The sequence below is a fragment of the Eublepharis macularius genome, chromosome 1, assembly GCF_028583425.1.
Source record: "Eublepharis macularius isolate TG4126 chromosome 1, MPM_Emac_v1.0, whole genome shotgun sequence".
In the NCBI taxonomy this organism is placed as follows: Eukaryota; Metazoa; Chordata; class Lepidosauria; order Squamata; family Eublepharidae; genus Eublepharis; species Eublepharis macularius.
The window spans coordinates 226,241,968-226,312,333 of record NC_072790.1 but is presented as its reverse complement, the minus strand read 5'-3'; the positions used below and the strand labels follow the sequence as shown (position 1 = coordinate 226,312,333).

General features: G+C 45.7%; 4 protein-coding genes across 5 annotated transcripts in view; 1 reads left to right on the top strand and 3 right to left on the bottom strand.

The window, feature by feature from the left end:
• TSGA10IP (testis specific 10 interacting protein) overlaps window positions 1-3,128 on the bottom strand; it is a 15,172-nt gene extending 12,044 nt beyond the window's left edge. The window contains exon 1 of the mRNA XM_054972896.1: window positions 2,979-3,128. Within this exon, the coding sequence (XP_054828871.1) occupies window positions 2,979-3,128 (150 nt within the window). The remainder of the gene's footprint in view (window positions 1-2,978) is intronic.
• A 2,605-nt stretch (window positions 3,129-5,733) lies between these two features.
• ZDHHC24 (zinc finger DHHC-type containing 24) lies at window positions 5,734-11,362 on the bottom strand. Its single transcript, XM_054984821.1, has 4 exons — window positions 11,088-11,362; window positions 9,384-9,661; window positions 8,085-8,397; window positions 5,734-7,431 (listed from the first exon to the last, which is right to left on the bottom strand). Exons 1-3 carry the CDS (start codon window positions 11,360-11,362, stop codon window positions 8,087-8,089), a joined length of 864 nt encoding a protein of 287 aa, XP_054840796.1. The 3' UTR covers window positions 5,734-7,431; window positions 8,085-8,086.
• A 3,342-nt stretch (window positions 11,363-14,704) lies between these two features.
• ACTN3 (actinin alpha 3) lies at window positions 14,705-52,931 on the top strand. Its single transcript, XM_054990125.1, has 21 exons — window positions 14,705-15,037; window positions 36,922-37,036; window positions 37,980-38,099; window positions 39,200-39,286; window positions 39,406-39,493; window positions 41,955-42,033; window positions 42,981-43,062; window positions 43,331-43,416; window positions 44,025-44,117; window positions 44,257-44,487; window positions 45,902-46,049; window positions 46,173-46,323; window positions 47,344-47,452; window positions 47,583-47,723; window positions 48,174-48,356; window positions 49,085-49,219; window positions 49,867-50,046; window positions 50,238-50,384; window positions 50,901-50,966; window positions 51,759-51,917; window positions 52,210-52,931. Exons 1-21 carry the CDS (start codon window positions 14,906-14,908, stop codon window positions 52,366-52,368), a joined length of 2,691 nt encoding a protein of 896 aa, XP_054846100.1. The 5' UTR covers window positions 14,705-14,905; the 3' UTR covers window positions 52,369-52,931.
• A 993-nt stretch (window positions 52,932-53,924) lies between these two features.
• On the bottom strand, window positions 53,925-65,903 carry RCE1 (Ras converting CAAX endopeptidase 1). 2 transcript variants are annotated; one of them, XM_054990135.1, is made up of 8 exons: window positions 65,591-65,903; window positions 64,726-64,828; window positions 63,665-63,748; window positions 56,968-57,046; window positions 56,339-56,506; window positions 55,899-55,970; window positions 55,095-55,157; window positions 53,925-54,520 (listed from the first exon to the last, which is right to left on the bottom strand). In XM_054990135.1, exons 1-8 carry the CDS (start codon window positions 65,719-65,721, stop codon window positions 54,273-54,275), a joined length of 948 nt encoding a protein of 315 aa, XP_054846110.1. In that variant the 5' UTR covers window positions 65,722-65,903; the 3' UTR covers window positions 53,925-54,272. The 2 variants fall into 2 exon arrangements, with proteins under 2 accessions (XP_054846110.1, XP_054846117.1); XM_054990142.1 differs by having other exon boundaries at window positions 63,665-63,744; window positions 65,591-65,609.
• Between the last annotated feature and the right edge of the window lie 4,463 nt (window positions 65,904-70,366).

Here is a 70,366-nt window from a genome sequence, read left to right as displayed (position 1 = left end):
TAATACAAACTTTTGACTTCAACTAACATTTTTAACATTAAATACTGAATAATAAATAATCACAGTAGACAATCGTAGTAAACGTTTTGGTAAAATTACTACTATATGCCAGGTAGTAACTTCGGTAAGATATTAGTGCTTTACAGTAGTCCACATTTTGAATTGATAGGTACATTGGTTCATTATCAATAAGGAATTCAAATACAGGCAACCATTGATTGAAAAAATTATCATTGTATCTTGCTGTTTCTAATTGTGTTATATGGTTTGCTAGCTTTTCCACTGTAAAATACTCCCATACCATGGGAGTGATTGATGGCGGGTTGATGGCCATGTTGTGGTTGATGGCGAGTTGGCGGCCATGTTGTGATTGATGGCGGGTTGTTGGATTTCCAGCTAGAAGCTATGATGGACTTGGCTATAAACAATAGTATTAGAATTAGGTTTTTCCTAATCTTAGGGATTGGTGGGTCCTTCTAATAGTTCAATAGCACTATTTCCAGTGTCATTGGTACTTCATAACCCGAATGCTTACAGTCCCATCAGCAGTGCATATAGTTTCCTATTTCCCCACACTTCTTCCAGCATTTAGATGAATATGTTTGATTTATGTGGTATAATTTGAGTCATATACCAGTGGGTTAAAAACTTTATTGTTTGCAGCTTCACTTTGAGGATTTTGGACTTGAAGCTATGTGACTGCCAGGTTTCTTTCCATATTTCCTTAGAGGTGTTAACCTTGCACTCCTCCTGCCAGATTGTCTGGCATGATAGAAGTTTGTTTGTTTTGTTTGAGTTCTGTTAGTAGCTGATATAATTTGGAAATTAACCCTTTTTGACTCCTGTGTTCATTTTTATTAATCTTTCAAATGTTGTAATGGGGATACTGTCCTTAATTTGGCTGTCTTCTGTTAAGTGTTTAATTTGTAGGTATTCAAACCAAGGTACTGTGGATTGGGAATCTTTTTCTATTTGCCTTTTTTCTAAAATTCTGCCTTTATAAATCATATCAAAAAAATCTTATTTTATTGTTTTGTTTCCACCATTTAAATGAGTGCTTGTTCTCTGTCGGTTTTAACCAGGTCTGGCCCACAAAGGGCGAGACCTAGGAGATTGTGGAAACTAGTCTTGTTCTATTGTATCACTCTGAGACTTGGAATGAGCTCATTCCCTTCCCCCTCCCCAATCACCCCTCATCCCAGACCCTGCGCACCAAAGCCTTAATGGTCCCTATCCCAAGGGCGGGAACGCTCCACTATAACTAACCTTGCTTTTTCACATTACATCACTTCTGCCAATGCTACTGTCTGTGTGCACTGATACTGATGGATCTCTAATACAACTTTAACTCATACACTGGAGTGTTTGCAGTGAAGTACTTGGGGATTTAACAGGCAGGACCTGACACCTGGAGGTGTTTTGCCATCTTCTAGGCATGGAGCAGGGGGGACTGGGGCAGTCCGGGGGGGGGGTAGTTATGAATTTCCTGCATTGTTCAGGGTTTTGGACTAGATGGCCCTAGAGATCCCTTCCAACCCTATGATTCTATCTAGGCTCTAGCATTTGGCTACTGTTGAACAGGATGCCTGGTGAGGAAGATGATGACCATGTCCCTTCAACCACTAGCTACAGATAGCTCACCTTAGGCTAGCCACAGTTTTTTGAAGTTGCTTCCATATTGAGTTTTTACCCACAATAGAAAAGAACATGCCCCTGCATTTTGGGGAGCTTTCAGCTGTAATTCACGGGGTTCCCAGGGGTTCCCTGTATATATTGGGTCAAAAAGCAAGCCTCCTTTGATCCTATTTAAACAGGGAAATATGGTTGGTTATTATTTATTATTATTTATGTTGAAGGTAGAGCTTCCATATGGAAGCTTTACCCTCACGCAATACAGCGGAGAGGTTGAGCTTAACTCTGCCTTCAAAATGGCAGTTTGGTGTAGTGGTTAAGAGCAATGGGACTCTAATCTGTAGAGCCGGGTTTGATTCCCTACTCCTCCACTTGAAGCCAGCTGGGGGATCTTGGGTCAGTCACAGCTCTCTCAGCCCCACTCACCTCACAGGGGGATTGTTGTAGGGATAATAACAACATACTTTGTAAACCGCTTTAAGTGGGTGTTGTCCTGAAGGGCAGTATATAAAATCGAATGTTGTTGTTATTTTGCCCTTTAACAGCTCCCCGCCCCCCCCCCGGCCAGTCAAACTGGCACCGCTTTAGATGGAAAGGGGAAATGGGGAGGCTTGCTTGGTATTGGGGGGCAGATGGGAATATCGGATAGTATGAGGGCAAAGCAAAGAGGAACAGCATAATAAATTACTTATACCTATAATATCAGTTTAATTGTATTTTTTTAGTGTTAGAAGTGTGTCACGTACATTATCAGTTATTGAAGAGGAATGAAAGCAAAAGAAATCGTGCTTGAGCGTATCAAGGAAAAATGTACCTTAAACTACATTCAACTTTGTTAAAAACTAGCATCAGCCAATCTGAGGGCAAGTAGAGAGGTGCCCTTTGCTTTGATCAAACTAGTTGCTTCTCTGCCTGAAGGTTTAATACAGTCCTAGCATACTTTGAAAGAGCTGAAAGTGCCTGGTGTGGATTTGGTGGCTAAAGTAGGTGTCTGGTTCAAATTTCATGAACTCACCAAGAAGCCTTAGCCTCAAAGAACCCAGTCTCCATCCCTTCCTCAAACCAAATTTTCTCCAAGAAATGAGGAAGATAATTGAGGAATAGGGGATCTTATCTTCTAGCTCATGATATTCCTAATTTCTCTGATGCATTATAAAAACAGGTTCAAGTTATATGGTGATGCTCCATAACCCCTTGTCCCATCCCTTTGCCTGTATACTGTAAGCCTCCTATGCAATTTTTTTTCTTTAGACTATACTGTGCCTGCAGTGATAAAACATTAAACAGTTGACATGTGGGCCTGCAGTTGTGGAATCAAGTAATTCTAGCAGGTTGCTCACATCTACCTGTGGAGAAGGAGTGCTCTCTGAAAGTAGGCCCAAGAGCCGGACCTGCCCTTTTGGCTCATAGATGGTGCCAGGTATCCGGTTAATGGGGTCCACAGAGGGCTTGATACATGCGTTGGTCAGCACTGACTGGCGATGAGAGTTCAGCATGGTATCAATAACTTGGAACAGGCCTAGCTGCTCTCTGGTTACCATAGTAACAGGCCCACTTCCAGAACATGCCTTGCTGGGGAGATGCTTCTGGAATAAAACATGGCTTCCTCTACCTAACAGTTGTCACGGCAACTCTGGTGTCAGGGCTTAATTTGAGTCAGGCCTCAGCCCAGAACCCATTTTGAACACCATACCCGCCATGAAACGATGTGAAGTATTGGAAGTAATATACAGATTAATAGTTTGAAGCAAGATTCAGCTACTCAGCATGGAACTTTTTCAGCTGTGGCTGAATAATGTTGTATAAAGAGATGACTCAGCCTGAACTTTCCTATTTAGAAATATTGTAAATCTTTTATTTATTTGTAAGGCTTTTGGGAGGTTAATTTGGAGTACCTATTATATGATTTACTGTAAGACTGAAGTCCAGTAGCACCTTAAAGACCAACAAGATTTTCAGGGTATAAGCTTTCAAGAATCCAAGTTCCCTCCATCAAATCTAATAAAGGGAGTTTTGAGTCTTGAACATTTATATCCTGGACTTGAATCTTGCTGTTCTACTGCAGAACAACATGACTACCCACCTGAAACTATATGGTTTACTTACTCTTGTTATTGCAAACTACTGGCTACCTTTTAAAAGTTTGATCAAATGACACTTCCTTTTGTGTAGCACTTAGCACAGCTGCCATCCCCTACAAAATTAAATTGTATGTTAAAAGTTTTTAGGAGAAGTTTCACTAAGGTGGTTTCTACATGTGGATGGGCTTGTGTGGTTTCTTCGTTGGTGCAGTTGCTGATAAGACACAGCAGTAATAGGGATTCCACATGACAGGTTTCTCCACAGTTTCCCTGCCCAAGTCCCCCAGCCACAGCCACAGCCCCCCACCCAGGGCTTTTGCAATTTTTTTTAAAAAAATTGGTACTGGAATATTGTTATATCAATGTGTATCAGGTTATCTGAATTCCTTGTTTTAATTTTTTTTTAAAGTCTCCAATGGAATGAGCCAAAGTTGGATTGCCAACTCCAAGTTTGGAAATTCCTGGAGATTTCGCAGTGAAGCCTGGGAAGAATAGAATTTGGGGAGGGGAGTAAGCTTAGCCAGGATGCCATGCCATAAAGTGCACTCTCCAAACCTGCCATTTCCTCCAGGGGAAATAATCAGTTGTAATACTGGAAGAACTCCAGCCACCATATGGAGGTTGTAAACTCTAAGCTAGAGACTTTTTTTAAAAAATGAAAGCTGAGAACCTGGTATACATATTGCTATAACTTTCTATCAATGTGATATTCTAAATTTTTTTTTAAAAAAACAACTCGAAGGCTGGTGAAGGAAATTGCTACTGTAGAAACAAGGTTAGGGAAAATGGCTACCATGTAGGGTTGCTAGTTCCCCTTACCCTCCCAGTGTGTGTGTGTGGCGGGGGGACATGGCACTCACCTTCTGTTTGTACTTCATGTGCATGCTTCATGCACCCACACTCCCAGGTCTGTGCAATGATGTCATTTCCTGTTTGGAGCACAAATCAGCCTCGTGCAAAGCACAGGTGCACTTCCGCTGTGGTGCAATTACATCACTCCCGGGAGTAAAGATGTTGTGCCACCCCAAGAGCATACCCTAGAGGCCTGCTCTCCTGCCTCTCCCCCCCCCCCCCGCCACTGGCCAGGTGAGTGGTGGTAGGGGGAGAAGGATGGGAATGGGAGATGCCCTCCCCCCCACTGGGGGAATGACAACCCTACTACCATGTGGGGGAGGAAACTAAGAATTTCCCCACCCACACAGCTATCCAAACTTTACTGTAATCTTTCCCAAAACTTAGGGCAAACCTGGTTTGAGAAAGATCAGAGAAAACCCTAGGAGGTATGCAAATGCACCACAATATAGTAAGAAAACAGGAAAAAATACTTCCCAAAAGCACTGAACCCTGAGCAGATACCCTGGGTGGAAATGTCCTAGGTCTGAATCTTTCTTTAGTGGAAATAATGGCCTAGCATTTCTCAAACATTTGATCCAAAATTATCTGCCTCATCAGGCTTCCCAACTTTTTGCACCCCTACCCATGGCATAGGTCTCTCTTATTAGGTACAAGGAAGGTTTCCCTGCTTCAAGAGAGTAGTCTGAAATTTCTAAAAGAGGTCTGAAGAAAAAGTCTTCAATCCAGTACCCTGTCTGAGTTCATGTCTGGCACCAGTTTTGGATTTTCTTACACTTTTCTAATTTTTTTAATATACTTCACCATTTTTAGAAGTAATTTGCTCTGCCTTTAAATGCTATATATATTGCTGATTTTTCTCTTATAATAATTTTAATTGGGATTGTTTAGAACAGTCAGAATACTCTCTGCTCTCCCATTTTTGCTTCCTCAATAAAAGTAGGGCTTTTTTTGTTCCTTGGATCTGAAGCTTTTAATGACGTACTCTCTTTGCCTGAATCATCAGATAAGTGTGTTCTGATGAAACGGGACATTCCTGCTTGTGAGTTTCTGGAGCTATCCGTCTGGACACTACTGGAAATGCAGTGCTGGAGGAGAAAACCTGTTCTCATCTAAGGAAGGCTGTTCTTACGTTCCTCTAGAAAAAAAGCCCAACAGGATTTTTGTTTAAATAGCATTTTAATGTGCAAAGAGCTTTTACATACCCTTACAAGAACCTCACAAGGTGGGTCAAGATCTCAAAAACTGGGTACAGATAAGACAGTAGCTTGCCCAAAGCAACCCTGTGGGGTTCATGACTAAGAAAAGATTTGAATTGAGTTTTGCCAAGTCTTCTCTTCAGTGCCATGGGATAGGCAGCCATCACCAGAGCCTGGTGATGTTGCCAAGCCTCTCATCAGCTCTTTTTTTATTTATTTGCACTGTTAGCTGGTTTACTGCTGAAGGTACAAAGAAGTTCCAACTACCCACAAGGTGCGTGGGCTGACAACATTTTGCAGGCCTCCCTTGGGGAGTTGCTAAGAGATTTTCTGAGGAAAGCAGATTTTTAATTTTTTTTTTTTGCTTTACTCAGAGTGGGTTGCATTTCTCAGAAGCTGAAAACATACTGCATCAGGAACACCACTGCCCCCTCTATTGCTGTCTACCCCTAATACCCTGCTCAGTGTACAATTGTAGATAAAGTCTCCAGAGTGACACCCCACCTCTGGAAGAAGGGAGGGGGGTCATTAGCTGAGTACTGGCTTTTGTGCAAAAGGTCACAGGTTCCAATCCCCAGGAACTCATTAGTCACCACACGAGCTAAACAGACCTATGGTTTCACTTTCTCTATAATGCAACTTTAGACTTAAGACAGTGAGGCACCAGAGCTGTCTCTACATCCCAATCCTATTGGGCTTGTAGCAGTGCAGAGCTTGCCTCCAAGGGTTTACAATCTCAGTAGGAACATAATAAAGCCCTGCTGGACCAGACTAGTGGTCCATCTAGTCCTGCATCCTGCCTCACACACTGGCCAACCAGTTACTTCAGAGGGTCAACAACAGGGCACTGACGCTGAGGCCTTCCCCTGATGTTACCTCCTGGCACTGGTATTTAGAAGTTCACTGCCTCTGAATGTGAAGCGACCAGATTTTGGTCAGAAGCATTTTGCAAGGGGTAAATGGGCAATGTGACAAGTAAACAGGCAGTAAATATTGTGGCAGCCACACACTGAAAGGCCCCAGGTCATCAATACAAACAGTTGCAGCAGCCAACTATTGTGAGACATCTGGTAGAATCCTAAAGGAACTAGGTTAAAAAAAGACCAGAACTTCAACATGCTGCAGCTGCAGAACTGCACAACGCACTAGTCCAAGCTCTCTTCACTTCTACAGCAGATGTGTTTTCTACATTCTTCAGGGAACCAATCCCACAAGTGTTGCAAAGGGGAAGGGAAAGAGATGGATATGCAAAAACTCCACAATTACCACAGATTTGGCCACTATATAGTTCCTCCATGTTATTTCCAACTACTGAACATTCCTTGCTGCCCAAGAGAATAAAGGGGAGGTGACATTAAGTGCTGAAGAACTAATGGAAAAGCACTAAGACGGCAAAGAAATTTGGTCCCCGCATCAATTTTCGGGCTGATATGAGAAGGAGTAGACCCAAAAGGGTGGTCCCTACATTGCCTTCCTTTCGAATCACTGAAGCAAACCACTTCAACCACTAAAGAAGCAGAGGGGAAACCAAAGCAGATGGAGATCTGATGAAGGAGGCGCCCAGCAGTAAAGGTCATCTATAGTTCTGAGCAAAGTCAAGAAGTGGAGGCAGCCATCACTCTCCCACACCAAGGCAAAATTTCCCTGGGAAGTAGCAAGAACAGGACCTGGAAGAAGAGAGTAAATGTGTTAAGTCAAGCACCGTCATTACCAAACCAGATTTTCTAAGTATAGTATCTTGAGCATGAGGGAAAGCATTTGTTGTACTGACAGTATAGAAGAACAAGGTTTGATAGAAGTCATATTACAATCCAATCTGTCTAATTACAACAAATGGATTTCCAGAAAGACAACCTAAAGATTCTATGTTCTTTTCTTCAAAAGAGACCGGAGAGCCAGTTTCTACCTTGCTTGTCTGTATAATGTATGGGGGAATAGAAGGAGGTAATAGCCTGAATTAAAGACTGAAGGAGTTTTTAAACCAAAAGACTCGTTAACACTGAAAGTGCAGCAGCCCTAACTCCCTCTGGGGGAAGGGAGAACAGAAGTAGTCACTACTTCTGCCTCCTCAGTCTGTGCTTATGTGCACATGCACGTGTCTTCACTATCTTTGTACCCTAATTTACAAATACAAAGTGGGTGGTAAACAAAGAGGTCTCTGTCTGCTGTACATCTTACCTCTGGAACTCCCTACTTGTAGCTGTCTGCCTTGGGCTAAGCCTGCTGAGTTCCAGGAGCCAGATGAAGACCTTTCCCCCCCTTTTCTCAGGCATTGGGGAGGGTCCTGCAGAAACAGTCCTAGCCTGCACATGGAACCCACCTTTAGAAGTCACGGGACTTGGGAAGTGGTTCAGATCTGGGTTTCCTGGTTTGGAAGGTGATCCCATCCCCTGGCAAAGGGGAGGTGATGAAAGGTGAGAGCCACACAAGGTACCACTGCTCTCCCAAGACATCCTGAAGATTGCTCTGCCATCCCAAATCATACTGACGATTCCCTTCAAACCATTCTTTGGTTGTCTGACCCCGCAGAGTCAGCAGGCTGTGGAAAAGAAGGAAGCCAGTGCAGAAGAGGAAGCCCACCATGCAGACATCCGTCACGAAGGCGTAAATGAAGGTTGTAACACTGACTTGCCCTACAAGAGACATTTCAAGGAGTTGATTAGTTGCTTCAGCCACAGAGCATTAAAAAAAAGGGAGGGGGATAATATTATATAAGAAAGAATTTTGGCCACTGTTGAGGATTCCAGAGGAAAAGTTGGATTTATCCATAGCTGCAAGAAACCATGTTTCGTTACAGAATCTTCAAATGAACTGGATTCTTGGAGCATAAAACTACATATGAAAACATTTACATCCAAGTCATGCATCAAGTGGTGAAAGATAGTCTACAACCTTGTTGAAAACTTGCCTGCATTAGCACTAATCCCTTACGGATTCCCATTCTGCTAACAGTCACTGAAATTTCTACTGAAATGGAATGACCCTAAGACTATTGATAAAATCCTTCGGGGAGAAAGGACTGCAGAGGAATAAGCTACTCCCATGGAAGAACTAAATGAACAATTAAGTAGGAAGAAGACTAGCTGAGGACAGAGTCATGAAAACTCAGAACAAGAAAGAGAGTCAAGCAGGACAGCATGATTGAAAGGCAGCAGAAAGTTCAGGGAGGAAGAGGACACAGAGCTTTTGCTTCACCACCAAGGAGACTGTCAGTGATTTTGGTGATGTAGCTTAAGTGGTGGGCAGAAAGCAGGAACAAAACTGCAGATGGTCAGAAGAATTAAGGTAGCAGGAGGTAGCACTGTAATATAGGAGTTTGGGGGCAGATCCAGAATCTATCAGCATACTAAAAACCAGCAGTCCATCTGATCTTGTATCCTAATATTGAAAGAGAGGTATTGAAGAGTTCTGCAGCTATGTTGCTCAGGCAGGTAGCTGGCATATGAAAAAGAAAACAGGATGAATTAATAGTGGATAAAATCCTTTGACTCTTCTGTTCTCCTCCAGAGGCATGCAGCTTCTTGATAGTGAGAATGAACTCCAAACCTAGGGAATGAGCCAAACCTGGCCATAAATGGGATAGATGGTTCATTGTGATAGTAGGAACACCATTCCTTACCTATCAGTAGCATGAGCCAGGGCATAACAAGCAGAAGGACTGTCTGGACAGGACTCCCCTCCTGTTGTAGTGACATGACTACACTGGCATTGAGCAGGCAGCCAAACAGCAGGGCAGCAGCTCCATGAAGTAGCAGGCAAAGGAAGTATCGGTAGTTCTGGTAGCCCAAACACTGGCCTAGTAACGTGCAATGGTGGTCGCGTCGCAGGACACAAACATTGCAGGAGAAGCAGTGAGTGCAGCGGGGAGGTACGTGAGTCTGGCAGGAGTAGCAATAACTGGAAAAAGAAGAGAGGGCATGGCTGACAGACAGCTACAGAACGGCAGTGGTGATAACTCCTTGCTTGCATTATTCTACCTTCTCTGGTAGTGCCAGGCCCTTGCTCAGTACCAAGCTGCCACACTTCTATTTTCAAGAGTTCTGTCTCTGTTCTATTAATAAAAACAAATATTTTAAAGAACCAAAGTATCTGGGCACATGCAGAATGCTTTTCTTCTGATTAAATCTCATTTACTTTGGCCAATTTATTTAGAGCACGATGGTTGTTGGGGGTTTTCCGGGCTGTATTGCCGTGGTCTTGGCATTGTAGTTCCTGACGTTTCGCCAGCAGCTGTGGCTGGCATCTTCAGAGGTGTAGCACCAAAAGACAGAGATCTCTTAGTGAGATCTCTGTCTTTTGGTGCTACACCTCTGAAGATGCCAGCCACAGCTGCTGGCGAAACGTCAGGAACTACAATGCCAAGACCACGGCAATACAGCCCGGAAAACCCCCAACAACCATCGTTCTCCGGCCGTGAAAGCCTTCGACAATATTTAGAGCACCTTTGATTTCATGATATATTCATTTTAAATCTCATCTTGCAAAACCTGTTTCTCCCATACTGCTGCATATGCTGCTGATGTTACAAGTATGGTGCTACAAGGTTTTGGTTTTTTTTTTTTAATCAAAAAGGAACTTTGCAGCAACTCAGTCCAACTTGCCTGACACAAATTTTCATAGACTGGAGTCCCTTTGTCAAATACATGAAGCAACATTCTCAGTTGGCAGATACACATGAGCATGTTACATTGGAGGCCAAAACATCACCACAAAGGTCTGTGCAAAGCTAATATACAGAAGAGCTTCTCCACACCAACAATTGTTGACAACACAATCTTCCTACCTTTGCTAAAGCTGATACGTGTGTGTGTGAGGGGGGCTTTGCCTCAGTTCAGTGTCATGAGTTTAGAATCCCACTAATTATATATATGCATCTATTTATTTGATGAAATGAGCGCTGGTATACAAAAATTTATGCCACAGTTAAGGCTACCAAATCTGGTTTGGGAAAGTCCTGGAGTTTGGGCCCAGGGTTAGCCACAATTAAGCTGCTGTGTTTTGAAGTATTACAATATTCCTGTTTGCTCAGGCTACACAGACTTTTCTTAAAAAGCTGTTTTTCCAAAACACATTTCCCTTGTAATAATAATCCTAGATAGGGACAGAACACATCTGAACATGTACAAAGTTCTCACACAAACCAGTAAACTTGCAAACTTAATCCACCCCATCAATGACCCCGCCGTTTTGTTACAATTCACACCACGCCTCACTCACTCATACCCCGCCTATTCATCCCCAACTCTCGCCCTCTTTGGCCAAAAGCGCCGTCGATCAAGTTCCGTCCCGGCCCCACCTACAGGTGGAAAGGCGTGTGACTCACTCCCATCCTTGCCCCGCCCCCGCAAGCATGACGCCGCGCGTGCTGGGCGAGGCGGTGACGAAGCGGCGCGCATTCTCAAGCGCGTTCCCGAGCAGGAAGAGCAGGGATGCCAACGACAAGAACGGGAACGGCTGTGCCTTCTCGTGCTCGTGCCCGTTGCCGTCTCCGCGCCGTAGCCGCACCAGCACTACGAACACCTCTAGGGCGAGTGCGCCCCCAAGCGCCACCCCCGCGCACAGAGGCACCGCGTTCCGGCCCCAACCGTTGCCAGCCATAGCAGCGCATGCGCAAGATACGCGGGTTCTAGTTTTGTCTTCCCTCTGTTTTTTTTTTTAAATTTTGCCTCAGCCCGCTCTGCTCGTTCAGTTTTCAATAATAAGGTTTTAGCCAATCGGTGCCTCTCGGCTCCACCTTCCATGACTGATTGGTGGCGCTTCTGACCAATCCTTTGGTAAGAGTAGTGCGCCTAGCTCTTCCTTCCCTCCCCCATGTTTTCTCTCAGAGAAGTAGGATAGCTGGGTAGGTTACTGCTGATTTTCATTGGTTAATTTAATTAAATATATTTATAAGCTTCAGTACTAGCTTCGTACAATACCTTAAACAGGTATGTACTTAAAATAAATCAAAGCAGAAGTTACTCAGTCAATAAATTCATAAAAGCAAATTCCTTTTTCCTAGATGTGTGAGCAGCATTATTCTGGGCGAGTGTAAATTGATTAATTATAGATGCCCACCAGAATTATAGGACCTTTTATCTTGATTTGGTATTAGGAGACTAATTGTGCAGGGCTTTGAAAGTAATTCTTCAGGTAGATTGGTGGGGTTATATGTGCTTGCTAGCTGCAGTGCATGTGCAAAGTTCTGTGAGAGTGAAGTTTTCCTAAATAAAATCTGGGCAGATTTCAGACTTTTTCTGAGCAACAGCCTCCTTTTCCTCAACTGCCCTGGCCAAACCTGGCCGGTTGCTCTATTCAGTGTGATCTAGAATACAAGCTAAATCCAATGCAAATCTCTATTCTCTTAAAATAGAACCTATGAGCATTTTTTTAAAAAAATTCTTGATAGTTGCATCCAGGGAACTGAACAAGGATAAATAGTATTAGGTGGTTTTGTAGAGGTAAAAAAACCAAAGATTTGTGGCACTTAAATGCTAACAGATATATGGTGGTGGGAAACATAATGGCCAGGAGCCCAATTAATCAGATTCAGGAATATTTCAGAAGTGGGGCAAACCTTCCTCAGTGTACATTTCATGCACAAAAAGCGTTGTGTTGAGCTGAAGTTAGGATATGAATTGGATTTTTTTACCTAAATCCCCAAAGCGATTTAAAATGTTAATAAAATAGGACATTTCACACCTTTCAATTAACGCAACATAACAAATGTAACTAGAAAAAGAGATTTGGGTGGGGAGAGAGAACAGAAAGTTAAAAACAACAACTCAAAAGCAAAACAAAAGCTTTTGTAACAAAATATGTTTAAAAATCTAACAGATGGGTGGCGGGAGATGTAGAATGAGCAAGTCTGAACTAAATCAGGAGTTAGTATCTGATGGATTCTTTCTTTGCCTGCCTCCCTGTTTCGTGACTTGGCCTTGCTTTGCTGTGTTCTTTACGCTTATTCCCTCTCCAGGGTTCCAGGATGAGGTGGCTAGAAAGCAAAAGAAATCAATATTCAAAAAAGCAAATGTTATTTAATTTTTCCACTTATTCATGCTTTCCTGGACCGTAGCTGGGTTTTCAAGGAGTGAAGTTCCCTTTAAGACACCTGAACCTGAGAGATAGTCCCTCCACTTATCCCTCTAACAAGCCCTTTCCCACAGATCCTAAGAATAGCCTTGGTGTAACAGGAGCAGGCTGCAGGAGAACTACAAATTTTTCATTGGCAGTATGGGTTATGCAAATGTTGGCCAAAAAATAAAAAAGACAGCTTCTTTGGGAGCTGTCCCAAATCTGTATTCAGGATAGAACAGTATAAATAAGTATCTTACTGCCTTTCCATGCCAATCATGAAGCCAGAGCTGCCTTCCCTCCTTCTCCCCTTAGTTCTGAGTTCAGCTCCAGCGCTAGAAACGGGATGACTTAGTTCATCTAAATGTTGTGTATGTTATCATGCAAATTAATTTTTATTCAGTTGTTTAATTTATACTCCACCTTTTACCCCAATGGGGACCCAAAGCTGCTTACATCATTCTCCTTTCCTCTATTTTATCCTGACAACAACTCCGTGAGGTTCATTAGGTGGGAAGTGTGTGACTGGCCCAAGGTCTCCCATCAAGCTTCCATAGAGTGGGGAATTCAAGCATACATCTCCTAGATTAGACATCTCTAACCACTGCACATGCTGGCTATCTCACTTCTAGGAGAAGTGGGTATCCAATAACTTTCCAACATGGAACCAAACAGTTTTGTGCAGCAGGTTTAGAGCACCCAGTTACAACATGATGTAGAGAACCCCTCCCTGTTCTATTACAAGACTGAGTAATAGCCTTTCAGTGCAATTTCCTCATATCTGAAGAAGGGAATAACCTGAAAATCTTGTTGGTTTCTAAGGTACCACTGACTGGACTCAAATCCTGCTGTTTTCTACTACAGTCAAAAAGGCTACCTACTTGAAACACTGCAATTTCTGAAATTCTGAACAATCCAAACAGGTATAAGGAAGTTAAATGGAACCCTTTTCCAAAACCAAATAGCACTGGAACATACGAAGCAATAGTAAAGAAAAAGTGCTTCTGAAAATGTGTGGAGTGTTTCTTCCCACATACAAATACGTAATCAAAAGAAGCAACCCCTCATCCATGAGAAATAGATCCTAAGATCCAGTGAAGTTTGAGTCCAGTTCTGCTTGTTTACTAGTTAGGTGCTGACTGCATGAATGTAAGTTTCTTATTTAACTTTCTAATCTATTCTGTCCTGAGGGTTCTGAGTAAGTAATATTATAGGAAGCTGAACAGTAAGTGAAAATGGGGAGATAGGTCTAACATGAAATTTGTCCTTCCCATGTTTTGTTAACTGCATTTTTAGAGAGTGATGCAATTCAACATATCACAAATAAAAATTAATCCATAATTGTGAGTTAGGAAGAAAAAAAATCTGTTTTGTTATGTGAAGATTCGATGTGGGTATTTTTGGAAACTGTGAGGCATAGCTCAAGGCCACACACAACTGATCTAGGAATTCTTGTTCTAGCTTTCTTCCATGACCCTGTCCCCGTATTAGCAATAACCTCACAGCTGAAGGCATCGAATTTTTTTTCTTGTGCTTTACAGGTAGGTTGACCTTAATGATTTAATAGGTTCTTTTGCTCTGCAGTTCTGATACATTTGGCTCAGATCTGAACCATTGCTACACTAGAGGGAGACCACTGTTTGCAACAGCAGCCTTTGCTCTGTATTCAGGATGGGTTGTATGAGTGAGATACATATCCCAAAGGGGCAATTTCCCTTTAAGAGCATGCTGGGTCTGTTTCAAAGGGGGGATCCTTGGCTTGCCAGCAGCTGTCTTAACCCCAGTCTGGTTGGTAGGGACATTTGTACTGTCCCCTCCCCTTGGCCTTTTTAAGATGGAACCTGATCTGCCTTCTCAGGGCTGATAATACTTATTGAGGACTGGTCACGTGGGCTGGTTTTGACAGGTGCAGCTGCAAAGCAGGCAGGCACGCAGCCTGGGAGGTTTGGGGGATCTTGACCTCCAAGAGGAACTGAAGGGAGTGAACAGAAGATAAGGGGGCTAAGTGGAAGGAAGAGCACAGGAGGCTGTGTGGCTAGTGGGGAGCAAGATAGGCACTTAGAAAAGGGGGTTCAAGACAGAAGAGACATGACGACGCAGATAGAAACGCACATCCAGTACAACCACTCATACATGACGACTGAGGACTACATGGCGCAGGAAGAGGACTGGGATCGTGACCTGCTGCTTGACCCTGCCTGGGAGAAACAACAGCGAAAGGTAAGGGGCAAATGAGGGGGGACACGTTGTATAGCTGGAACTGGATTGCCAGGCCCCACTGTCCTTTTTGCATCTGGGAGTACTGGAGGACCACATCAGCAACTTTAGATAAGCCTTCCCAAGTGTAGTTTGTGTACATTAGTTTGGTGTTCATGTAAAATCACTAGCAACAGTAAATTTACATAAATTAGCACAGAGATAGCAGAAGCAACTGTTTTATCCTCCACTGTCCGTCAAGAAAAGTGAAGGAAGCCCCGAAAGAAGTCCCTCTTGATGGGCTAGAACAGCGTCAACCTAACTGCACAAACAACTCAATTGAACAATTAAGGTGACAATACAGGTTTTTAGAAGCACTGGTGAAATGTTCCTGGACACACTTCTCCTTGGCAAAATGGCTTGGATTAGCCCAGAGTGAAAGTTCAGAAAATAAGACCAACGTTTCCTATGCAAGGGTTGCTGTACAGAGTCGGCAGCATAATCTAGTCGTTGGGACTCTAGTAAGGAAGGATTCCTGTGAGTTTTCAAGAATGGCTTCTGTGAGGATGACCTGCAGAGGAATTTGCTCCTGAGAATGTGTTTGTTCTCACTGAAGTCAGTTGCATCCAAAATTATGCATTTTTTAAAACGTTAGCAACTTATTTCTGTGAAGTGCCCTATACCTAGATTTTTTCTCACTTACAGGCAGAATGCACTGTAGGGCTTACAGCTATCAAGAGGAGGGACACTCTGCAGAAGGCAGCTGCTACCCCTGCGTTTCAGACACTCTGCCTGCAGCTGTCCCTCCCCATCAGCCAAATCCACATCCCATAAGGAACATGGGTGACATTTTGAGTGGAGTACGTCAGAAGGGATTCACACTAAGGATTCAAGCTGGGGGTGGGGGAAGGAGATACAAAAAAGAGGGGGGGGGAGAGCATATGTCACTGGGGTGGAATCCATCAAGGGCCAGAGCTGTGTCTGAGCTATGCCTGGAATGATGGAGACTCAAGGGAGAGGGAGAGGGATGACCTAAATATATCTCTGTGTGGCATTGGGGAACTTAACCTAGAGGCTAAGTTTTAAAATGGCATCACATATGGGGATGTCCTAATCACAAACATTTAGAGACACCCTCAGCTCCTTTCCCCAACTTTACAAACTTTACGTAGGTTCGTACTCCACTGCATTCTTTGATGTGTTGAACGGAGGTATGCAAAACTACAGGTGCTGCTGGTTGCAAATGAACCATAATGATTTCCCAGGTCCCATTGCCATAAAGCAGCAGCAGAAGAGTCTCTGGGTTTGTATGTTTAATAGAAATGCTCCCAGACCAGTACTTAATAACTAAAAAATCTGCTTCTGGCAAAATTCTGCCTTTTGGTTTATGCAACTCTAAACATAAGAGAGCCCTTTGCCAGATAGGCCCTCAGGTGCACAAATTCTAAAATAGCCACATTTCACATTGACCTCCCCCTTTTCTCCAGATACAGTCCTACTCACAAGTATCAATACACTGTCATACTCATGTGCCAAGAGCCACACTCCAGCACAATCTGTTCATAGGCGTTCACAACCCCCTCACAGGCGCTTTTTCTTCCAAGTATGCTTGCCTACACTTTCATGGGTACCTCTTCACAGGCTTGCACACAATGTTCTTACAGCTTGAAGTACTTTGCACAAACATAAAGGAGGCATGCATGATCCTCTTGGAGCCAAAGAAAACAAACTAGTGCTATGCAGAGAATAGGGTGCTGGATTTGGGCTAGATCAAGAGAGGCAGGCTTTGTGCTTTTGGGAGCTACTTACTTTTTTCTAAGAGCATTTGGAGCTACACAAAATGGCAGCTAAAAAAATGGTGGTTCGGTGGTGGTGGAGTCCGTCACAAAATGGCAGCTTGTACAAAAAATTACAGTGTTCCAGAACAGGACTGTAGTGCTTGAGTGGCAAAACCTTTCCTCTGCTTTTTACCCAAAGTAAATGACCAATGCCCCAAATCGTAACTTACTGTGCAGGAGAAAAACATACAGTTATTCCCTGGAGGAGGCAAATAGCAGCTTTGATGCAGGGGGAAAGAGTCAAAATCATGCTCCTTTTGTACCTAGAACAAGGATGCATGTGTGTGCACATGAAGAAGTAGGAGGAGACGGGGATGGGAAAGGGTTCTGGTGCTGTTCTTTTCCCATCCAGAGCATCTGTGTGTGTGTGGGTGTGCACACACGTGCACCTAGTCTCCTTAGCCTGAAAAAAGACAGGAGAAGCAGCTGTGATAGCTTGAAAGGGAAGGAAAAGAAAATGATTACAGCAGCACTGGAGAAAGGTGGAAAGCTTTTAAATGGTTGGAGATTGACTGGTCACTCCTTTCTGCCAGCCCCCTGGCTTTAGACTACCAGATTGGCTGTAGCTGTCATACCATTCTCTCTTTCAAACCTCAGTTCCTCAGTCTTTAAAATGGAGATAATTATAGTAGTCTATTATAGGATTGTTATGCAAGTGAGCAGTGAGGTCTTACAGATGGATTGTTTTCCCCAATTTGGATAATGTTGATAGGAGAGAGACCCATCCAACCCCCGCTTCCTCACAGCATCTTGGTGCTTTTGTGCACGTCCCAGGTTTCTCCTGGCTTTTCTGTATTTTTTTAAAAACTTGCTTTGCTACAATGTTTTTTAAAAAGATCACAACAAAGTTTGGATGGCACCCATGTAGGTTGGAAAGTCTGGACCTTCCTGCTCTCACCTTCATTGGTGCCATTTTCCCTGCCCCAGTCCACTGCAGTGGCTATTTCCCCTTTCTCTGTGCCACCGAGAAGCATTTTTGAGGTTTTGAAGGTTTTTTTTAACATGAGTAATTGACATATTGATATAACATTACATTGTCATAGATCCAGAGGAGTTAGCCGTGTTAGTCTGTAGTAGCAAAATCAAAAAGAGTCCAGTAGCACCTTTAAGACTAACCAATTTTATTGTAGCATAAGCTTTCGAGAATCAAGTTCTCTTCATCAGATGCATGATCCGAACTGGTCAAATACAGGAGGGATGAGAGGGGAGAAAGAAGGGGACATATATCACAAGGAGACAGAATGCAATTAGCGTGGAGGCAGTCAAAACATTCCTTTGCTTGGAAATGGTGTTTCAATAACCAGTTTTTAAAAAAAATCTCCATAAGCCCCATGGTGGCATGCTGGAAAGGGATGCAGCAGGGGATTGCTTCACAGAAACTACGGAGAAACCCACCATGTGCAAGTTACTGCATTGAATCAGCAATAGGGAAACCACTGAAGAACCATTGTGGGTAAGAACCCCAGTATCAGTCAGCACTCAAAACAAGCTATGTAGCAAACATATCACAACAATGAAAATCCTGATGAGAGAAGCAAGTCTGCAGTTGTGTGTGCGGGCATAACACTTCACACATTTCAGAGCCTTATTTTTTTTAAGGGAGGGAGAGGGGAACTGAGAAAACAGCAGGTTGGTCCAGCTGCGTAGAATACGGAGTCTATAGGCAAAACTTCACATTCAGGTTTTTAAAGAGTTGGGTTTGGGTCCTACACAGCAGCTGCAGGGAATGGCTTTTAAAAAATAGAGCCCAAACAGGCTTGGAATGACATCACAGGGGAGGAAGGGCTTCTGCCTTCCCCCCTCAAGCCATTTTCCTATGTCAGCACTGGGGGGAGGGGTTATTTCCCTCTTCCACATGCACAGAATACTCCACGTGGAGCAGCAAAATGGGAAATAACTCCCCTCCACCTTTGTTTCTTCAAGGGAAAACAACTTGGGAAGGAGAAAGGAGCCCTTCCTCCCCCATAGAGGCATTCCAAGCCCAAATGGGCTCTCCTTCTTAAAAAGCCATTCTCCGCATCTGCTGTGTAGCTGCGGGGACCCCAAATCAGGTCCAGGGAACCCAGACCCAACTCTTTAAAAACATGGACATGTCGTTTGGCCCTATGTTCTTTTGAAACTTGTGATCTGTCTGCCAAGAAATGCCAGCTGAACATCTCCCTTGCCCAAAGTATGAGCTATAGCCTCCGAAAATCATTCAAACCTGTTTGTCCCGGGGTCTATGCGGGGCCAGGCTGTACAACCCTGGCCTTCGAGGCCCCGGGCATCATTCCCACTGATCTCATTGCTAAAAGCGTTTCTCCACCTGTTCCTTTGGAACCAAGGCCTTGGCAAATTGTGTGGCTCTTGACTCACAGCAATGGGGAGGGGCAGAAGTTTGTATGGCAAACCTGCACGTTTTTTTAGCTCAAGACAGTGCTCAGGCCTAGAGTGGAGCAGGATCCCCAAAGGACCTGACCATTCCAGAACAAAATATGGAGCACATATTCCCTGCATGGGCTGTTTGGTTCTGTGTCCTGTCTTCCAGATGACTCAAGAGAGACTCCCACAGCCTGGCCAAACTGCATACTCTTGTATTATCAGTTCTGCACTTTGTTTCCTTCAGTCCCAACTGGGCTGGCTAATATAGGTGTGCACATGCTCAAGCAACACATGCAATTAATGAGATGGTGTCATGTTTTAGGAGGGACAAAACCAGATAGCTCATACTATTGGATCAGGAACAGGTGGCCCTCCTTGGATGTGTGGCAGGGAATCCTCCCGTCTCTGCAGCATTCCCTGTAATGTCTGGTCCCAAGGGACAGGATATAGAGCCATTTGGCCTCTCCTGGATGTTAAACTCGCACAACCCCAATCAGTCAGCTCCAAAAAATTTTGTTCCCTTTCTGGACAATAAATTTCAAAATTATTTCTTAAACGGGATGAAGAAAAGCAGAAGGGAGGTTTTCTTTCTTTCTCTCATAAACCCAGGCTAATTCATATGAACAAGGAAAACTTCCCATCTTATTTGAACGGTGGGTTATTCCATAGTGCTCTTGAAAACAACCACACAGTAGTTTGAGAAACATGAATTAATACAGCTTCGAGATTTGAACACTGATCTCCTAAATCCAAACAAAGCACTCTAATGAATGCATCACACTGGCATGGTTTAATAAATCAAAATTAAATACTCAGGAGCGTGGAAGTGAGCAGTGACTTCTGCATCATCTAAATGCTGAGGTGCCGGAGATCCCATTTTGCAAGTTAAACTTTGGCTTCTTCTCCGGGGACGCACTTCCTGCTCCTCTTTGCTGATATGGGATTGTTCCTCCATTGAATAACCCTTGCAATATGACTTGGGACACCATTTCCTGCTGATGCTAGAGATCTGTGGGGGTGGAGGTTTGCAGCAATGGGGTATCAAGTAGCTACTGCTGTTCCAGATGCCTTGCCCATGTAAGGCAGTTTCTAAAAACTGCCCCTCGGCTGTACTCCCCTTGCAAGGAGGCAGGGGATGAGCTAATGGCTGTATTTTGGAAGAGGGCAGAGCTTAACTGGGTACAAGAGGGGTCTCCCCCCTCCCTTAGAGATGGATGGGCAGGCGGATGGGGAGGCCTGGCCTCCTCCAGAAGAAGCTATTTAAAGAGGCTTGTGTGGCTGCCTTATGAATTAATTTAAGGGAGTAGTTCAGTTTTTGGGAAGGTAGAGCAGTCATGCTTTTTTTTCTTAAGGAGAAAAGTTTTAGGTGAAGAAATGATGGGTGTAGATTGCCACTTCCAAAGATCACAAAACAGGAATTGTACTATGGATGATTTACTGGGTTTTTAAAAACACTCTTTTGCTCTGTTCTTCTATATGGATTTACAAGGTTACTTACAACAAAAAAAGCATCACAATATTTAAAAAAATCAAAACGCAAAATACTCAAAATTCTGTAATAGTAACTCAGCACTGGTAGTGGAAAGTGCTTTCAAGTTGGAATGGACTTATGCTGACCCCACAGAGCATTATGCAAATCAAATCCCCTGCCAAGCAAAATAATAATACAATATAACAGCTGCAAGAATGAGTTTTGAATCCCCATACAGTTACTGGATCATCATTTGGCCTTAGGAAAGCATTCATACCATGATTAATCCAATGCTATAACTGAAATAAAAGTAGGACCATAGCCACAGGAAGGGGAGGGGGAAAGACCTTCCCCCAGTGTAGTGGAGTAATGAGAGGTGGTTTCCACAAGGGGACAGGCTTGTGTGGTTTCCCCATCGCTGCGGCAGTTGCTAACACTGCATTGGCAACAGGGCTTCCATATGGCAGGTTTCTCTGACCTGGTTCCCCTGCAGTGTCCATCCCACCTCCCCCAGTTCACCAGGGCATTTTCAGTTTTTTAAATGGGGATTAAACATCATTATATTGATATAAGGTAATGTTATAACAATCTGTGGATCAGATTCTCTGAATTCCCAGCTTTTTTAAAAAGTAAGTCTCTAGCCCTTTTGTTAGAGATATATGTCTTTCCCCTTATATCTCCACAGCAAAGGGTTGAAATTCTCATTCAATCCTGGCGTAGACTGACCAAAAGAGAGATCTTGGAGTGGTGGTAGATAACTAATTGAAAATGTCGATACAGTGTGCGATGGCAATAAAAAAGGCCAACGCTATGCTGGGGATTATTAGGAAGGAAATTGAAAACAAATCAGCTAGTATCATAATCCCCCTGTATAAATCAATGGTACGGCCTCATTTGGAATACTGTGTACAATTCTGGTCACCACACCTCAAAAAAGATACTATAGCACTGGAAAAAGTGCAGAAAAGGGCAACTAGAATGATTAAAGGGATGGAACACTTCCCCTATGAAGAAAGGTTAAAGCGCTTGGGACTCTTTAGCTTAGAGAAACGACAACTGAGGGGTGACGTGATAGAGGTTTACAAGATTATGCATGGGATAGAGAAGATAGAGAAAGAAGTATTTTTCTCCCTTTCTCACAATACAAGAACTCGTGGGCACTCTGAAATTGCTGAACAGTCAGGTTAGAATGGATAAAAGGAAGTACTTCTTTACCCAAAGGGTGATTAACACATGGAATTCACTGCCACATGAGGTGGTGGCAGCTTCAAGCATAGACAGCTTCAAGAGGGGATTGGATAAACATGGAGCAGAGGTCCATCAGTGGCTATTAGCTACAAGGTATAGATGGAACTCTCTGTCTGGGGCAGTCATGCTCTGTATTCTTGGTATTTGGGGAGGGCAATCAGTGGGAGGGCTTCTAGTGTCCCTTCCCCACTGGCAGACCTCCTGATGTCACCTGGTTTTTTGGCCACTGTGTGACAGTGTTGGACTGGATGGGCCATTGGCCTGATCCAACATGGCTTCTCTTATGTTCTTAAGTTCACTGGGTGACACCTGGGATTTGAGTCCAGAAGCACCAACAAGATTTTCAGAGTGTAGGTGTTTGAGAGTCAAAACTCCCTTCTTCAGATACTGAGTGACCTGGGGCCAGTCACCCACTCTCAACCTGACCTATTTTACAGGGATATTATGGAGGAGGAAGCTTGGGATAAAAATGTAATAGTTTTCTTTTTTTAAAAAAAAAGCTAACTGGTTCTTCCTTCGAGTCTTCTTCAGCCAATATGCAAAGGCTGAATACTTTTAAAATTTATTTTCTTATTTCATTTATATCCCACTTTGCTCCTCAATGGGGACCCAAAGCAGTTTACATCATTCTCCATCACGACAGCCCTGTGAGGTAGATAAGGCTGAGAGTATCTGACTGGGGCCAAGGTTGCCCTGCAAGCTTCCGTGGTAGAGTGGGGATTCAATCCTTTATGGGGGGTAGCATTTAAATGTAGTTTTATTAATATTTAATGCTATTAAATAAATGTGTTAGGCAATTGCACACAATTTCTCTTTTATTCCCAAATTTCCAGCTCACAGTCTAAACTTGGATGGTGGAAAATACTTGAAACAGCAGAAGGGAGGATTGGGAGAGACAAGGCTAACAAGGGGAAGAAGTACGCAGGTGTATTTACTCATCCTTATGCTCTCTCTTAGTTGGCAATTAAAAATGTATACTGAAGTCTTTAGAGTAAAACTGGGATTGAATGGAGAGAGAAAGGTGGCATCACATAGGCATTCTGGGAGGGATTCCAGGCATTCACTTTACTTTCCTCATCTAGAATACAACTTTAAGAAATAGCCTACTTCATTTGGTTACTGTGAAGATGAGAAGGAATAATACCTGGCAAGTATCTTAGGGACAGGTGGACAGGGGCTCAGCAGCTGAACTCTGGCCACGAAGCTAAGAAATGTGTCTGCTCTTTTTGTCACTGCTACAACCTCTGATGCATCTCACTTTCCCTGCTTGTCTAGCGGTTAAGTGGTTTTGCTGCAGATCAGCACTCTGCTGGTTCGAGTTCCCTTACTGCCCTAAGCTCAGTAGGTGGCCTTGGGTCAGCCACTCCTCTCAGCCCCAGTTCCCCAGCTGTATTGTGGGGATAATAATAATACTGACTTTATTCACTGCTTTAAGTGGAGCACTAATCTGTCTAGAAGAGCGGTATATAAGTGCAGTTTAAAAAATAGTAATTCTGTGCACAGTTTGCTGCTAAGTTGAGCACCACAGAATATCTTGTCTGCATTGTGAACTTTTTATAATTTCTGCAGTGCTGTTTAGCACAGAAAATGCTGTTCTTTGGTTTCTACTTGTTCTTGCAACTTGCTAATATGTTGAAAAGGCCACCCAGGGAGAGCCAGCCAATGTCCTCTCAGCGAATCCACACACAGATTTAAAAGCACTGAATGGAAAGAGGATGGGGCACCACAGCACCCACTCCTCTTATCCTGACAGCTCCAGACCTTCTGCTTTAAATTACATCATCTTTTGGCTGTCCCAGGCATCACATGTTGGATGGGATTGCCCCTTTTGCGATGGTAGTGGCTCCAGCCAAATCTGTTAAGCCCTAGTAAACAGTAGTGAATGAGACAGGGCAATTCCAGGCATGATAAAAGCACCTGTGGGGAGATCCTAGCCTTGCTCTGGCCTCATTTAATTATGCTGGAAATAGCTTTCCATTGTGGGTACCAGTGACATAGTTGTGAGACAGGCTTGGGAATGATTGATGTACTGTTCGTGGAACCTGCAAACTAGTTTGAACCAAATACCAACAACAGCAATACTCAAACCACTCTGTACATTTTATTTGAGAGCTGAATCGTGTAATAGAGATCTTGATATGTTGCACCATTTCAAACTGTAGTTGCATATTTTAATGCTCCACTCCCACCCCAATGAAAACTAAAATGTCAGGTTTAAAATATTTCATCAGGGTATTTTTTTTTTTAGGAGCAATTTTTGGTTAGTTTACTGCTGTAAATGGGTGTGTTGTGTTTCTGGCACCTTGGTTTTCTTTCCTGCTCATGATGTATTCATCTAAGCAGGGCTAGAAGCTAGCACTTAGCTTTGAGTATTTGCAAAGCTGCCATTGGTTTTCTGACTGTGGTATTATAAGGCCATGCGGCTTGCCCATATTTTCTTTCTGCTATTCTGTCCTCCTTTTACTAAAACCGAGTCTCGGGATTCTCCTGAAAATCAGATGCCTTTGCATTTCTTCTTGCCGTTTTGAGTGTTACATAGCCTTCTATGGCTGCTTCTACACTAGCCATTTAACCGGAAATTATCGTTATTACTTAGTTTAAATGGATAATACAAACACTGTTATTGGTATTCTAGTGTTTTCCTGGTGTCATCCTGTCTTTATCTGGTGTCATCCATGATTTGTGGTGATTTTTTAAAACTTATTTTTTGAAATACAATTGCAACCCTAAATTGTCCACTGGTGATAGTTACCGCACTATTGAGATTTCTTGGAGCTAGTGTCCCTTTACATTTTCTTCCTACTTAATTCTTGTTCTCTCCCACAGCTGGCGAAAGCACTGAAGAATCAACTGTCGATGATCAATTCTTGGTTTCTACTGGAGGGCAAACTAAGTTTTGCTTTTCAGTATGCAGGCACAGCCATTGCCAGTTATTATTTATTTTTTATAAATTTATTAGAGTGCTATCACAAAGTATAATAATAAAAATAATAAGCAATGTTTGTACTTGCAAAATGAAAAGGTAAAGGTAGTCCCCTGTGCAAGCACCGAGTCATTACTGACCCATGGGGGGACGTCGCATCACAACATTTTCTTGGCAGACTTTTTCTTATGGGGTGGTTTGCCATTGCCTTCCCCAGTCATCTACACTTTACGCCCAGGAAACTGGGTACTCATTTTATCAACCTCGGAAGGATGGAAGGCTGAGTCAACCTTGAGCCAGCTACCTGAACCCGGCTTCTGCCAGGATCGAACTCAGGTCGTGAGCAGAGCTTGGGCTGCAGTACTGCAGCTTACCACTCTGCGCCCTCTTGAATGAAGCAATAAGAATGAATGAAGCAAAATGAAAAGCAATACCCAATTCCCCACCCCAAAACAAGATCTTATCATTCACGATTGATTTATGAATGGCACTGTCAGCTGTAGAAAGAGCAGGAATTAATTAGTTAAGCTGTAAAGAAAAGGAACAAAAGGCAATAGCAGGGGGAAGTAACCCTTAGCAATGCAAAACAACCCCTATGTGGATAGTCCCTACAAATGCTAGCCACAGTACATTTCCGTGCTTCTGCCAGGGCAATTGCCAGGAGTCAGCATTGCTGGGCCTATGCCTTAGCAGCAGGCAGGCTTTCAACCTCTGAAACACCTTGGCTGTCCTGCTTCTCATCTTTGTGGTAATTGCTAACCTATCTGCCCCTTCTCAAGTGAGCAACCAAAAACAGAAGTGAAAGAGAAGCAGCTGCTTCTGCTCACTCTGCCCTCTTCATCCGGGCCGCAGAGCATTTTAGGCGCAGATGAATGAGCAGAAGTGTGAGGGTGAAGTCTTTATGGAGCAGCTCCGGCTGAAGGAATCTTGCTCAAAGGACCCCCAAAACATGGAGTGGGCACTAGCTGTTCCTCACTACTACTGAGTATGGGAAAATTGGTACAGGCATATACAGCACAGAATATGGGTACCTGACCCTGCTGGTTATGCCTGATGATGCAAATACCATTGGGAGAACACATGGTAGCAATAGATCCTATTGGAATGATATCATATTGTGCTGATTAGGTATGTATCCATGCTACTGCAGAAAGCCACAACTATGACTGTGGGCTTATCCTTATCTATTGGCAGGGATAGAAATGTCTTGATGCCTCTTTGCCCTTGCTTCTAGATGCACCCAAGTATCTGACATTCTTACTCCATAAACATATTATTTTGCAGCTTACCAATCTCCAGGCACATGAATCTTTCCTGAAGAACAAAGACGAGTTCACTCTAAATGTACTTTTTCATTTCCAGTTCTGTAAAAACACAGTCCTGCAAATTTGCTACAGAAGCTAGCTGTGTAGAGCACTAATTGGCTAGTGGCCTAGAACATCACCAAGATACCATCCCTCTCCAATTACAGGACAATTTTGTACTTTATATAAAAGCGGGAGGGGGGGATGTTAATAAAAGGACAAGTGAATGGTAATGGATAAGTATGTATGTGCCACTAAAAATGTAAAACATGCAACCTACCTGAAGCATGAGAGGGGAAGCAAGACTTAATAGCTGACCTAACTTTTCAGTTGGCTATGTGCATCTATCAATCACATTGTGAAGGTGGAAGGAATGTGAGCTTTCTTGGACTGAGGGATGCCCTGTTAACTCGCTATAGTACATCTGTCCTCACCCTACATCTGCTAAACTAGACTGTTCTAACACAATTTCAGTTTCCATTCCTGTGTGAAAACATAACTGTATGCCAGCATCAAATTTCTAGATGCCTGGTTGACTGTATGCCTGGGATTTTTCTAGTCCTGCTAGTCCAAGACATCTGTAGAGACTGCACAATGTATAAATTTTTGACTTGGCCCACTCCTTCCCTGTGGTTTGCATGTCTTGGGCACTTCAGCCAATCTGGGCACCCTGTCCTGTCCATTTTCCCCACAAGCAGAAGCGTCAACTCAGAGAATTTGTTTTATATATGTCATCAGTTTTCTTAAGGACTTTGCATGAGAACAACCAAAGTAATCTAAGGAATCTGTTCTGTGCACCCAAGGTGTTTTGCATAATTATTCACTTCATGTTGTACAGCTACTTCAGCAAAGGATTGTGTATCTGAGCATGAAGAAACAGTATACATGCACCGCTGTCTAGATCTTGTCCAGGACCAGTGTGCATACGGAAAAAGAGAACCTACAGGGATTTTTTGCACTTCTAGTTTAGCTGTGAGCCGAGACAATGGGAAGCTGCTGTGGAAGGTGCTGTAGCATTTTTTTGTCGTCAGTGGAAGAGATGGATACAAGGATATCTGCCTGTAGAATACCCTTTGTGGACTGTGGGGGGGGGAGGCAGAAATTGTGCCTTCGCAGGCTCCAGAGGTACTCTTGCAGCAGGATGAAACCTGAATCATGGGAAGATTCTCCAAAAACCAGCATGAGATTGTAGTCACTTCATTGAAAGTCTAAAATTTAAATTTGACACATGGGGCTCGATCACAGCCAAACTTATATATTTCCAAGTCTGATTGATTTAAATCATCCAGAAGTTTTAAGCAAGTGCTAAACACTCTTCCATTGAAAACAATAGGATGCAAATGCTGTAAGACTGGCAAAATAAAAATAGGGATCTGTGTGACCTTTTCCCCAACGGCAAGTGCTAAGGGCAAAAGTTTCTAAATTTATCCATAGTTCTACAAAAGACAAAATGTTTAAAACAAGTAAAAGGCTCAGATTTGGGGTTAAGGTGAAACAGGATTAAATTATGGTACACAAGGGTGCTCTGAGGATATTGTTCTTGGCTTAGAGCTATACCTTTTCAATTTTATTTATGTGGGAAAGCTAGATAAGTTGGGACAGTCTCTAATAAGCCTTCTGACATTCCCAGCCTACAACTGTTGCTTCCAAGTAGCCCCTTGAAATAGACAGTGATTGCAGACACAGGCCAAATGTTTTCAAAATAGACTTCAGCCCTGCATCCTTGGAGCATTTCTTCAGCTTATTTTTAGTAGTTATTGCAATATTATACCATCCTTAAAATGCTTCTCTTCTTAAAAATTAAATATGGGAATCATTTGAGCAAAACTGGTATCGACAAAACTGCCTGGTGGTGGAGGGGAGAGAAACGTTGCTGATCCCCTCCTGTTGATAAACCTTAGAAATAGGAAGCTCTCCACAGTCTCAGGAAGCAGAGAATTTATAATATATCCTTGAGAGCAGAACTGAAATCTTGGCTGCAACTGTGGCTGCCTAAAATAACCACCAAAACACACCCTTTCCATGCTCCATCTCAATAACTCCTCCTGTTACTTATTTATACAGTTATATCTAGTGATATTAATACATTTATATCTAATAAATTGCCTCCAAAAAGAATTTAGTGTGAAATAAACCACAAATTCCTTTGCATGATTTAATTTTATGTGACAGTCATACTGTTTTCTGTTGTTTCTCTGCCCACTTGGGAAGAGCAGACTGTCACAAAAATATTCCAGTGGTCTGTTGAGCCCAATATATCTCCAACAGTGCCAATTTCCATCAGCTGCACTATAAGCATGTAATAGCACTGGCACTTTAATTTACCAGGACACCCTTGTCAAGATTACTTTGACTTTCTTTGGCCAATAAAAGATACATACAATAAAGCCTATTGCTTAGGGGACGGCTTCTTGTGCCAGGAGAACGTGCCATCACTAATGGAAAGATCTATGGGATCCCATATTGTTTATTAATACAAACAATCTAAGTCAGAACAACTCACCAGTTGCAAAAATAAGATATAAAGCAACAAAGGGGGGTCCACCGGTATACAATATACACTAGCAAACTGCTGCGTATTGCACCCCCGGTTTGGTGTTTGCTAGCAAAAATAAGATATGGCAAATAACAATTCTAAAAACAGCACTAAACTATCTAAAATAAAATAAAGCCACTAAAAGAAAAAGAATTGAACAGCATAAAACAGACAATACAAGCTCCAAAGAGAACTCTAGTAGGATGGTAAAAATCTCAAATTACCAGGTAAAAACAATCACCAGTTCAGTTCATAAGCTCATAAGCTGTATGACTTTCATGGAACAAATGATTCAACATTCTAGTTTGTGCAAAGCAGCTTCCAAAAATAGTAACATACGATATTGACAGAAAATCATACCCAATATTTAAAAAGCCCATCATTAATTCTACCCCCCCCCCACAAAAGTCAGTTGAAAAATTTCATCATCCTTGGAAGCTTTCAGAAACCTTGTGCCAACTTGCTTCCTTTCCACATGACTCAACAGTTTCCATCTATTTAACTTACAGCTGATATTATCACATTTTTATCATGACCTTGCTCCAAGGAACTCAGGATGGCAATACAATTCTTCAATTTTACTTTTTTCAACAACCCTTCAAGGTACATTGATGGGGTCAAACTAGATGTGCAGGTTTTTAAAGAGTTGGGTCTAGGCAGGGCTGGATCTAGGGTTGCTGGCGGCCAGGGCAACCCAAGTCTGGCCCCCCGCACGTGCGCACGGGTGCCCCCGGCGCTGTGTGATGACATTATTTCTGTGATGTCATAACGCAGGGGCGGAGCGTGCTGCCACGTGGCAAGCCGGCTGCCCCGGTACACGGTGCATCGCGGAGCTGGCAGCAGCAGTGCAGGCGGCTGGGAGGCTGCCCGTGTCATTCACCTGCCCCGCTGAGGGGGTGGCCAGCTTGCCGCGTGCTCCCTGTCCTGCGGGGCAGGCGAATGGCACGGGTGGCCTCCCCCCCTGCTCAGCTGCCCACACTGCTGCTGGCATGCTCCCGGCGGCTGGCAGCTGTGCCCAGCACCCCCTCTTTAGTGGTGCCAGGGGCAGACTACCCACCCCCTGTTGATCCGGCCCTGGGTCTATGTTCCCCAGACCTGACTTGGATTCCCTGCAGCCACACAGCAGCTGTGAGGGTTGGCTGTTAAAAAAGACAGGAGAGCCCAAACAGCAACAGAACACCACACGGGGAAGGAAGAGCTCCTACCCCGCCCCCCAGCCGTTTCCCCATGTCAAAATAGCATGGGGGAAGGGTATTTCCTTGTTTTTACTGTTCCATGTGCACAGAATACTCCACATGGAGCAACAAAAACAAACACCCCCCCCCCCCGCACATGTGTGCTATTTTGGAAAACAACTTGAGAGGGGTGGCAGGAACCCTGCTTCTTCCTATGATGGCATTCTGAGGCTGTTTGGGCTTTATTTTTTTAACAGCCATTCTCCATGGCTGCTGTGTGGCTGCGGGGAATCCAAGTTGGGTTTGGGGAGCCTGGACCCAACTCTTTAAATACCTGCATGTCTAGTTTGACCCAGGGAGAGTGATTGGGCCAAGTTGTCCTACTGAGCTTTTTGGGTGGGAAGAGTACTACATCCCACATTGGTTCTCACTGCTGAAATTTTGCTGAAATTCAAGGCTAGTTACAGATTTTTTAAAAGTCCAGTATAATACATGCAATAAACAGTGCAATAAAAAGTGCTTAAAATTTTACAGACATGAAAACAATTCTATTCCTTTTATAAAAATGTCCTCCTGAGCAATTCAGTCTTATACATTTTTGCAGCATGATAGAAGTATCTATCCTGCCTTTCCATTCCAAAATGCTTTTTAAAAAGTAAAATAAAAACAGAGTTGACAATTGAACAATTGAAACAAAAGGAGTAATCAAATTTCCTCAAAGGCTTTGTGGAACAATATCACTAGTAGTCGTCCTATTTAGATGATGTAATTGTGGTAAGAAAGCACATATTTTCATCTTGGCCAGTTTGGTGTAGTGGTTAAGAGCGTTTGATTCATTAATCAACAAAGGGTTCTTTATTAATCAGATGAAACTGAGAGTGGAGTATCTATAGATATGGACAGGCTGCACAAAGGCTACTGAGGAATTGCAGGCCTAGAGTTCTCAGCCCCTTCTGAATACAGACATCTTCCCTCAGGTCATCTATACAAGAAAATGTCATGGTAGCTTTAATCCGCCTGTGCAAGGGAGTTGTTACAGCAAAATAGAAGATTGGGAGGGGCGGTGTCTTTTACCAGCAATGTTTGTGGTTAATTTTTTTTAAAGGAGATATACTACAGAATTGTCATATGTCATAATGTTTGGGTTGCTCATATGCCCACAGTGGTGTGTTTTTAAAGGGCATTTGCTTCATTTTAGTTTTTTAGGTTTGAGATGTCTTATGGGTTGCCACTCTCCAGCTGGGGCCTGGAGATCTCTTGGAATACCAACTGATCGCCAGATGATAGAGATTAGTTCCCCGGAGAAAACGGCTGCTTTGGAGGGTGGACTCCAAGGAATTATACCTCACTGAGGCCCCCCAGCACCCCACTAAATTTCCAGGGATTTCCCAACCAAAGTTGGCAACTCTAGTCTAATCTAAGGTTTTTTTAAAAGAGTCCCCTTAGTAATTATTTTCTCAGTTCCAGGAGATTCTTTGTTTTATTTTTCATTAGAGTTATTTATTTATTTATGTCATTTATAGTCTGTCTCACATTTAAAAACAAAACTTACAATTTCAATAGGACATTATAAAGCCAGCATCGTTTTAAATTTTTTAAAAAACAATAGCAATTGTAAGCATAATTAGAATGTGCAAAGTTACACTGTGAGATATCAGTCACAGCTTCTTGGAACTCTCACCTCTACTCACCTTGACAGGTGATTGTTGTGAGGATAATAATAACACACTTTGTAAACCGCTCTGAGTGGGCGTTAAGTTGTCCTGAAGGGCTGGTGTCCCTGATTCATTTGTTTCTTTTATAGAAGTTTTATGCCATATACATATGTTATAATGTCATTTATATACAGAGATCAGTTTAATTTTGTCATTGTGGGGGGGGGAATGGATGAGTGCAGCTCGTTTTGAGCTGGGAGAATAATTTCACATGGGTTATCTGCCCCATGTGCAATGCTGTTGGGAAGTGGGTTATCTTTTCCTGATTCCCCACAGCATCATGCACCTTCTGGGTTTTCCTTGACGTTTCTCCAATCTTTCTCAAATCTGGTTGCTCTGAAGTTTTGGGGAAGATCACAGTAAAATCTGAACAGCTGCTGTGTGAGTGGGAAAATTTGATTTTCTCACTCACATAGTAGCCATTTCCCTAACTTTGTCCCCATAGCATCTCTTTCCTCCTCCAGCCTCTTGGCTGAGATGCTTTTATTTTTTAAAAAATCAGCCCTAGAATATCATTATATCAATATAATGTTATGCCAATACATGTACCAGGTTCTTTGAATTCCCATATTTCATTTTTTTAAAAAAGGAATTATCTAACTTGTTCCATTGCGGGGTAGGGGAATCCCTGGCCCCACCTGCTGCCCCCCAGCCCTGCTCATTTTCCTGGTGCGGGGAAAGGCACGAGAGGGAGAAGCATGTGTATGTGCTTCCTTGCTCCCCCATCATGCTGGAAAATGATGTCTAGAGGGAAGCACAGGCACTCATGCACGCTTAGCACACACATGGGAAGTAAATACTCTGCTGCCCTCCCTGCCTCCTGCACCCACACTTGGGTTTTTGTGCCCCTTGCAATCCTGTTCCACAGTGGAATGGGCTAGAGACCTTTTTTTTTAAAATGAAAGCTAGAGAACCTAGTAGATGTATTGGTATAACGTTATATAAGCATAATGATATTCTAGGTGTGATTTTTAAGGAGAGGAAATTGCACAAGCCTCATGGTCCAGAGAGAGGATAGGGTCATCTGGCAACCCTTGGGAGAAATTGCAGGGAGCCTGGTACATCAGCATTGGTCCAGCGCAGTGATATCACTTCTGCTAGCCATCAGAAGTGATGTCTTTAGACACTATCATTTACAAAAACTCAGTGGCTTTATCTTGGAGTTTTTGTAAAATGCTAGAGCATCCATCATCCATTTCCTCTTTACCAGAAATGAAGTAGGCAGACCAGTACAATGCCAATGTACACCCCCCCACATACACACTTCCTCCTGTCGCCTCAGGCACTGGCAGGCAGCACGCTGAGATGTCAAGTGACCTCCTGCTGTAGTGGGAGGCCTGGCATCCCTAGATGAGAGCCCTGGGACAGTGAGCCTGCCATGTTGAAGTCCCTTGCCACTGTGATTTATCAGCAACACAGTAGCAACTGGGCAAATATGCAAGCCCATCCACTTGTAGAAACAAAGTCAGAAAACATGAATTTTCAAATCAAAATACTACATTCAGGAAATTCAGTAATGTCCCTATGCGCAGTTGATTCCTGAGAGCTTCCACTGGCAGCTTCTCTTCAACTAATCCAGTCACATCCTAGCACTGCTTTAACCACACCTAATCCACTGAGAGCCAGTTTGGTGTAGTGGTTAAGAGCAGCAGGACTCTAATCTGGAGAGCCAGGTTTGATTCCCCACTCCTCCGCTTGAAGCTAGCTGGGTGACCTTGGGTCAGTCACAGCTTCTTGGAGTTCTCTCAACCCCACCCACTTCACAAGGTGATTGTTGTAGGGATAATAATGAAACACTTTGTAAACTGCTCTGAGTGGGCATTAAGTTGTCCTGATTGAATATTTTGAAAATTGAATATATTGAATATATTGAAAATTGAATATTATTATTGTTGTTGTTGAACTAGATGGGTTTAAGACTAGTCTTCATGCATACTTAATATAACAGTTACCTGCACCAAACATAATAGTTCTTGTTTCTGTGTGTCTAACTCTGTGCTGTATTATGGCTTTAGATGTCTTCCACATAGCAATTTCAGGTGGGTAGCCATGTTGGTCTGCAGTTGAAGAGCAAGATGCAGATTCCATAGTACTTTAAAGACCAACTAGATTTCCACGGTATGAGCTTTCAAGAGTCAAAGTCTCGAAAGCTCATACCTTGGAAATCTAGTTGGTCTTTAAGGTACTATTGGACCTAGATCTTGTTATTCTACATAGCAGTGTTTTTCTGCCTTTAGCTCACTGCTGAGGTGGCTCCAGGCAGCGCACTGTGGGTGCAGGTATTCGATACTGTAAAGGTAATATTCACACTATTTCCATGTATGTGGCAATATTTTCATGACAAATGGCGCTGATTTGATTTTTTCTTCCATTTTTGTGCACATGCACTGTAGCAACATACCAGGATGGTTTCAGCAAGGAACCCATCCAAAGGAATGCCCCCTTCCACCTTTTCTCACCTGGTGTAATTTTGTACTGATTTGTGCCTACAAAGAAAAGAATCTCTAATGTGTTATGTTATTTTGCTGCAATATATATCACTTTTGTGCTAATTTAAATTTTTAAAAAATTACAGCAGCACTTTGCGACCCAAAGTGATTTTTTGTTTTGTTTTGTGAACCTCACCATATAGGTAACTTTTATTATTGAATACAATAGTTCTGCTTAATGTATGTATTTCAGATGACAGATCCTTGTAGTTTTTTTTCCTTTTCTTTCTGTGTGGGTAGGTTAGGTCTGGCAAGCTGCAGTGAAGTGCAATCTGAACTCCAGACCTAGAGCCAAGATGCTACTGGGGAAAGCTTGCCAGCTGGAGCAAGTTGTGAAAGCCCACTGTGTGCCCTCTGCCCACGTCCTGCACTGCACACTTTTTGCAGGACATAAGCTTACTGCCCTGGGATGGCCAGCATCACCTCTCCTCCTCCCTCTTCCCACCCCCCTGGCGCCAGGTGGCCAACCATAAACATCTTTTGCAGACTCAGGGCATTGCATGAAACTTGCCTCATGGCAGGCATCTTGAGGCCATATCTAAATTTGGCTGAGCAGAGTGTGGGATGGGGGAGGAGGGAGTCTAGGATGCTCAGAGTGGGCAGGCAGTGTGAGAATCTAGATTGCTCCTACTGTACCTGTTTAATCATGCTTCATACTTTCTTCAAGCAGTGGGAAATTCCAAGCCAGTCTTGCAGCGTCACCCACTTTCCTGGGTATTTAGATGTTTTTTACAGTTGCACTGTTGTTCAGGTTTTACACAAGTGCAGCAGGCAGAATCTAGGCAGTGATTAGTCATCCGAGGTCCCATCTTCCCTGCCCTCCAAAATGGATTCATGAGATGACTGCACATTAGCACTGCGCATCAACATGCAGTCCATGCTCTGCTACCTTGCAGGAAAGGATCTCACTTTTTCCTCCAGCACTTCAAGCTGCAATATTTTGTAACTGGGAAATTGAATCCCTCCACATAAGCCCCCCTCCCTCGCTGAACCTTCTCCTGCTAACACATGATTTGTTAGTGCTGTATGGAATGTATTTGTATGAATGTCAGGGACCCCTGTTGGATCAATCTTGTGATAGCACTAGCAACACAACTTTTTCCTCCCTGCCATTCTGTTGACTTTTTTCCTTGTCTGTACCCTTCCTCTCTCCAGTGATGGAGCAGACATCTCCCTTGATTTTAAACACAAGTGGTAAATATGGGTATGATTATTTCTTTCAGCAAGGTTAGGTTCCCCTCCTCCTTCGTCCATTGCTTGAGGAATAGAAATGATGCTGCTGGCACTAGACTGAGATGAGTGAAAAAATAATATTAAGAGGCCGTCTGTTGCTTTTTTACTGATTGGAAAGGTCTTGAGTATAGCCACAAGTCAATACTTTTAGTAGAACGTGTGTGTGAGAGAGAATGAGTGAGAGAGAGCTCTCTCTCTCTTATATACATACATATATAAAATATATGTTATTTTATAGTCCACCTTTCTCACTGAGACTCAAAGCAAATTTTTATCTACCCTTCCTTAGAGGAGTTCAGGATTACATACATTCCATTTTATCTTCACAGCAACCCTGTAAGTTAGGCAAGGCTGAGAGACAAATAGTGACTGGCCTAAGGTCACCTGATGAACTTTGTGAGTGAACCTGGGTCTTCCAAGTCCTGTAACTGTAACTGCTACACCACACCAGATACTAACATTGATGTACTTACACATCAATCTTTAAGCACAGCACTACATAGCTTTCTGCTAAGCACCTGCATTCATTTTGTAGAGAGACAGCTTAGTTAGTCTGCCGCAGCCAAAACAAGAATTTTGTGATGCTTCAAAGACTATAAAAAATATTGTGGCGTAAGCTTTCATGGGCCAGTGCTCACTTGGTCAGACTGTGCCTTCGGCAGAGAAATTGCTACACAAAGTTACAAACAGAAAAAGGTGACACTGAGAGATCTCTGTCTTTTGGTGCTACACCTCTGAAGATGCCAGCCACAGCTGCTGGCGAAACGTCAGGAACTACAATGCCAAGACCACGGCAATACAGCCCGGAAAACCCTCAACAACCATCGTTCTCCGGCCGTGAAAGCCTTCGACAATACATCAGAAAAAGGACAATTGGGGGAAGTTAGTAGAAATTCTAGAAGGCCCAAGAAGACCCTTCTGACTTTTAAAAAATGATTACCCCACCTCCTTCCATTATTAATTTACTAGATTCCTAAATCTTTCCAGTCCACAATAGGACAGTCTCTTACTGTAGACTCTGAGGAGTAGTTATGTTGTTCTGTTGTAGCAAAAATAAGAGTTTGGTGGAACCTTAAAGGCTAATAAGATTTTATTTCAACAGAAACGTTTGTAGATTAGGAAAAATGGATCCACAAAAGCCTGATGATGTTAGTCTTTATGGTGCCACAAGGCTCCTGTTTATCTAGGTTCATTTTCTTTAGGTGGAGGAATAGGTCAAATTTTGTTAGGTGTGAATCACTCTAAGGTGTTGCAGAAGGAAAGGTCAGAGTGCAAGTGGTCAGGTTGGAAGAAATGTTCTTAAAGAAAAAGTTCTTGCCTTGGGCCATATAGGATTGTTCAGAACCTGGATTCTACTCTAATATTTAGTGCATTAAATGGAGCTAGAAAACCAAACTTGCAAATGCCTAGACATTGGTTGAAGGCAGCTAAGCATGGTGGCATCTGCTCAGTCCTGGAACCAGGTTGGACCCCACAAATGTTTTTCTAGCTCAATGTACAGGTCGTGCTTCTGGTGTCATGTTTCCTTCCCATCAGAAAACCTGTTTCTAATTAATGAAGACTATATTTTTACAGAAGGTGACGACCGTAAACTTTGTCATCCTGTCCTTTGCAGACATTCACAGCCTGGTGCAACTCTCATTTGCGGAAGGCAGGGACACAGATTGAGAACATTGAGGAAGACTTCCGAAATGGCTTGAAACTAATGCTTCTGCTGGAAGTGATTTCAGGTATGCTACTCCCCTAAGGGGTGGGGGGTTGATCTGTGGAGCCATGGTAAGAGACTGAGTCAAGCAACAAGTGACGAATTACACTTGAATGGCAAGTGAACAGACTCACGAGTATTCCTCCCTGTTTACTTGCCATTCACTTGCGCTCCACTTGACAGTGGAGCGCAAGTGAATGGCAAGTGAACAGGGAGGAATACAAGTGAATCTGTTCACTTGCCATTCAAGTGTAATTTGTCACTTATAGCTTGGCTGTTTGGGTCAACTAGATGTTACAGCATCCATGGGTCAGATGCTGGCGCCATTTTAGAGATGGATTCAGCCATTTAAAAATGCTGTGAGGGCTCAGTCCTCATTAGGCCTGTGGCATGGTGGAACCAGGCCATCTCGTTTGCACCTCCATGCCTTTTCAAGTACTTCAAGATTGCATTTATGCAAGTGCCACATGCGCAGGATTGCAAGAAAAGAGAATGGTTGTCAGCAGCAGTGAACAGTGTTCTTCAGCCTAGAACATGCCAAGCCAAGCTAGAAGTAGATGTATAGTAATATGTGTGATATGGTGCTGTATTTAATGGTAAAAAATAAATCCTGACTTTTAGTATTACTCTCAGAGGATCTTACAGTAGGAAAACACTTTGCAACAAGCATCAGTTAGCAGGAAAACACATTTACTTTTTAATATAGATCTTCCAGTGTGAGCAGTTCTGTTTGTCATTCACAATATCTGCTTCATCCATCACAGACGCTCAGCTGTTCTGCATATCGAGAAATCTTAGCTTGAAATGCCAATCTAGAAGGGTCTGTTGGGTTCTGATGACAATGTCTCATGGAATAGAGAAAGATGGGGAAATTATTTTTCTTGTCAAGAATATAAAGTTTTGTGTCACCACATGGAAGTGGAGGTGGCGTTGTGTCTGCTTTTTCTTTACTTCTTCTCCTCCCAAAGGTGAACGTTTGCCAAAACCAGACAAAGGCAAGATGCGCTTCCACAAGATTGCCAATGTCAACAAGGCCCTGGACTTCATTGCCAGCAAGGGGGTGAAGTTGGTATCCATTGGGGCTGAAGGTGAGCGTCAGAGCTCAGGGGTGGTTTCCTGCCCTGCAGTCAAATGGAATGTCCCCAAACCAAGCATGGACTAGAAGGAGGAAGTACCAGTCTCCAGGAGTTCACAGCCCTTGCTCCCCTTTGACTTCTTTATGTATCATGCAAATAGCACTTCATATCGATTATTTCACAAATCCTCACAACAGTCCTAACAAGCAGACCACGGTTATTTTCCACTCTATTACAGATGGGAAGTGGAGGGGCAGCTGAGGTTGAGAGTTAGTGGCTTGCCTAAAGTCATCCATTGAGGACATGACTGAAGTGAGATTTAAACTGGGGACGTCAGAACAGAAAAAAGAGAACTGTTGCATCAAGCGATGGGTCCCTCTTCTCCAGCTTCCTGTTTCAATGATGGCCAGTTAGATGGTTCTGGGAAGTAAGGCATGAACACAGTGACACGCTGCCCTGAATCACATATTAGTTTTTTAAGAACTCTTGTGCACATGAACTCCAGACCCAGCAACCTTAATTTTGAATTAGTTAATTAGCGCGTGACCTCCACTCTTGTTAATTCTGTTGGACTTAGTTCTTCAGATGCTCCCCACCCAGGTTCGTTCATGTCTGAGCATGCATCCAACGTATTCCACACCGAAGATGAATGCAAGGAATTCATCTTCTTTGCAGTCTCTTTAGCCTCCTTCAGTAATTTTTTGCACATCTTTATCATGCCTGGCTGTTTCAATAAATGTGCATTATTTTTTTTAACGTTTTAAGCAATATGCTTGCTTTTGCTTGCCTTCCTGGCTCAGAAGTCACATTCATGTTTACGTTGGTTTGGAACAGGCTGCCGGTAGTGCTGTGGGAATGGCTAGGTATTGCCCAACCTCTCCCCATAGAAATAGTTGAAAATACTGCTAATAAGAAAAATGTAAGTCAGAATGGAAAGAGAATTAGACGTAGCCCCATTTAAAGCATCTCAGCTTAGTGCAGTAAGAGGTAGACAAGCAGGGCCATGCTCTCGGCTGTCTTCTCGCCCCCCTTTCCTGCCTTTGTTGAGCCATGCAAATGCTGCTCTTAGCTTGCTCTTTCCACTCTAAGCCCCGCCCCCCTTTCTGTTTCAGAAATTGTGGATGGTAACCTGAAGATGACTCTGGGTATGATCTGGACAATCATCCTCCGGTTTGCTATTCAGGACATCTCGGTGGAAGGTGAGCTTGGGAGCTGGGTTTGTGCCATCCCGGTCTGCATCCCCAGTTCCCAGTTGGAGAATTCTGGAGTGTAGAGGGCATGTTGTGCCTCAAGGTGCCTCTTTATCCTTCTCTTCCAGAAACCTCCGCCAAGGAGGGGCTGCTGCTATGGTGCCAGAGGAAGACAGCTCCCTATCGCAACGTCAATGTGCAGAATTTCCACATCAGGTGAAGGATGGGCTCTGGAGCTGGAATTGCCCAGGGATGGGGATGCATGTAATTTCGGTCGAGGGTCCAACTGCTGTGCACACCAGCAATGCACTGTGAGCAAGGGTTAGCTTAGGGGCTGCAAAAGGTTTCGTTCAAAATATTTGGCATCGGAGATGAACAATCAAAATAGTACCTCCCTTCTCCTCCTGAGGAGGAGACAATAGTAAATTAAATAATGGGATAGTTTGCTACCATACCTTTCAGACCTGTGAGGCGAAAAGAAGGAAGAAGCATGTACGTTCCCTTGAATTGCTTGGCGGAATGGCAGGTTAAAAATGTGATAGTTAGCAGCATGACCCATGTGTTAGGACCCCAGTCGTGCTTCTATGGAAGTTAATGAAAATAGAAGTGGGCGGGGTGAAGTGCTGAACCCCCTTCTCTCCCCACCGCATTTGCCCTGAAAGTACCTCCCCCCATTTGCCTGTCTTCTAATCAGCTTGGAACCTAGGGCCAATGTCCTATGTTTATTTAATTTGTATACCTTTCTTATACAGACTACACTTTACACAGTCCTCAGGTCATGTCTGGGTCTACCATAAGATGATCAGTCAAATGTGTGCTGCGAGTTACTCCTTGAGAACCAAATTCCCAAGACTGTGGGGGCCTAATTTGGATCAGGATTCCAGCACACGGGGAGAAAGTTCTTAAATTTTCCTTCTGTGTTGTTTTCCCAACCTGAAACCTCCCCGGGGATGCCATTCGCCCACTGGGGAGGAGACCTATGTGTACCTCATCAGATCATGCAGAGTGTTGATCAGGCAAATAGAGCCCTCAGAGCCATTGATGGCGGAGGCTTGGCTCTCAGAGCCAAGCTACAAGTGACACCTTACACAGGTTGGACACTTGCTAGCTTACCTCAAGTTTTGATGGGAAATGTCGGCATCCTGGTTTTACAGCTTGGCTCTCCATTACAGCTGCAAGACCAGGATGCCTACATTTCCCATCAAAACTTGAGGGAAGCTGACAAGTGTCCAACCTGTGTCAGGCGTCACTTGTAGCTTGGCTCTCAGTCCAAAATGGGGGCCCACGCCCCTGGGAATTGTATTCCCAGCGGGGAACTCACAATACATGTCTGATTGAAAGTTCTCATGGCAGATCTGGATATGACCTGAGTACTGTATAATGTGTAGTTAGGCCCTGGTCAAAGTCCTGCTTTCTCCTGAAGCTCACTGGGTGACCTTGGGCCAGTCAATTATTTCTCAGCCTAACCTACTTCATCGGGTTGTGGCAGAGATAAAATTAGGAAGGAGAACCAAGTACACTCCCTTGACCTTCTTGGAGAGAGGGCAGGATAGGAGCTCCACCCCCGGTGGTCTCACACTGAAGTGGTGCAGGTAGGTGGAAGAGTCACTGAAGCAGCAAAGTGGCAGGGGGGCTGCTTTCCTGCGTCACTTCAGTGTACAAATCACCCCTTCAAAGTGTCAGTGACTCTTCTGGGCAGCTGCCTGGCTGCATCACTTCAGTGCTAGAAGTGCGGGGAGGGGCAAGTGATGACTCCCAGGCTTGCTGCCAGGCCCACTCGGCCCCAGCCACAACCCCTCTGGCCACAGGTATGTGCATTTTTTGCACATGTACCAAAAATGCCCTTGGTTTTTCAGGGGTTTAGTCCCCGCCGTGTATTTTTCCTCGGTTTTCAGATTTTTCTGCAAACCTGGGCATTCTCCCAGGTTTTTAGTAACATCTGTTTTATAGCCAAATGGCCTGGATCAGTGGATTTAAATATCCGCATGCTGGAGCCACTTGGTTATTAAATATATGACACACACACATAAATTCCACATTAATGTATTAAAAAATTTTCCCCTCCCCCTGCTAAAGGCAGGATTAGTGTCATTTCCCTTTGCACAGAGGCATATATCAGGTCAGTTAACTGAGCCTTCCCAGATTTTTCAATCTTGCAAGAGCATTCTCTTTTATGATCTTTTCCTGGGTCTTCTATGGGCTGCATGAGCTATTCTTCAGCAGTTGGTGAGCTACCTGTTGGAGACCACTGATCTAGACACTGTTGTAGAGATCCCTGCCTTGGTGTGGGCTATGTTCCAGCCTCCTCAACAGTGATTTCGGCTTCTCAGCGTGGTATAGCTCGCTATCATCAGATCTCAGAAAATAAGCAGGGTCAATATGAGCAACCACCAGAGGAAGGCACTGACAAACTGCTTGTCACTTGCTTTGAAAGCCCCTTACTGGGGTTGCTATAAGTCAGTTGCGACTTGACAGCACGCACGCAAGCATGCACGCACGCACACTCCTTTTTTGCATGTTTGTGCCTTGGTATGCCTGATGGCGCTACAGTACTTTTCTGTCCAGGATGCTTTAAAGAGGCTTTCAGGTCCCAGCTAAAAACACAGAGGGTTCATTTACGCTTTCCCTTTTCTTTCCCCCTGTTCATCTTCTTGTTTCAACCTGTTCTGCCCTCCAGCTGGAAAGATGGCCTGGCACTGTGCGCCCTGATTCACCGGCACCGCCCTGACCTCATTGACTACGCCAAGCTCAGAAAGGTGCTGGCTTCCTCTTTCATTCTGGATCACTATTCCCTTCCGCTTGTCCACTTCTGGGCTTTGGCTTCCTGTTTACTCCATGTCTATTCCTGTGGCTTGTTCCCCTTTGAGACCACCTGTGCATATTCTCTACTCAGCTTCAACAGCCAGTGGTAGCCAAGATGACTCCAGTTTTATCTCACAAAAAGTAGTAGACGGGCAGGTGGGTGCATGCAGAGTGGTACAACACATGTAGGAATTAATTTTTCCAAATCATGTATGTGGAACTGTTGCATGTTGCAGCAGGTGCCCTGGGACAGAGAAGTGGCTTCTATCTATCCATACTTCCGTCCGTCTGATTATCATCTTGTGTAAACTGGGTGCCTTCACACTAATCACTGCACCACCAAAATGGCTTACATGGGGCGAAAAGAGTGGATTCCATATCCTAGAGGACATCCAAAATATGCAGGAAATCCTGTTTTTCGTAAAGGAGGTGATTGGAAGGGCAACAGCTGTGCATGGCTGCTGCACTCATTATGCCATGGGACCTGGAGTGTAGGTTCAAACCCTCAGTGCCCTGGCTGGACCATTAAGCTGAAGAGAAGTAACTGTCCTCCTGCTCTCTTTTATTTAGACTAAGGCTTAATAGCAGCAGGAGGAAATGAGGGTCAACTAAATTTTCGTTCCTTCAAGATCCCTTAAGCTGTTAGCCTGTCCCTTGGCAGTAAAGGGTCCTTTGGAAGGGTATGGTGAGCTTAATACGGATACAGAGAAATGGTTTAACAAAAGGTCAGGGGGGCAGTGATTTCCTCCTAATTCTCCCATGTAGTACCGAAAAGTATACTCCCATGTAGTACAGAAATCCTTCCCCCTGGACCAGCACACACTGCATCGTAGGAAGCGAGGGCAGATGCTGCAAACCAGCCCCTCCCACAAAATAAGGACTTTTGTTGATTTCTGCACAGGATGACCCCATTGGAAACCTCAACACAGCATTTGAGGTGGCTGAGAAATACCTAGATATCCCCAAGATGTTGGACGCAGAAGGTGAGTGAGCCACACACATGCATGCTGTTCAGAGAGTAAGCGAAATGGGATTTGGGCAGAACAAGCTGGGCAGGTGTATCAGCCTTCTCAGCAGCACAAGGAAGAAGGGAAACTGAGGAAGAAGTCCCTCCCTTCCACGACCAAAATTAAGTCATACCAAATACTTCTCATGTGGGCCTCTTGGAACTTCCTCTGGGCTACGCTTGTGATGCAAAAGCTGGAAAGGGTGCTCGTCCCCCACTTTCAGCTCCTTCCCTTCTTCCCACAGATATTGTCAACACCCCCAAACCAGATGAGAAGGCCATCATGACCTACGTCTCCTGTTTTTATCATGCCTTTGCTGGTGCAGAGCAGGTACCGAAGCTTATACCCCCATTTCTCGTGGAGTCTACAAATCTGGAGTTCAGAACAGTAAAAAAAAAAAGTTACTTGAACTGAATATTCATTTCCCTTATTTTTGTTCTGATTTTTAAAAAGTCAGTGGATTTTTGCAAACGTCTGCCCCTCCCTCCAAATTTTTTTAATCCAACAAAATTGGTTTATTCTGGTGGTGATGAAGCATACTTCATGAATTTGACACAAATTCATTCTAGCTGCTGTAGCACAGTAGTTAAGTGGTTTGGCTGAGAATCAGCACCCCTCTCAGCCCCAGCTCCCTAGCTGTATTGTGGGGATAATAACACTAACTTGGTCACTGCTCTAATCTGTCTAGAAGAGTGGTGTATAAGTGCAGTTATTATCATCATTATCATTATTAAGGATTTGAGGTCACAAAATGGGAAATATTTTTGCAGTAAATTCCTTGGCTTCCCTGCAAGTTACCGCTGGCTGATCTGTTTATAGATGCTATAAAGGTGTCTCTGTATGGGAATGAGACAACTTCCAGGTCTTCCCTGGGTCCGCTCTCTCATCGTCTTTTGGAAGTTCTAACCAGTGCCTCCTTTTCTTTCTCCTGCTTCCAGGCTGAGACAGCTGCCAATAGGATCTGCAAGGTGCTTGCTGTCAATCAAGAGAATGAAAAACTGATGCAGGAGTATGAGAAGCTGGCCAGTGAGGTACCTAAAACTGTTCAGGATTGTAGGATGGGACCCCAACTCTGGGTTCCCTGCCCTTTGCTGATTTTTTTTCTCTGCACAGAGAAGGGCAGTGAGATGGGGTGGATTAGACAAGTCCCTTTCTTTTGCTTCCTGACAGCTCCTGGAATGGATTCGCCGCACTATCCCATGGCTGGAGAACCGTGTGCCAGAGAAGAGCATGAGTGCCATGCAGCGCAAGCTGGAGGACTTCCGGGACTACCGGCGTGTGCACAAGCCCCCCCGGGTCCAGGAGAAATGCCAGCTTGAGATCAACTTCAACACCCTGCAGACAAAGCTGCGTCTCAGCAACCGGCCAGCCTTCATGCCCTCCGAGGGCAAGATGGTCTCCGTAAGTGGCAAAGAACAGCAAAGTGGGAACAGGCAGCGCTTCTGGATTTGGGAGGGGCTCTGATACCTTTGCATGACCCCAAAGTTCGCATGGTTCACTGGAACATACTTGGCACCTGTGTTTCAGAGGGCAAAGTGCCTTGCTGCCATATGAGAGTCTCTCTCTTCTGGGAGGTGTGGCACATTGCTAAGTCCTTCTGTTGTGGCTTTCCTGCAAGAATCCACGACTGCTACAAAGTCCTTGATGGGTTTTAAAAACAAGTAAACTTTGGGCTTCTAAGAGAGAACAAAAATCCTAAGCAGTATCTTAAAATTCAACTCTCAACAGCCTACGTTGGGAAATTCTCTTGCACAAGCCCCATTGAAATGTCCTTCTCAGGAGCAGCTCTTCTTCATTTAAAGGGGACGGACTTTCATGTGAAATAAACCCCTTGATACTTAATGCCAGCATATCTCTAAAATTGGAACAATGACATATTCTGAACTTTTCTTTGCAAAGAGTAAAACACCTTTTTCCTCTGTAGATCTGTTACACTTGGTAGATTCCTGTTTCAGTTTATGCCCGTCGCTTGTTGAGTGGAAATTATCTGAGGGAAGAAACCATTTGAGAATTAAGCTCAGCACTACAGTGTTGAGAGACAGTATTTTCCCAAAGAGTTGAAAGTAACTGATGAGAGGCATTCCTTCCCACAATATACTCATTTCTTGTGTCCCATATTCACTTTGGCCAAACAGATCTTGGAAGCCTCAAAAGTAAGATTGTGTATTAGTTTCCAGATGAATAAAAATGATCGAAAAAAGCCCATTCATCAGTTTTGTTAGCGTAACAAAAGCAACTGGGAATAATAATAAATTAATACATTTGCTCCACTTGTTTTCCCTGGTGCCTGCCAATTTGGTTAGTGAATTCAGTGAGGTCAGAGAAGAGAGAGCTGGAGATATGAAACTGACACCTGAGCTTTCCAACCTGCAGAATCAAAAAGATGTTATAACAGGAGCATCAAGGAGAGGTAAGAGGGAGGGGGAAAGAGACTGGAGAGAGCAGGAGACATGAAAGTGACAGCAATGCTTTCTCCTTGAAAACAATAAAAACTAAAATGATTGCAATAAGAACAAATAAAGCTTCTGAAATGAAAAAGGAAGAAAAGCGTATATCCTTTCTAAACAGTGGGAGGGGCACCCACGCCATTTTGTTCTTTCACAAAGCAGATAAATCGCTGGCCATTATTAAAAGCCCATCAAGGACTTAGAAACCCAGAATGATGCTGTCCCCTGGCCGAGTATCAAAAGGGCAGTAATTCACCCCAGAGTGCAGCTCCGCATTCTGCACAGAAAGGCATCAGCCATGGTGGAAAGGCTGGGTGCTGGTGCTGCTATGGGAGAGGCTGGGCTGAGGCTGCACCCTCTGTATGTAGGATATCGCCAATGCCTGGAAGGGGCTGGAGCAAGTGGAGAAAGGCTATGAAGAGTGGCTGCTGACTGAGATTAGGCGCCTGGAGCGTCTGGATCACCTGGCTGAGAAATTCAAGCAGAAGGCCACCCTGCACGAAACCTGGACCAGAGGTATCTCCCCCTGGCCCTCTGCCCTCAGTGTGCTCTGCCCTTGGTTGCCTGCCACACATCCCTGGCTTTCATCTTGCCTGCACTCCGTCTTCCTAAGCATCCCTCTTCTTCCTTCCTCCCCAGGGAAGGAGGATATGCTCTTGCAGAAGGACTATGAGTCGGCAACTCTCTACGAGATCCGGGCGCTGCTGCGGAAGCATGAGGCCTTTGAGAGTGACCTGGCTGCTCACCAGGACCGTGTGGAACAGATTGCAGCCATTGCACAGGAGCTCAAGTGGGTGTCAGAGAAGAGAGCATTCTTCTCCCGACTGGCTCCCACCTGCTCCCAGTCTAGCTTTTTCGGAGCCTTTTAAATCTCTGACTTCCTGAAACTGGGGATTAATTGTATAAGCTTCAGCTGGCCACTTGAAAACTGCTGGAGAACCGCAAGGTCAACAATCGCAGATCTGTGCTAATTTAGTAATGGTGAGGTCCTGGCATGGAGCATGCAGAGAATTGCAAGGCCCAGAGCACTGCACTAGGTCTATCAGAGCCCCCAAGAATCCTGTATTTCATTTGGGGTGGGGGGAGTCTTAATCTCTGACGGTTTAAGAAAGGCCAGGACAACATCTATTGATGTTCTGAGACAGAAGAGGTTTGCATCAACATCTGCAAGACAATGGAATCCCACCTTCTTCACCCTCTCAGTTTCTGAGTCCTTTCTCAGGATGAAATATACACATCCTTCACTAGTCAGGAACTTCACAGCTATGTATATTTTGCAGAAATTCCACTTCTTTCGAAACTTGCATTTTCAAAAGATATTGGAATGTTTGGTAGCAGCTGCAAGGATGAAAAGAGGGGAGAGGATGGAGATGATACTGTAAAAGCAAGGGATAGTAGCCATAAGAGCACATGGGGTGGAGTGTTGAAATCTCCTTTCACTTTGATGTGCTCTGGTTTGCTAGATTTTGCTACACGCTGACAACACAGATTTTCTTCCATGGTCTTAAGGGCTAAAAATGTGCCCTTAGGATACAGAATATCAAGCAAGTATACCTTCTTCCCTTTTCATTCCACTAAGAGTGCAGCTTTAGCAGTTAGGAGTTTATTTACATAATGCTAGTATTCCGGACTCTGAAATTGCCAACTTCCATCTGCTATGGTCTCTGCTTATGCCCTGGAGTTAGTCTCCAGTCCAGGGCTTGGAAGTAGATGGTAGGTGTGTGCGTGAGACCCCTGATGTCCTGCTGGCCGGGCCTAGTCCTTGAGTGCCCCAGTCATACTGCTTCCTCCTTGTTCCCCACCATTTCAGTGAGCTGGACTACCATGATGCAGCATCGGTGAACGCTCGCTGCCAGGCCATTTGTGACCAGTGGGATACCCTTGGAACGCTCACACAGAAGAGGAGGGATTCCTTGGAGGTGAACAAGTCAAATGGGGAATATTCCCTGTCTTGTGTGTAGTGGGGGAGGATGAAGATGTCTGTGTGCTGCCCATTGCCTTTCCTTCTGGCTCTCATCCTGTTTCCTCTCCCTCCTGTGCTCTGCCTAGCGTGTGGAGAAACTGCTAGAGACCATTGACCAGCTGTACCTGGAATTTGCTAAGAGAGCTGCCCCATTTAACAATTGGATGGATGGAGCCATTGAAGACCTCCAGGACATGTTCATTGTGCACAGCATTGAGGAGATCCAGGTGTGCTGACTAGAGTCGTGGCTCCCACTTTCTGCCTCGGCCGTAATAAGTTTCAAGCAGCTGGGCTAGACTAGAAGCAGAAAATATCCCCCCTCTGTCTTGACTTTTATCTCAAAGAGCCAGAGTGGGTCCTTGCATGTTGGTGGGAAGCCTGGCAGCTTTTCTATTTCCAGCTCTGCTAAAGCTAGGAAGTTTAAAAGCCAGGAATTCCAATCAGCCCATATAAAGAGGTTTATGACATTAGATAAACATTATCTCGGAACTTGGGGTCATCCTATTACATTGATTGGCGGTAGATTCAGGAAAACCAGAAGAAGTATTTCCTATAAGGAAGGAATGCCAAGGGAGATCAAGGATGGGAGGATACTGGAGAGCGCTCTTTTTCTTCTCTCCGCCTCCCCCATCCTGGTGCAGTACTAACTTGACCTCTCTCCTCCCTCCCCCCCTCAGAGCCTGATCACTGCCCATGAGCAGTTCAAAGCTACTCTGCCTGAAGCTGACAAAGAGCGCATGGCTATCCTAGGTATCCAGAATGAGATCCAGAAGATCGCCCAGACCTACGGCATCAAGCTGTCGGGTGTGAACCCCTACACCAACCTCACCCACCTTGATATTGCCAACAAATGGGACACGGTGAGAGCAGCTTTATTATAGTGCGCATGGGTGACATGGCTGCCATGCTTTCAGCCACATCCTCTAGCAGCCTTGCATCAAGTAGGCAACCTCATGGGAGCTCCTTAACGCAGGAGGAACACAACACTCTTCTCACCAGGAGGTTATAGCCAGTGTGATGGAGTGTCGGGCTTGTTCCCACTCTGCCATGAATCTTGTGAGACCTTGGGCCATTTGCAGTGTTACAGCCAGACCTACCTCACAGGGTTGTTATGAGGATAAATAGAGAACAGAGCCATGCATACTGGCTTGAGCATTTTAGAGGAAGGGAAGGATAAAAAGTAAGACAGAACTGCAATCTGGTCACTTGCTTCTGAGACTGCTGTTTCCTAGTAAGAGGTGTGCATTCTGTTCATCAGGCAAGACTCTGCTGCCCACTTGTTTATCAGGAGAGGTCCAGACTAGTGGTTTGCAGATTCTTTTTCTCTCCCTCTTGCTTAATTTCTTGAACATAATTGAATTGTGACTGAAGGGGTGGTTGTCTGAGGAATAACTGTAAGTGGGCTCTGAGGTTCCATGATTTCTGTTATACTTTTTCCTTCAGAATGGCCAGCTTTGCTCCTAGCCAAAAATAGTCTCTGTGGAGGATTGTTCCTCCCCTCCTCCCAAGACTGTGGTCCACCCCAGCCCCATTGCATGCCAGTTACAATCTGAGCCTGAACTTCTTGTGCCTATCACACGCCCTATAGGTGAAGCAACTGGTCCCACACCGTGATCAGACCCTGCAGGAAGAGCTGGCCAGGCAGCAAGCCAACGAGCGCCTGAGACGCCAGTTTGCCGCCCAAGCCAACATTATTGGTCCCTGGATCCAAACAAAGATGGAGGTAAGGTCTCACGCATACGAATGCAAAGAAACAGCAGCGCTACCAACACCTTTAGGATGGGCCAGATTACTGGGACCTAAGACTACTTGGGTCTGCCTAGTGGGAGACTATTTATTTTGAAACTGCCATTTAGTTATAGCTCCCAAGGCGGCAAATAAGCAAGACATAGTTAAAGCAGTACTAATAAAAACAATCAATTAAAAAACAGCTGAGATAATCATCAGTAATCAGACACCAGATTAGTGGCTTAACTAAAAGGTGGGTTGGGAGGAGCCCCAAAAATGCAATAGGGTCAGAACAGACTGGATGGAGGAGCTAGAACAGGCGGACATCAAACTCCAGTAAGCTCAGACATCTTATCTCAAGCCTCAGGTTTCAGTATCACACACAGGAAGAACGCCACTTGCCTCTTTTAAACCCTTATCTTGCACTCCTGTGTGCAATTCTTTGCACACCATCTAAATTCTGATATTTTTGAAAAGGTTCCTTGTCCCAGGAATCTCATGTAGACAAGGACAGAATTCCTTGGTCAATCCTACCTGTGGCATCCCATGACTGTAGAGGAAGGAACCCAAGCGATTAGTGCCAGGATCCAGAATCTTCGTCCCTCTGCTAACAACGGCTTCTTCTGTGCCTTGTCTTTGCAGGAGATTGGCCACATCTCTGTGGACATCAGTGGATCTCTTGAGGACCAGATGAACCACTTGAAACAGCATGAGCAGAACATCATCAACTACAAGGCAAACATTGACAAGCTGGAGGGTGACCACCAGCTCATTCAGGAGGCACTCATCTTCGACAACAAGCACACAAGCTACACCATGGAGGTAAGGCTGAAGGAATGGAAGAGACCATGCGTGCATCCAGGGGTGCTGTGAAGCAGAGCTGTTGCCAAAACTCGCCCTTGGATGAATACCACAGGGGCTGGATTCTTGCATATGGGTATGGGTATGGGTATAGATGTAACCCCTGTTATTGCTCATTCTTATTCTGTAATGTCCACTCTTTGTTACCTCAGCACATCCGGGTAGGATGGGAACAGCTGCTGACAACGATTGCACGCACGATCAATGAAGTTGAGAACCAGATCCTGACACGCGATGCCAAGGGCATCAGTCAAGAACAGATGAACGAGTTCCGGGCTTCCTTCAACCACTTTGACCGAGTGAGATACCCTTGCCCCACCCATTCTTGTTCTCTCTCCTCCTCCCCGCACATTTCAAATACAAAGTTGTGCCACTCTAGCAAGAACAAAGGGACTGGTCCCATGTTCTGTAAATCCATTTGCCACCAATAACACTTGTTGCATGCTTCAGACTGCACTTAATGGTAGCAAAGAATGGGTTTGGCTTGTTGTATCAGACAGAAAGAATGAAAATCTAAGTGGCATTTGTTCAGGTGACAGATCTCAGCTTGCCCACTTGCCTCCTACCGTTCCCAGTAACCATTTGACTCCCTCATTGAACAAGCCATGGAAAGTCAACTTTGCTGAATGGAGGCTGTTAGTGAAGTGAGGGCAATCATAGTACAGTGACAGAGAATTTGTTTTGGGAGGGGTATGTGGAGCTGTACCAGTTTAGATAAATCCTCCTTTCAGGGGTATATTTGGGACTGGGGTACATGCTTCCCACCTAACACTCGCCTCTTTTCACCCGGTTCCTATGGCCTCGTGCCCATGCAGAAGCGGAACGGTATGATGGACCCAGATGACTTCCGTGCCTGCTTGATCTCCATGGGATATGACCTGGTATGAGACTACCTTGCTTGGACTGAACAGGGATAGCTTCCCCCTCATACACAAGGAGCTGCTCCTCTGACACACACACAGCAGAACATGCTTGGGAGCAGCCGGTCTATAATAACAACAACATACAATTTATATACTGCCCTTCAGGACAACTTAATGCCCACTCAAAGCGGTTTTCAAAATATGTTATTATTATCCTCACAACAATCCCCCTGTGAGGTGGGTGGGGCTGAGAGAGCTCCAGAGAGCTGTGACTAGCCCAGGGTTACCCAGCTGGCTTCAAGCAGAGGAGTGGGGAATCAAACCCAGCTCTCCAGATTAGAATTCCCTCGCTCTTAACCACACCACCAAACTGGCTCTTGCTAGCTGAGCGGGTCTTGAAATTGTGCTAGCAGCTGGGTTAACCAATGGGCTAGTTGGGTAGAGAAAAGAAGTATGGGTCAAGTGCCTTCTGGCTATGTGCCATAGCAAGGATACTCACACCTGAATGCCACTCCACACACACACACACACACACTACTAGTCTGCTAATTTGTTGGGGGAAAGATCAGTTGTGTGTGGCTCTGGAACTTTCTCCATTCTCATGGAATTAGGTCTCAAGAAGGGTCCTTTTGTCTTCTGGGCCTGTTTCAGCTGACGGGCTGCCAGTTACCTACCACAGGTTTACTGCTACAGGACAGTTTGTAATCCCAATTTGGAGTTCTAGGATGGCTCTAGATGACCAGAACGTACTTTGGGGAGCTTCATCACCTTGGCCCCTCTCCGTATTGATCAGAATTCCTTATTTCCTAGGGTGAAGTGGAGTTTGCTCGTATCATGACCCTGGTTGACCCCAACAATGCAGGCGTGGTGACCTTCCAGGCTTTCATTGACTTCATGACTCGTGAGACAGCTGAGACGGACACCGCAGAGCAAGTTATGGCCTCCTTCAAGATCCTGGCTTCAGACAAGGTGAGTGCAGGTCCACAGAGGGCAATTGCAAGGAGAGGGACGTTTGGAAGGGGAGGTCTCTTCTGCTCAGAGACAGGGAGAGGGCGCGAGAGACACTGTAAGGATTGTGCCAAAAATCAAATCTGAAAACTATTTTGCCCCCTACAAATCTCCATTTTCTTAATACCAAGTTTCAAGCCCATCTTCAGATTGCTAGAAAGTGTACGAGCACAACCTGGAAGGGCCAAATAACAGAGCAACACGTTCTGCTCTGCCGCTTTGACACCACTCCCCTCCCTTTCTCCTCCTGCAGAACTACATCACGATAGAAGAGCTGCGGCGGGAGCTGCCACCAGAGCAGGCCGAATATTGCATCAGTAGGATGACAAAATACACAGGAGCCGATGCCGTGTCGGGCGCTTTGGACTATGTCTCCTTCTCCAGCGCCCTGTATGGGGAGAGCGACCTGTGATTTCCTCCCCAGCCTTCCGCCTTCACACCCCAAGCCCACCCTCTCACCAGAAAAGGCTTGTGGGAGCAGAATGAATTCTCTCCTCCCCCTCCGTGGGGACTAACACAAGGGAAGCACTATGTACCTTCCCACCATCTATCCCAATGCCAGGGCAAGAAGTTAAGGAGTCCCCTATCTCCACCCACAAGCCGAGGCTGGTGGATCCAGGGTGGTCTTGGATATTAAGCTGTCTTCACCCTCACACCTTTGTAGAGCTGCCGTGTCTGGTCTTTGCTGCTGCTGAGCTAGTTATGCATCCCCCCCAGCCCACGTTCTCCCTTCCCTCCTCTCCACACCCTTCTTTTCTGGCTGCCTCAGCCTCTCCAACTGAAGAAGCAAATGCTGCTCTTTCTGATGGTCCCCTATGAGGGCCAACCAAACGACTGGGCTGGGTTTAAACCTGCCACCATTGATGCTGGGCCTGGAAGACGGGACCAGGGAGGAGGGTGCCAGGGAAAGCAGGGGAGAGCTGGCTGGGAAGGAATGCTGTTCCAATAAATGGCACACACTGGAGGCCCACCCAATGCAGAGGTGTCGTTTTTCTTTGCCCACGGAGAAGACTAATGCCCACCGCCTTTTAGGTGGTGCCGTTACACCACCTGCAGCTATTTGCTGCCACAGGGAACAAGAGGCTTCCTAGGAGATGGCTATCAATGCAGTTTCTGATGCACTGTTGCACTAGCACCTAACTAATGCTTACGGCCAAGGACAGTTCTAGCCAGCTGCTCCTCTGAAAGGATGTTACGTAGCCCAGGTAAGCCTGGGTATCTGCATAATCAGCAGCGTTGCTCATATGCAGGCCTGCAGCATGAAAAAAGGAGAGCACCACGAACAACGTCATCTCCCCCTTTGCCTGTGCTGGAATTTGACAGCAGGGGGAGGGGGAGGCAGCACACTAGCAGTTTAGCAGAGACAGGTATAGAAGGGACAGTAGCTGGCTGCAGAAAATGAGGACTGCAGAGACCTAAGGACTGCCCCATACCAGCACCAACCTGATAAAGTTGCTATGACTTGGGAGAGATGAACATTTATAAAGGCCTAGATATAGAAGGGCCATATTGGCCATCTATTCCTTATGTCTTGCTCAGAGTAGGAAATCAAAGCTAGAGGGGTTGGGGGGGAGAACATTTCTCCACCTCAAGTGGAATTTCCCTGCCGCTTAGAAGTATGATCTATGCAAGAACTTATGCCCACAGGTAGGTTCTCTACAAACTGTCCTGCAGTATACAGGCATCACCATGGTCCCAAAAGATGTATCTCAGCCCACTAGGACAGGCACAATTCAACACTCTCCCTTCCTGTACTCGAAGTTGCTGCACATGGTAGTATATATGGGCCTCCTCGTTTTGTGCTCATAGCAATCCTGGGAGGTACCCTAGGCTGAGAAAGGATGACCAGCCCATCCAGCAGCTTGACAGGATAAGACACTGCTCTGACCACTACACAATACTGCCTCTCCATTGCCAACTCCCTAAGGGAAAACTGCTTTTTGCTGACCAAATGAAGGACACAAAGGCCTCATTAAAGTACTTTTAATAATAAAAATAGAGCTCTTTGGGGCTGGGAGGAAAAGACCCCAGGGATCTATAAAAAGGGCTGGCTGGCTCAAGGGCAGAGGTGTGCAAGAATGCCGGCACAGCTGCACATCAACTGTAATCCGGCTTAACCAACGGCTTCTCCCAGAATGAGATGCTAGAGCTATGGGAGGTGGGCTCTAGCACTTGGCACCCTCCCCCAGCTAAAGCTCCCAGCATGCAGCGGGCAGCTATGCCAAGAAAGCCATTTGAAAACCCGTTTTTAAGTTTGCGGTGTAGCCATATGCCACCGTGTGCAAGGGCGAGGTTGAGAAAAGTTCTCTGCTGGTGTCAAGAACAGAGAGATAAGCTGCTGATACTGTTGGTGGCAGAGGTCAACCTGGACAGGGAGCAGATGGGGAGGTGTCCAAAGAAGGCTGGATCCGTCATGGGGTGCAAGAGGAGGAGGAAGAGGACCACACCCAACAAATAGAAGAACACCACCAGTAGGCGCTGTGGATGCTCCAGTGCTGCACCCACAGCAGGGAATCCAACGTAATTGCAGAAAGAATGGCAGAGGACAGGCCCAACGAGGTGCCCTGTGGAGAAAAGAGGGACAGTGTGCCAGAACACTGAAGTTGTAATTTAAAATCTAGTCATTATGTCTATGGAGAAAAGCCAGGTGGACAAAAATGAGTGGCTATGCGTAAGAATCCTTTCCTTGGCCCCTGCCCCCACTCAGTATTGTTTTGTTTTTTTAATTTATAGTCTCTTGCCGAGACTCAAGGCAGATTACACAGTGTAAATAAGATAAATAGGACATTCAATAAACAATACAATAGACTATGGACTGCAGCAAGGCATAATTCCAAAGGTAGAGATGGAACATTGCTGAAACAAAACAATTTGACATGACATTAAAATGACATGGAAACTACCCTGTAGGAGCATATCTACATCAACAGTACTCAGTAGCACAGTCTACAGTTCATATCCCTATTATTTGAGTGAACATACAATTAAACTGAACAACTTATTCCAATACATAATCTCATAACACCTAGCCCCATGCCTCCATGACTACTTTTCTGGGAAGGAGCTGTGAAAGCACCCTCCCCCCCCCACTTTACATTCCTCCCCAGTCAATACAAAGCTATCTTCTGCCTCACTAACCTGTCCTGATGAAGATGAAGGCTGTGTATGCTCCAAAAACTGCTGTGTAGGAGAACTGGAACACTGCAGGGAGAAATGGCAGAGTCAGAAGCTGGGCTGGGGTGTAGGGTTAGAAGAGCTTAATGATGACAAATACACACCATGCCATTCTATTCCTCACATTTTTGCTTCATGCTTCCTCCAAGGAGTTCAGGGTGGTACACTTGGATAGTGTTATTCCTGTTTTCTGCTCACAACAACCCTGTGAGGCAAGTTAGGTTGTCACTGGGTGACTATCAGTATTGTGGCCTCAGTAGGGGTTTTAGCAGGATCCTCTGGGCTAACGTCCAACACACTGGCCACTGCACCACCACAGTGGCCCTCTCATATCTACAAATCACAATGAAAACTGTTCTTCTAAATTAGTGCATGTGACATTAAGAATTACTTTTACAGATAAGGAACCATTGAGATACTAGGCAAATGAGGAAACAGAATTCTGAACTGTGCCACATCGGACCACGGGGAGAGGGGCATATTCACCAATGGATCTCTCTGCATGTTGTAAATCAGGGAAATGGTTATCTCAAACCTTTCTCATTGATTATTGTTATCAGATTTTTATCCCATCCCTTGCTCCAAATGGGCTCAGGGTATGTGGTTCTCCATTTTATGCTCACAACTGTCCTGTAATATTGAGAGGTTATATTGAGAGTGGCTGACCCAAAGTCACTTCATAAAGGTTTAAACCTTTTAAAAAGGTACCCATAAGTTACCCTCCCCAAACCCAGCCTCTGTTGGCATTCCTATAGACCAGACATTTACCTGCTGAGAGGAAGATGCTAGCTGTGCTTCCCTGGCGAAACCGCAGCTGCTCAATCACATGGTGAAAGTGAGCTAGAAGGAGGGAAAACAGACAGACTGCATACGCAGCAGGACCAGCTGTCGGTGTGCTCGCCTGCTGCCGTTGCCCCCCCCCCGCCCCCCCCCTCCTGCAAGATGAGTTTCACCCAAGAAGTAACTGATAGGTGGCAGGAAGATTTTCTTTGCTCAGTTCTCTGGATTCAGGCAGGGCTCTGTGAACCCATAACAGAACCTCTGAGCCTTATGTGCATGTGTATGTTTGTGTGTGTTTTGGGGGGAGGGACTTTCAACTGAAGCCCCATTACAATGTGGTCGGCATGCAAAGGAAGGGTTGGAAATGATGAGGTGAAGGCAGGACAGCCCAAAATAGCTGGCATTCTTGCAGAAAGCATGGCACTCACCGACTCCAAAGAAGAGTGGGCAGGTGAAGATAGCAGGTCCCAATCCTGTGCAGGGGACGAGCATGGGCAACATGCAGGCACGGAACACCAGCTCCTCTGTAAGTGGTGCGATGACCTGGTTGCGGAGCCAGCGCATGTCGGTCAGACAGAGCACCCAGAAGTGGGAGTCTGGGGAGGGGGAGCAAGAGCAGTGTCACCAATAGCCCACCCATCTTGGCCTCTTCAGTAGTATAGCTGCAGTACCTCTTTAGACATCAAATGAGGGCACATTCAGGAGACTGTTCTACAGGGAAAGGTCACCAGTTCCTATACTGATTCCATATTCTATCTAAGAATACATGTACATGTTTATATTCTATTGGACAATTAAGTCTGCACAACTCTGTACCTACCCAACCTGGCAATGAGTGTAAAGTAAGTGGCACACTCAGCATATTGATAGACAAGTAAGCAATGGGGTCAAACGTCTGCATTCCATCCAGTCCCCATAAAAGGCCAAAACGTCCTCTTAAGGACAAGCAGCTACCATTGTTTGTATATAGAAAGGAACATGGTGTTTTAAGATGAGGAGAGGATAGGGGAAATGGATTTTTCCTTAGAGCCCATAGCATGCAACCTTATGGCCTTACCAAATGCAACCTTTAAACCATCCACCAGATCCCAAGGGCAATCCATAGACAGCTGGATGAGGGGGCCAAGAAATAAGACCTGCAGGAGGAAGCATCAAGAAATTTTTCACCAAAAATTAGCACTTGAATTTCCCAAGGCATGACACAAAAAACAGAGTTGCGCTTACCGTAACTACTGTTCATTGACGTCTTCTGTGCAGACACACATGGGACTGCGCCTGCGCAGGCCTGCCGACCGGATTTTTCTTTTCTAGCAAACGTCCACTAGGGGGCGCACGTCCGATCCAATGCACGTGCGCGGCCGTTTCCCGCCCGAGCGACATTGGGCGACGTCGCCCCCTTTCCCCTCAGTTTCTCCTTTTGCCGCCGAATGCCTTCACATTATCTGGAAGAACACAGCGGGGTAGGAGGGGTAGGAGCGGGGTAGGAGGGAGGGTTGTGTGTCTGCACAGAAGACGTCAATGAAAAGTAGTTACGGTAAGCGCAACTCTGTTTTCACTGTCCGTCTTCTGTGCAGCCCCACATGGGAGACTCACAAGCCACTTACCCAGGAGGCGGGCATGTGTTCTCACCGAAAAAGAGACTGAAGCACTGCTTGACCAGCAGCAGCCTCTTTCCTTTCCCACACATCTAGTGCGTAATGTTTAGCGAACGTGTCAGAAGACGACCACGTCGCAGCCCTGCAGATGTCTTGCAAGGGCATGCCCCTAAGGAAGGCCGCAGAGGCAGCTTGCGCTCTGGTGGAATGAGCTTTAACTTCTAAAGGGCAAGGTAACTTAGCATGCGAGTAGCAGGCCCTAACAGTCTGAGTAACCCAGCGAGAAATTGACTGGGCTGTAGCAGCCTTTCCCTTCCTGGGCCCATAGTAGCACACAAACAGTTGTTTGGCACTCCTAAACTGTGACGTACGTTGTAGGTAAAATAAAATAGCCCTTCTCACATCCAAGGAATGTAAGGCCCTTTCAGGGCCACTGGAAGGGTCAGGAAAAAATATAGGTAGGACAATGTCCTGCGAAGTATGGAACTCAGTGGAGACTTTAGGCCTAAAATGAAGGTCAGGCCTGAGAACCACCTTATTCTGATGGACCTTCAAAAAGGGAGGATCCCATCTCAGGGCAGCAAGCTTGCTAACCCTACGGGCAGATGTAATGGCGATCAGGAAGGCCACCTTACAGAACAACCATTTTAAATCACAGGTAGGCAGTGGTTCGAAGGGTGATTTCATAAGCCCTGCCAATACAACTTGCAGTGACCATTGGGGAACAATTTCCTTGACTTGTGGAAACATATTATACAACCCCTTCAAAAAAGACTTCGACAAGCTGTGGGAGAACACCGTCTTCCCATCTATTTTAGGGTGGAAGGCTGAAATAGCAGCCAAATAAACTTTAATAGAAGAATTAGAGAGTCCCCCGTCCTTTAGGGACAGGAGGAACTCAAACACAGAAGACAACTGGCAATCCCAAACATTAACTTCGTTGTCAGCAGCCCAGGTCTCAAAACGCTTCCATTTAGCTGCGTATGACCTGCGAGTGGTGTCCCTACGGGCATTCAGCAAAATCTCAGCTACCCTGGCAGACATCCCCTCCGTCCCCAAATGCGCCAAGCAGTGAGGTTGAGTTTGGGTAGGTCGTGATACCAAACCCCTTTGTCCGACAGAAGGTCCGGGTTCAGTGCGAACCGATAATATGACCCCTGCGAAAGCTGCATGACATGTTGGAACCATGCTTGTCTGGGCCAGAAGGGTGCCACTAGAATTAAGTGCGGCCCATCCCTCTGGATTTTGCTGACGACCCGAGACAGTAGTGGGAACGGAGGGAAGGCATAAAACAGGTGCCCTGTCCAGCGTATCTGGAACGCGTCCCCCAGGGAGCGGTGACCTAGCCCTCCCCTGGAACAGAATTGCGGGGCCTTCTTGTTGGCCTCTGCCGCAAAGAGGTCGACGTCTGGGAACCCCCAGTCCAAAAAGATGGCGTTCAGGTAATTGTCTGCTACGGTCCATTCGTAGTTGTCGAATCGCATCCGACTCAGCTTGTCCGCGATGACATTGGTGGTGCCAGGAATATGGACCGCCTGAATGAACACGCCTCTGTCCATGGCCCAGTTCCAGATCCGAACGGCCTCGTCGCAGAGGGCCTTGGATGTAGTGCCCCCTTGTTTGTTCAGGTAGAACATCGTGGTGCAATTGTCTGTGAGCACCTGAACTGCTTTCTGCTGCAGCGTGTCTGCGAATGTGATAAGGGCATAACGGACCACTCTCAATTCTAGCAGGTTAATATGATCTTTCCTTTCCTGCTCTGACCAAACCCCATGTGCCTCCAGGGCACCACACTGGGCCCCCCATCCTACCGTGGAGGCATCAGTCGAGATTGTGATCTCGGTTTGGATGGACCCAAAAGCAATACCCCCAAGAAGGTTAGCCTCATCAAGCCACCATTGTAAGGCCCGGATAATCCCTCTGGGGATGGAATATCGTTTATTCTGGGACTCGTGTTCAAAATCATGAACCGATAGGAACCACAGCTGAAGAGGTCGCATGTGCAACCGGGCCATAGGGGTGACAGCTGTAGAAGAGGCCATGAGGCCCAGTAGTCCCTGGATCGCTGTTACGGATTGGAACCTGCACTTAGAAAAAAGGGTCACCATCCTGCCAATCTTTAAAGCACGCTCCCTGGGCAGAAAACCCCTGTTTACGCCACCATCCAATTCCATACCGATAAACAGTAGTCTCTTGGACGGGGTAAGGTTAGACTTTTGTAAGTTAACCAAAAGCCCTAACCGGGAGCAGGTGAGCATCACCGTATGAATCTGGGCCAGAAGTGCATCAGCAGACGGTGCTGCCAGAAGCCAATCGTCAAGGTAGGGGTAGATGGTACAACCCCGTTCCCTCAAATAAGCCACTACCACAGCCATACATTTAGAAAAAACTCGTGGGGCTGTTGAGAGGCCAAAGGGAAGCACCTGATAATGGTAGGCCTTATTGTTACAAAGGAACCTAAGGTATTTCCGATGATCAGGATGGATGGCAATATGGAAATATGCATCCTTGAGGTCTAGGACAGCGAACCACATGTCCTCAGGCATTAACTGGAGGACTGTGTTCAAGGTAAGCATCCTGAACCGCTTGACGAGAACGAATTTATTCAGTTCTCGTAGGTCTAAGATGGGTCGCACTCCTCCATCCTTTTTGTCTACCAGGAACATCCTGGAGTAAAAACCCAAGAGGGGGTCCTGAGGGAGCACCTCCTTCACAGCCCCCTTCTCCAGTAGTGCTACAACCTCAGCCTGTAACTTATCAGAAGAGGATTGTAATGAGTGGTCAGGAAGAGACAACACCGGGTAAACATCAAACTGAATTTTATATCCAACATTAACGATTTTAAGAACCCAACTATCGGATGTAATTTCTGCCCATGCAGAGGCAAACTGAACCAATCTGTTCCCAAACACGACAGACTGTTCGAATTCTAGTCAGAACTGCTTTGGCTGCGTTGCTGACTCTTTGGCATCGTGGGCTTGTGGACCGCGACGAGGGTGGTAGCTAGGCCTCCGGCGCTGAAAGGAACTTGCAGGCGGCTGGAATTGCCTGTAGGACCCATAACGTGGATACGGCTGGTATCGCTGTTGCCGTCCACGATAGCCCTGTGAAGGGCGATACTGGAACCGATTCTCGGTGGATGGCCTGGTCGGGAGAATGCCGTAGGAACGGGCTGTCATCCGATCTTTGCGCTTCTGCGACAGGTAGTCATCCGTTTTGGCAGAAAACAGGGACTGACCCTCAAAGGGCAGATTCTCAACTTTATTACGTGTCTCGACCGGCAACGCAGTTGTGCGGAGCCACGAGTGTCTGCGGCGGACGACGGAGGATGCTAACGCCCTCGCAGAGGTATCAACCGTGTCACGGCCCGCATTTATTTGTTGCCGAGACAGCCGCAGGGCCTCATCGAGGATCACCTTCGCCAACACTCTCTGGTCTGCCGGGAGTTTTTCCATGAAGGCCGCCATGCGGTTCCAAAGGAATATCTGGTACGCCCCCATGATGGCTGAATAGTTAGAGATTTTCAGCGTCAGGGCAGCAGAGGAGTACAATTTCTTGCCCAAGGAATCCAGCTTCCTGCTCTCCTTGTCAATGGGCACCGCATAAGACCCCTGGCGTTGGCGGGTCTGCATTTCCTCTGTAATGAGGGAAGAAGGAGGTGGATGTGCAAAGAGGTATGCACAAACGTCATCCCACGTCTTGTACAGGGCCTCCAGCTTGCGGGATGTCGGGTACACAGAGGCCGGCTTCTCACAGATGTCGTGAATGATTTCCACCAAGCCTTCGGTGAATGGGAAAGCAATAGTTGGAGGGTTCCCAGACTGGACATACTGTAGAATTTTGTCCTTTGGCTTAGGATTTACAGCCGAAATCTCGATGTCGAGAGAACGGGCCATTCTGACCATCTGCTCAGAATAGAGCCGGTAGTCCTCAGAGGGTGACACACGACCAGTCCCAATGATGATGTCATCTGGCGACGGGTCAGATGGAGGGCTGGGACTCGGGCACTGATAAGGCTCTGCACGTTGGTAAGGTGAGACGCGCCTGGGAGAACCATAGTGGGAGAACTCACTCCGAGTGTCACCCCAATACTCCCTGCCAAACGATGGAGAGCTGGCATACAGGGAGCCCTCTCTGTCATAGCCACTCCGAGGAAGGTGATAAGGCCGGTCCTCCCTGTCCATATAGTCACCGGCATGCCACGTCTGGGCAACCTGAGGCGGAGCGTCGGGCAGATCACCATCGTCATCAGTGGAGTGGTGCAACGGAGGTGACAGGTGCGGTGACAGGGTAGAGGGCTTCTCCCAGAGGGCCTCATCTGTTTGGACCGACGTCGACTGCCGGTGCTTTGATTTTTTTTTTTTTTACTTCTTTTCACCCTTGGCGGCTGAAGTCGGATCGGAGCTTCGGTTCCGGTCAATCGGAGCCGGCGACATGGACAACGGATCCGAAACCACCTTCGGATCCGATCGAGAGCCCGTCTTCGGAACAAGGCTGGTGCGAGCCGATTCAGTGGGCTTCGGAGCCGACGACGTCAGAGCCGAAGTCGGATCCGACGGCTTGGGAACCGACCCAGTCGGGATGTTCGGATCCGATGAAGTCCTCGGCACCTTCGGAGCCGGTGTGGTGGTCGGTTCCAACCTCGACGGTGACCTGGAACGGTGCCGCTTCCGAGTCGGATCCGACTTCGGAGTGGAGTGCTTGTGACCCGACGCGGAACTCGCAGCCTCCTTCGGATCTGGGGTCGGGTGCTGGGCTTGTCGGCGATCCGGCGAGCGGGAACGCGAAGTGGAAGCGGCCCTTCGGACAGATCCCATCTCAGGGGGGGTGCCAGCCGTCCCACCAGCCGGTGGTGGCCCCCCCGGGGTACCAGGGGCCCCCAACGCCCGCATCGCCCTTCTCCACAGCAGGGCGTTCAGCCTATTCGCCCTCTCAGCCCTAGCCTTCGGGGTGAACCGTTGGCAGTGCTCACATTTCTCGACGATGTGCCCCTCGCCCAGGCACTCGAGGCAAACGGAGTGACCGTCCGTTCTCGTCATCTTCGTCGAGCAGGTAGAGCAACGCTTAAACAGCGACTTCTCCGACATTCTCCTCACGGTCAAAAGAAGTTTCCTCACAAAGTTTCCTCAGAAGCGGACAGCTAGGTCTTTACCGGTCGGCGGCAAAGAAGAAACTGGGGGGAAAGGGGGCGACGTCGGCCAATGTTGCTCGGGTGGGAAACGGCCGCGCACGCGCATTGGATCGGACGTGCGCCCCCTAGTGGGCGTTTGCTAGAAAAGAAAAATCCAGTCGGCAGGCCTGCGCAGGCGCAGTCCCATGTGGGGCTGCATAGAAGACGGACAGTGAAGCATCAAATCCAGAAACCTCACTGAAGCTATGCAAATCTGGATCTGGTCACAGGAGAACTTTTGGGAATTCTGGCACTCCAAGATCAAAGCAAGCTTGAATGGTTTTAAAAAATGTATTTTCTGCATCTGTAAATCAGGGTGAGTAGACAGCTAAATTAAACAAAAGACCAGTGGCACTTGAAAGACTAATAGAACATATTCCAGCATAAGCTTTCATGAGCCAGAATTCACTTTATCAGATGCACAAAGGTTACACCCCTAACAGAAATACACTTTTTCCTTCACATAAATTGAAAGGTTATACTGAAATAAATTTTGTTAGTCTTTAAAGTGCCACAGGACATCTATTTAATTTTACTGCAGCAGACTAACATGGCTACCCCTCTGGAATTACTAGGGCATATGAGTGTAAAAACGTTTTCCACAATGGAGAGCAAAGAAAATGGGATGACAAAAATCCTCTTTTTAAGGAGTACATGTGTGTGTGTTGTGCTGTTAAGCTGCCTCCAACCTATGACAACTCTATGAATGAAAGACCTCCAAAACATCCTATCGTTAACAGACTTGCTCAGATCCTGCAAACTGGAGGACGTGGCTTCTTTTATTGAGTCAAGCCATCTCATTTCAGGTTTTCTTCTTTTTTTTAAAGAGTGCTGCAGATGTTTTCAGGAGTACGGCCAAGAACACAAAGTTCCACTTTAGTCAAAGAAAAAGTCAAATGAAGCCGGGGCCTTCGGGCTGTACTTGAATAGGGACAACCACAGCAGATTTGGCTGTCATCAGTACAGCTCAGTGCATAGGCCTTACTCACCATGGTTAGCAACAAAGGCAGCAGCATTGCTGGTATGATGCCCTCAAGCCGAAAGCCCATCAGGGCAAGAAGGGATGTACCTGGCTGAGCAGAAGAGATGTTTTGATCAGTACCTGGCAAATATCCCCAAACTGACTAATCGACCTGGACAGTTCTGCTCACAGTGTGCTGCGTGCAGAAAGCACCACCACAGAAAAGAGATACATGTGATATCATAGAATCATAGGGTTGGAAGGTACCTCCAGGGTCATCTAATCCACCCCCTGCACACTGCAGGAAATTCACAACTACACCCCCAGTGATCCCATCTCCATGCCCAGAAGAGGCCTGGATATGTCATATAAGGAATGACCATATACCAAGCCAAATCTATGGTCCATGCAGCTCGGAACTGTTTACAATGGGGACAATCGATGTCCAACATCTGTTTTGGGGAGGGCTAAGCCTGGAATAAACTTGTAACATACTTCTCCAATAGGACTCCATCCACCTTCACAAACAAGAGTCATTCAAAAATTCTATTTTATTTCTGAAAGGCCAAATTTGCTACATCGTTGTAGTAGAAATGCAGCCTGGGGTGGATCCTCTTTAATTCCTGGGCCCTGATAAAGTGTACCCCTTTCCCTTCTCCTGCTTGTGCCTGCCAAATATGAAACTTGGGACATTTAATGCATCCAAAGCATGGAGTGTCTCACTGATCGGTAGACCATGCTCTGGTTCTTACACAAATAGCTCAAGATGTCTCTAGCAAGCCACCCCCTATTCTGAAAAGGAAGACAAGACACAAGCCCTTCATTCAGATGCCACCAGGAAAATTCCTTTTCCAACCTCAAATAGTTTTTCTTGCATTCATGGTCAAAATCTTCCCAAAGAAATGTTACTGGACATGCTGTGACAACCCCTCCCCCCAAGATAGGGGCAACTTGTCTGGAAAAGAACCCTTTCTAAAACTAAAGGAACCCGAGAGTCACACACACAAAAATTACAAGATGCTGAATTGTCATAAAGCTCTGAAAGACTATGGCCAGGAATTTCTGGGACTGGTTGGATGACAACCTCACCTTAATACCCGTCACCTCTTTCCAGACCCAAATGAAGAATGGCGACAGGCAGGACACAATGAGGACGCTGGTGAATCGACGTTTGATGACAGCAGGGTGGTCCCTAGAAGAAGAAAGGTGCATTGGTGCTTGCTGACAGGGAGGGAGGAAGGGAGAGTCTTCCTCTTCCAGGCAGGTACAGTGAAACCCTGCACGGTGTCTGCTCACAGAAGCAATTTGCTCAAGATAACCCCTTGACTAATTTCAGCCTTGTCAGTAGTTCAAGTGATGAATGGGAGCTTAGGGAGCTGGAAGAGAGGAAGAGCACCCTCTTGTCTGGCCTCTCTCATATCCTGGTTCAGTCCCTGATCATAAAAGCAACTGCGGGTTGTCAGCATAATGTGACCAAGGAGCATGGCTGCGACTACCACCTGAAAACTGGCAGGAGCTCTGCAACTCAGGGATGCTGGTTGTGTGAAGAACCCCCAAGGACTTACTTTAAATCAGGCCTTGCGTTACTCCGCCCCCCCCCCCCCGCCCCACTTCCCTCTTGCAGGAAGAAGGGCACTCGTGCCCAAACTTTTGCAGCGGATTAAAGCACCCAAGAATTAGGTCAGCTGCCTCTCTTATTCAGTTGACATATATTCCTCGGAGTGGGAGAGGCCAGGTGGGCTGTTTTGCACCGCGGTCATCTCCCAGCCTGAGTGGTCATTCGGGGAAGGGGGAGCAGCCCATATCTCACCTGTGGGCAGACAGGTGTCTCCCCAAAGGAGGGAGCGCCATACTGCAGGTTGGGCCGCCCTGCAGCGCGCGTCTCACCTCGGCAGGCAACCAGCCAGGTGGGCCTCCCCCCCGGACTGGAGACCAGAATTTCCCCGCGTCTCACCTGGGCAGGTGGCTCTTCCAGACATAGAGGCTACCCACGTAGGAACAGGCCAGGCTGAAGCAGGAGATCAGCGAGGCCCAGCAGAGTCCCGAGCTCGACCCCTCCGGCCCGGCGCCCGCCTCCTCCGACATTGGAGCGCTGGAGAGGCAGGCAGGCAAGCAGGCAGGGCCGCGTGGAGGATCCCCGCCTCCGGGCCGCGGAAGAAGAAGAGGCCAGTCAGCGGGGCCGGTAGCGCCGCGGAGGAAGGGACTGGGGCGGGCCTGGCCTGGCCCGCCGAGCGGGTGCAGCGACGAGACCCCCAGCCGGGGACTCCACCCACCGAACTCCCCCGCGATCATTTCCCATTGCAAGCTCCACCTCCCCGTGCACAGCGGCTTCCCCCCGTTTCTAGTCGCCAGCTTGCACGCTGGCTCCGATGCCCTGCCTCTTCCAGAATCATTTATAATAAAAGCTCCCGTGTTTTTAATATTTTAAGGGCTGGCAGAAATTCAGATCATGCGGCACAGTTGTAGAAGCTTTTAGACGTTACGTTTCTGGCTGTCACGCATTAGCCAAAGCTCAGAAGCTTGCCCCTTTTCCATAGCAAAGCCTGTGTAGATAGTTATTTGTACGTGGTGCAGCAAGCAACATAGAACCTGACCTCCACTGTAACTGGTAACTTTTTGAAGGCGCGGAGAGCAGTAAAACTCCTCTCTCCCCCTCCCCCCATTTCTCTCAAAAACTTTTCCCTGTGCCTAGTGCAACCCGTTTCCTTATAGCAACTGCAGGATAAAGGTGGCCTGCCTTTCCTAAATACACTCCTGTCCTTTTCCAGAGGCAGCATGCTCCTTGCTGCTACTGACTCATAATCTGGAATTTCCCTTTTCATTATTCTGTTATCACCATGTCTACCCCCCCCCCCTTTATGGGATTTTCTTTTGCCAGTGCTGTGAGCTGCTCTCCAATAAATCTTTGTAATAGAAATGTCCAGCGCTCACAGAGGATTTTTTTCTACTTTTATTGTTTACATTCCCAAACCATGCAATTTTCTAATGTGATACTTGTTCTGGGACTGTTTTCAGGAAGTCCATTCACTCAAGTTTGAGACCTCTTGGTTCCAGACATCATCGTTCTGCAAGACACAGCAAAATCATGCAAACCATCAGGGTGGGCAGTCTTCAGTTTGCCACCAATCAGCCCCAGCCAAACCCTTCCACAGCTCTCACTAGGCTAGAGGAAGTGACATCTGTAGTCCTGACCCCTTTGCTGTCACCACAGGCCAGATTCTCTGCTCTCCTTTCCAAACGGGCTAGAACTTAAGAGCCAAGCTACGAATGACACTTGCCTGGCAAGTGAACAGACCCGTGTGTATTCCTCCCTGCTCACTTGCCATTCACTTGCACTCCACTTGATCAAGTGGAGCACAAGTGAATGGCAAGTGAACAGGGAGGAATACTCGCGAGTCTGTTCACTTGCCAGGCAAGTGTCATTCGTCACTTGCAGCTTGGCTCTTAGGCATCTGACCCCTCCCTTGTTTGACCATCACCACATCTGATAAAAAGAACCATATAGAAGTATAGCATGGATATTCCCTTTGAGTCTTTGCTTGGAGCCACTCTGTTGCTCCAGCCTGGTTCCTGTGTGTCTTTAACAAGTAGCCTGACATACACGAATTTACTTGGTCCTGCATTTCCTACCTTATTTTGTTACCTGTTATGTTGTGGGAGTCTGGCTAGTGGTTACCCTATTAGTACTGGCTTTATAAAATGCATAGTGATGGGTCTCAAGTCTGAATGACTGGAAGGCAGCCCTTCATCCCAGTTTTCTGGAGGCGGGCTGTGATGTGCTCAAGACAAGAGGCACAGTTATTTTACAGGTCCTGAGCCTTTATCTTGTAAACAGATCCTGGGCCTAAAGGGTTGGGAAATCCTGGCTCCAGTCAAGGCATGTGTTGCCCATTTCTGAAAACTCTGGATATTACCTCTCAAAATATTCTACAAAACATTTACAAATGCAGCTTCCCCCATTGGGCCAATGCATGGTGGCCCTGTTTTGCAGATGGGGTTACCTGAGGGAGACGGGCTGATGCAACTCAGGGTACTGGCTACTAGTGGCATCCCACATGGTATTCTTAGATTTCGGATAGGGCTTTCCATTCTACACTCATGTTATTGCAGAATGTTCTTGACAAACCTGACACAGGTTCTCATTATTTCCATCTCTGTTCACTGATAGAGCTGTGGTCCCTCCTGGACTTTTGTTTGGGAAAACATCAGACTTGCTGTTTGCAGGATGTGAAAAGGAAGATCTCAAAGTGGTGCTTGGTTCTGTTAACAGGCTAGTGTCCTTTCTACTGTCCCCTGTTTTCCCAGAGGTGTTTGGATCTCGCTCTTTACTTGTTGGCCTCCTCTTCTTAATTTGCCTCATTCCTTCAGCATCTGATCTGTCCCACAAAAGTCCTGCAGAACACAAAACAAATGTTGGGCTTACCTGAGAGGGTTCTTTTTTGGTCACAGAAGATGATGACATGCATCCTGACAGATGGACAATCCCCTCCTACCATCTCACGAGATTGCTGTTCTCCCATCACCAAGAAAGATGGGACACCTCTTGGGTATGCATGAATCCAGAACACACATGTACAGACACAGGAATGCACAATGCTCAAACAGTGTGCAAGGTCAGATCAACCAAATAGTATAATGGGCTCATTTTGTTATCACACAGGATAAACATACACACGAACACCCCTCACTTAGATCATCTGGTGAATCAAGCCCTGCTTGGGTCTCAGCATTCCGAAACCTTACTGGTATTCTCAAGGTGCTGCACATTTTAAATTGTGTCTTAATGTTTTATCAGATTTTTATATAGTTTAATGGTTTTTTTGCCATCTTTCATCCTTCTAGGAAGCCTAAAGGTGGGTAAGCCTAAAAATAAACAAGGCATTCCCATTAGGATTGCCCTCATTTAATGAAAGAATGCCTCACAGGTTAGTTTCATGTTGGTCTGTAGTAGAAAAGCAAGATTTGGGTCCAGCAGTTGGTCTTTAAGGTGCTACTGGACCTGAATCTTGCTCTTCACTTATGTAACAATACTATAGCTCCACCTGCTGAAAAAAGGAAGAAATAGCCATTCAATGGTTTGTTGATGGGGAGTTTGAAAGAAGGTCCCCTGCCCCCCATAAGGTTGATAGAGATACATGTTCAACAGTACAAGAATTGTAGAATGCCTTGAGATCTATACTAGGGGCACTTAGCTGATACAAAGCTTCTCATGGGTTTAAGCAGAAGCCCAAAGGCCAAACTGAGCAGAGCTCCATGGAATTCAGAAAGGTAAGAAGTCAAAGGGCTAATCTTTCAATTACTTTACTTGTATTCCACAGCAGCTTTTAAGAAATCTGTTGCTGGCTTCTGTGGTGAGTCTTTAATAATAATAAATAAAAATAACTGCACTTATATACCGCTCTTCTAGACAGATTAGTGCCTCACCCATAGCAGTGAACAAGTTAGTGTTATTATTATCCCCACAATACAGCTGGGGAGCTGGGGCTAAGAGGAGTGGCTTACCCAAGGCCACCAACTGAGCTCATGGCAGTAGTGAGATTTGAACCAGTAGAGTGCTGGTTCAAATTCGCAGCGGCCAAACCACTTAACTACTGTGCTACAACAGCTCAGTAGTTTGTCACTCACAGCCACCACCTATTCTTTTTTCATGTTTTCATTTCAGAAGCCAGTTTGGATTGATTTTTTGTTGTTGATGATAATTAGTGATATCTTATGCAAGGTACCAACTGGTACCAAGGTTTTATTAAGTTATTTATCTATTTGTTTATTTATATTGCCTTTCTCACTGAGACGCCAGGTGGATTACACAGTGTAATTCAATATGATCAATAGCTGGGACTTTCAATAAACAATACTATAGGATATAGATTGCAGCACAAGTTGAAAACAACCTGAAATCTGATAGCAGAGCAGAAACAATGCTGAAACAAAACAAGCAATTTTACATGACATAATAAATAACAATAACAGACAGTGTACAAAAGTATAGTCTGCAGTCCCTATCCCTTTGAAGCATTTCTTTAACCATTTCCTTACAACACAGCCCTATTTCCTATGTATGAAAGCCCTCCTGAAAAATTCAATTTTGCACAGTTTGCAGAAAGCCGGGAGAGTGGGAACTTTCCTGACCTCTTCAGGCAGTCTGTTCCACAATTTGTGGGCCACTACAGTGAGTGCGTGTGTACTGGCAACCACTGATTTTGCCCTTTTCAGGGGGGCACCTGCAGCAGCCCCTGTTCAGATGAGTGAGTTTGCCATAGCAGAGCATAGGGAGAGAGGTGCTCCTTGAGTCCCCCAGTGGGGGACTGCGAACCTGGCACTCACCTTCTGTGCTCATTGGTGTCTCTTAAGCGCATGCGTGTGCGCTCTCCCAGCATGTGTAATGACGTCACTTCTGGGAAGTGACATCATCACGCGGGTCAAAGGGTGGCCCGGCATGCACTCCTGTGCTCGCCAAAGGGATGAATCACCGCCCCCCCGCGGGCCCAATTCAGCCCGAAACGGGCCCGTTGCAGGGTGTGGGAGTGTCCCGCAGTGGGGCGTGGGGGCACGCTGCACCACTGGGGGTGTCCCTGGGGGCATGCCCCCCCTGCTGGCCAGGTAAGTGGGGCCGGGGGAGGAGATGGGAACAGGGGATCCCCCGCCCTGGGCAGGGGATTGGCAGCCCTAGGGGCCAAGGCCATCAAGGCTTTTGTATGTGATAGCTAAAACCAGGGTTTTTTTTCAGCTG

Bases quoted from the DNA above. Each gene is read 5' to 3' on its own strand.
- RCE1 (XM_054990135.1), bottom strand. From the start codon at position 65,721: ATGTCGGAGGAGGCGGGCGCCGGGCCGGAGGGGTCGAGCTCGGGACTC. The intron at 64,829-65,590 runs GTGAGACGCGGG...TTCTTCTTCTAG, and splicing joins TGGAAGAGCCACCTGCCCAG to GGACCACCCTGCTGTCATCA. The intron at 54,521-55,094 runs GTTAGTGAGGCA...TTTTCTCCACAG, and splicing joins CTTCATCTTCATCAGGACAG to GGCACCTCGTTGGGCCTGTC.
- ACTN3 (XM_054990125.1), top strand. From the start codon at position 14,906: ATGACGACGCAGATAGAAACGCACATCCAGTACAACCACTCATACATG. The intron at 39,287-39,405 runs GTGAGCTTGGGA...CTTCTCTTCCAG, and splicing joins TCAGGACATCTCGGTGGAAG to AAACCTCCGCCAAGGAGGGG. The intron at 49,220-49,866 runs GTAAGGTCTCAC...TTGTCTTTGCAG, and splicing joins GGATCCAAACAAAGATGGAG to GAGATTGGCCACATCTCTGT.
- ZDHHC24 (XM_054984821.1), bottom strand. From the start codon at position 11,362: ATGGCTGGCAACGGTTGGGGCCGGAACGCGGTGCCTCTGTGCGCGGGG. The intron at 9,662-11,087 runs GTGAGTCACACG...TTCTTTTTCCAG, and splicing joins GGGGCGGGGCAAGGATGGGA to TTATTGCTACTCCTGCCAGA. The intron at 8,398-9,383 runs GTAAGGAATGGT...TGTCTCTTGTAG, and splicing joins CTGGCTCATGCTACTGATAG to GGCAAGTCAGTGTTACAACC.